General features: G+C 54.6%; 2 protein-coding genes across 4 annotated transcripts in view; one reads left to right on the top strand and one right to left on the bottom strand.

The window, feature by feature from the left end:
• Positions 1-18,309: 18,309 nt before the first annotated feature.
• Positions 18,310-35,884, bottom strand: PWWP2B (PWWP domain containing 2B). 3 transcript variants are annotated; one of them, XM_036385967.2, is made up of 3 exons: positions 35,688-35,884; positions 28,831-30,556; positions 18,310-18,821 (listed from the first exon to the last, which is right to left on the bottom strand). In XM_036385967.2, the coding sequence occupies exons 1-2, from the start codon at positions 35,864-35,866 to the stop codon at positions 28,849-28,851; spliced, it is 1,887 nt and encodes a 628-aa protein (XP_036241860.1). In that variant the 5' UTR covers positions 35,867-35,884; the 3' UTR covers positions 18,310-18,821; positions 28,831-28,848. The 3 variants fall into 3 exon arrangements, with proteins under 3 accessions (XP_036241860.1, XP_036241859.1, XP_036241861.1); XM_036385966.2 differs by having other exon boundaries at positions 18,310-18,828; positions 35,688-35,882; XM_036385968.2 differs by lacking the exon at positions 18,310-18,821 and adding an exon at positions 27,659-28,115.
• Positions 35,885-68,365: 32,481 nt separating this feature from the next.
• STK32C (serine/threonine kinase 32C) overlaps positions 68,366-70,260 on the top strand; it is a 116,460-nt gene continuing 114,565 nt past the window's right edge. Inside the window, exon 1 of the mRNA XM_054515610.1 lies at positions 68,366-68,516. The gene's annotated coding sequence lies outside the window, so the exon portion shown is untranslated. The remainder of the gene's footprint in view (positions 68,517-70,260) is intronic.

Raw genomic sequence — 70,260 nt, 5'->3', positions numbered from 1 at the left:
TGCTGTGCTGTGGGTCTGTCTGTGCTGTGGGTCTGGCTGTGCTGTGGGTCGGTCTGTCTGTGCTGTGGGTCTGGCTGTGCTGTGGGTCGGTCTGTCTGTGCTGTGGGTCGGTCTGTCTGTGCTGTGGGTCTGGCTGTGCTGTGGGTCGGTCTGTCTGTGCTGTGGGTCTGTCTGTGCTGTGGGTCTGTCTGGCTGTGCTGTGGGTCTGGCTGTGCTGTGGGTCGGTCTGTCTGTGGGTCTGTCTGTGCTGTGGGTCGGTCTGTCTGTGCTGTGGGTCTGGCTGTGCTGTGGGTCGGTCTGTCTGTGCTGTGGGTCTGTCTGTGCTGTGGGTCTGTCTGGCTGTGCTGTGGGTCTGGCTGTGCTGTGGGTCGGTCTGTCTGTGGGTCTGTCTGTGCTGTGGGTCTGTCTGTCTGTGCTGTGGGTCTGGCTGTGCTGTGGGTCGGTCTGTCTGTGCTGTGGGTCTGTCTGTGCTGTGGGTCTGTCTGGCTGTGCTGTGGGTCTGGCTGTGCTGTGGGTCTGTCTGTCTGTGCTGTGGGTCTGTCTGGCTGTGCTGTGGGTCTGGCTGTGCTGTGGGGCACAGGCAGCACCGGGGGCCCCACTCTGTCCCCTCTGCCACCACCCAGGGCTGGCAGAGCTGCCAGCTGGAGGCACAAGGAGCATTTCACCGTTTGAAGCCCAAAGTGTGTTTAGTTTCAGAAATGTTATGCCAGTCTCCCCAGTCTGCAGCAGTGCCAGTGCCAGGCTGTGTACTGGGGTAGGGGCAGCACTGTGCCCTGTCCTGGTGGGTTCAGCTGGGCTCTTGCCAGGGCTGAGCCGGTCACCAGACATCCTGGGAAGCCTGTGGATTTCCCAAACTTTTCTTTTTATTTATTGAAATTTCTTGAAGCTTGACACAAGCTGGAGCCTCCTGTGTGCCTCGTGGGTGTCTGTCCCCCCTCACAACGGGGCTAAAGGAACCTGAGAGGCCAAGGGGCTGACAGGGCTGTGGGGAACCCTCGGAACATCCGTCCTTTCCCAAAGCGGGGTTTGATGTGTCACACAGCTCTGGACATGTTTAGCCATATTCTCCTGTATATAAGTTGGATATTTTTATGGGATGGACTGTGGACAAAAGCAGAACAGCAGAATTATTCCTTTTTTTTTGTAACAAAACCAATGACTTCACTGAAAGTACAACCCTCCTTGGGGAAGGACCAGTCAGGCTCCCTCCTTCTTCACAGCACTTGGTGTGCCCAGCAGGAGCGGCTCATGGGGAGGAGGAGAAGGAGGAGAGGAGGAGGAGGAGAAGGAGGAGAGCAGGAGGAGGAGGAGAGGAGGAGGAGGAGGAGGAGGAGGAGGAGGAGGAGGAGGAGGAGAGGAGGATGATGATAAGGATGAGGATGATGAGGATGGTGATGATGGGGCGGGGGCAGAGGCTGCTCTGGGGTGCGCTTGGCCGTGCAGCCATTTCCAGGCTGTAAATGCCACGGAGGTGAGTGACCAGAAATAACGCAGTTGGGTTTTTTCCTTTTTCTCCTTTCACCCTTACCAAAAAGCCATGACCCAACGATTTCCCTGGTCTTTAACCTACAGCTTGCCTGAGGATGGGCTGTGTTTCAAGCGAGCCTGTGGCCTGAGCTGCCCCAGCCAGACGCGGCTCCCTGCCCACCCTGCTCCCATGCCCTGCCCATCCTGTTCGCCCCGGTGGGCACTCTTTGGTTATGCAGATACAACTGGCCAGAGCCTGCACAGCCACACATGCTATAAATGGACACACAGTGATCCTGCCAAAGATTTTATTTTCATTCTAGCCAAGCTATGTGCTTAAATCTTCTCTGTACGTGAATTCCAAAGGGATACAATACTCTATGAGAAGAACATTTCTTCTACGAGTTCTAAACATACTGACACTTGCATTTGTATGTGGCCTTTCAATAAAAACTGCTGGGTGCTATTATTATCATTATTATTATTGTTATCATTATCATTCCCACCAGCACAGAGGTGCAGCATGGGGAGGCTGTGCTGGCACAGGCTGCTTCTGCCCCAGCTCTGGGTCCCCAGCACTGAGTCTCTGCCCAGGCAGGAGGGTCTGGTGCTCAGCTCTGCAGCACAGCCAGTGTCACACGTGGGTGAGCAGCCTCAGGGCTCATAAATACCAGCTTCCCGTGCCTTTTGGGTTATTCTATAACTTCATGCACGCTGGTGGCTTGGCATGAAGCAGATGCCAGGCTGAGTGTGCAGAGCACACGTGGGCTCAGCAGTGGGACGGTCACACTTGGCCCAGGTGCCTGGTGTGTCTGTTTACACATCCTACCAGTATGGAAAACTAATCCCAAGGAAAGCAAACACTCCACTCTCGCATTCCTGGTACTGTGGAGAGGGATGGTTACTCTGGTTTTTATTGCTAGAAAAATCTCTCTTTTGATGTCCTTTGAAAGTGTGTCCTTTGAACCCCAGCAGCCAAGTGACGTCAGGTCCAGTTCCAGGCTGCTCAGGAATTGCTATGGCAGATCACTGAGCCCCAAACAGGAGACATGGAAACTCACTAGTGAAAGGCAGTGCTGCAGCTTTCCCCCAAACCACAGTATTTCCAATACCCTCGTACATCTCCAGGCCCTGTGGTATTTAGAAACGGGACTTGCCACGGCTGGAAGCAGTAGCCACAGTGTATTTGCCATCACATACGAGTGGCTAAATACAACACCTGATGGCAAATGGCAACAAACAGGGTGGTTATGGCCTGGGATAAACCCAGGAGACAAATAAACCTCATGCATGAATAAACAAACAACTACATAAAAGACAGTCCCTTTCCCTTTCTGAGTGCCCACAGCCTATTTTGAAATAGACATTTCTGTGTGTAACTGATGAATTTGCAGAGAGAATGACTCAGACTTCAGGGCCCCTGTTCTGCAGTGGAGGGTGAGCCATGGCTGAGCACCCCGGCCATGCTCCCCATCACTGCAGGGACAGAGATGGGCAAAGAGCAGAGCAGGGGGCAGGGGCTTGGCCCCAACCCCAAGAGCTGTGCCAGGCACCAGGAGGATCCCATGGATCCCCCCAGCAGCCACCTCTCCATGGGAAACAAATCACAGCCTGTGCAGCAGGCAGTGCACACGTGTGATAAGCACAAAACTTATCCCCACCAGGCCAAACAGAGATGTCAAAGCCTGCTCTTGACCTCTGGATTCTGGAGTATGAGTACTGGGAATGGTGGCCAGCCCCCACCTTTCACAAGTGGAGAAGGAGTGAGCTCGAGTGTCAGTGCATGGTTTGTCCCTGGACTGCATCCCTGCAGCTGCACAGAATGCAGCTCCTCCTGGGTGGCTTTACAGCACTGCAATACAGGCAGTGCTCACAAGCAGCCAAGGGTTTAACCAGCCCAGCCATAAATCTCCTCTGCTTTCACTTGCTCAGCTTTCAGACCCTGTCACAGCTATTTATAGTTTCCATACTGAGTTCCTGGACAGACGAAACCTCAAATCTCATGAAAAAAAAAAAAAAAAACAAGCAGGGAAAAAGAACAGGACACAGAATATCAGAATATTAAAAAAATCCTTGAATTCTTGAGCTGTCTCATCCAGATGCAGAACAAGCACAGGCTCATTCCTATCACCCTGGCACTCACCCTGCCTGGTCAGCAAACTCTCCTTTCCTCTCCCCATTCACACATGGGTTACCACCTCCTGTTTGTCCTTTTAATTCCCTTTGTCTGTTGCAGTGCAGCCATGAGTCACCCAAAGCACACAGGGTGCTGTGAGACTGCCCCAGATAAGAGCACCACCAGATAAATAACGGGTTCCCTATTCCAGCAGCCCAGAGGAGCGTGCTCCAGGTGTGAGGTCAATCCTGGGGACCCCAGCTGGAAGCAGCAGCGTGGCCACTGAGGCAGAGCTGCTGTGCTGGCCTGGGGACCCCCAGGCAGCCCAGACAGTGCCCTGCCCTCAGGGTGGGAGTGGGAGCCTGGGATCCACTGCTTGCTTGAGGAAGGAAAGCTTCCCTTCCAAAGCAGATGACAGGGGCCACTGCTTGGATTCTTTCAAAGGAAAACTTCGCATTATTGATGCATAGAAATGTCTTTTTTTTTTCTTTTCCAATTCCTTTTCTTAAGCCTAAGACCTGTGCTTCCCACAGATGACAGGGAACATAATACAGCCAGCAAGTGGCTGCACAGCCTTCCTGCAGTAGTGGCCAGGAACATATTGCCCATCAGATTCAGATCCAGCAGAGATCAACTCTCAAGTGTGGTCCTCAGCTTCATGAAACTTCTCCTCTACGGACTCAAAGAACTAAAGAGAGTAACACTTTCCCCCTTGGAACCTTCCCAGCCAAGATTCCCAGGGCTGAGTCCCAAGCAGGAGCATGGACCCTGGTGGATACCGTGTTCTTGGCTAGAGCTTTATGGAGCATTTAGCTCAGGTGGCTCCTCCCTGGCCTTCCTGTCACACACAGCTGATGCTTTTCTGTTTGCCTGAATGCCCTGTTTGTAAACACAGTCTCCCTTTCCAGATGGGCCGTGTCTCTGCCGAGCTGCGTTTGCTCTGTGGCGCCATTGCCTGTTTGGACACAAACTCCCAGGGTTCCTCCCCGTGCCTCTCCCACAGCCCCATGGCATCCCCAGGCCACCTGCCCCACAGCTGGGGGGCTCTGATGCAGACCCCGGGGTGCAGCTTCCCACCCAGCCTGAGGCAAGAGCCCCAGTTCCTGCTCCCACTCAGCTGCCTCCAGCCAGCCACCCCTCCTTGCCCTCCTTATTGCCAGTCAGGGCAGCAGGACTTGTCTGTGCAGCACCTGAAGAGGTTAAGGCTGGTGGGAGAAGAACTCTGCTCCCTCTGGGTGAGGTTTGATTGCTCTGGGAGGGGTCAGGGCCCAGATCCCAGAGCTGCACCTGGTGTGACTCAGCGGCAGTGCAGCCACTCCATCCTCCCGCATAGCCCCACATGTCAGTAGCTGGGTTTATAGCATGGAGATGTCCTGGGGTGCCACCAACGAGTGCTCAGAGGGGCTCAGACTGACAGAACACAAGAAGAGTCCCTGGGAGCCAGCTACTGAGGTACCATGTGGACGTGTGATGGATGGACAGCCACAGCTGCTCAAACCCCACTCATTCCACTTCTCCAGGCTGAAAACCACTATTAGGAAACGCATCCCTGCTAGCAAAGCCAGATTACACTGGAGCAAATGGATTTCCAGCCATGGCACATCAGGAAGGATGTCCTGCTAGCAGCTTATGCACCTCTCATCAGCCTGGCTGTCAGCACGTCCCAGCTCATTACTGCTGGAGCAGTGCTCAGGTGGGCAGCACTGAGAGAGGAGATTTTCTTTTCCCTTTCAAAAGATTCCTGTGCCTGCAGCACCATCACTGACTCCATCTCAGACCGTGTTCATGTGGGGATGTGGGGCATTCCTGCTGGAGCTGCCCAAGTTGGTCCAGGACAGCTGCACTGCACCCCTGCACTGCTGGGTGTGGCACAACCCTCCCGGCCAGAAAACTCCCTAGAAAACACGACAGGTCATGAAACAGATCCTGTGTGTGCTTCAGCTCAAATACTGCTTGATTCACAGCCCCCAAACCCCGGCCAGCTGCAATCTGCACAGCGAGTGGCAAACAGGGCAAAAGAAACAGAAGCACAAGAAAGGCAGGGAATCATTTGCTCAAGGTTAGGAGGTTTCCTGGTTAGGACCTCAGAAAGTTTTGGGACCAAGGTCGAGCTCCCAGCTGGCCTGGAGCACAGCCAGCCGGCAGCCTCGTTTGCTAATTCCCGATATACACAGCCATGGACTGTCGGTGTTCCCGGCCAGGAGAGTCACCCAGCCCAGTCCCTGTGCGGGACCCGCCCGGCCGGCGCTGCCTGCGGAGCCCGCGGATCACCGAGAGTGAGCCTGGCATGGGCACGGGCACTGGCACGGGCACAGGCACCAGCATGGGCACGGGCATGGCTACAGGCATGGGCACGGGCACTGGCACGGGCACGGGCACGGGCACGGGCATGGCTACAGGCATGGGCACGGGCACTGGCATGGGCACTGGCACGGGCACGGGCACAGGCACAGGCACGGGCACTGATACCAGCATGGGCACGGGCACCGACACTGGCACGGGCATGGGCACTGATACCAGCATGGGCACCGACACTGGCACCGGCACCAGCACCAGCACCAGCACGGGCACAGGCACAGGCACCGCCACAGGCACGGGCACAGGCACTGACACTGGCACCAGCACGGGCACCGGTACGGGCACCAGCACAGGCACCAGCACAGGCACCAGCACAGACACCAGCACAGGCACCAGCACCGGCAGGGCCCGGAGCTCCCTGTGTGCCCGGCAGCCGCCGGCAGCTCCCTCCTGCTCGCCATTTACCGAAGGGGCCTGCTCTCCCTGGGCCCCGTGATTTATGGGGCTCCATCTGGCTGCTGCTCGTGTCACCCCGATGGTTCCAGCGGGATTTCCCGCTGGCTGAGCTGCCCCGGAGGAGCCCGGCACGGGCTGCACGTGGAGCAGCAGCTCGCTGCTGTCATTTACCGTGCTCCCCAAGCAACAGCATCTAAATTTAGTTCTGCACCGCATTCCCTCTCTGAGCGAGCGTCAGGTTTCCGTGGCCGGGCACAGGTTGCCGGTGGCTGGCAGCTCGGTTGGGGCCTGCCCGTGGTGCCCTGACGCCCTGCAGCAGCGGCCTGTGCTCGGGCATGTCCCACCAGGACCACGTTCCCCCAGGAAGGGGCTCCTGGCCACATCCTCCAGACCTCACAAAAAGATCTGAGGATCGAGGGGAGCCCAGCTCAGCACCCTGTGGGTCCCCTTGCCCTCCGTGCACTCGGAGGATCTCCAGCAAATGCAGGCAAGGATTTCTGCTGCACAGCTCCTTTCTGTGCTGCCTGAGCCCCCTCTGAACGTGTCATGAGGGAATCAGCGCTGCTGGTGCTCAGAATTCCAATATCTCACTGCATTCCTCCCCTCAGTCCTGACACCCACAATGAAGCCACCCAGCTAAAACCTGTGTCTCAAAGAGACATTCACTTCCCATCTTCATGTCTGAGAAGGGAGAGAGACGAGTCCATCAAAGGGAAACTCAAAGCACATATAAAACCCATCATTTGGTCTCCTCCCTGGGGAAGCACAGACTCTTTCCCCTGCTGCCCTCCAGCCTCTCCAGCTCCCTTTTTCTCTCCCTCCACCTATCAGGATCTCCTCTGCGGTGAGATCCAACCCAGGGCTGCTGGGCTTCCCCAGCACAGGGGACTGTGCTGCCTCTGCAGCTGGACCTGGCCAGAACAGTCTGATAGAGACAACTGCAAACATTGCAACAAATTATTGCCAGTACATGGATTCAGTTAACAAGGCCTAAAAACTGAAATTGAAAGGCCAAAACAAAATGTCTGAAATGCCCAATTTCTACAGCATAACTAGATTTCTAGTTCATTTATTGCCTTTCAGTCAGAGACCCAAGTCACTGGAACAACAGGCTCCCTGTGTTTGTCTGGCTTTTCAGTTCTGCTGCAAACAAATGTTTATTGACCTAAGTGGCACTTCCTCTCCAAGACATCAGGAATGTGATGGCTTGCTGCTGTATTTTGAAGCAATTCAGGGTGAGGAGGGTATGTTGCCACTGTAGACATTAATATTTGCAATACTGCAGAGTTGCTTTCAATGTCTGAGGGACAGGGAAGTTTCTGAGAGATCCCGTCTGATCCCTTCTGGCAGCGTGTTTTTGCTGAAGATGTGATGTGACAGGGCCCCGAATCTGCTGTGGGCTCTCTGGAAAGAGCTGAGGCCCTGAGCTGAGCTCTCCCTGAATGCTGTGCCAGCACTGGCACAGAGGGCATGGCTGGGACCTGCGCTGGCAGCGGGACAACAACGCTCCTGCCAGCCCCAGCAGCGGATGGGAGCAGTAAGAACACATTTTCTAGACAGGAAAACAGCACAATTGGTCAGGGATGTGTCACGCATGACCTCACTTCTCTTTGTGGCCGGTTTCTGCAGCCCGGGCTGCACCTTTGGTTCCGCCAGCCCCAGCCCTTCCCCCTCTGGCCCTGGGGCTGCTGCAGCTCCCGGCCCTGTCCCTGTCCCTGCCCCTGCCCCTGTCCCTGTCCCTGCCCCTGTCCCTGTCCTTGTCCCTGTCCCTGTCCCTCCTGCCTGGGCTGGCTGCAGCCACCAGCCCTGACACTCCCTGGGTAGGGACAGGGACAGGGGCAAGGACAGGCACAGGGACAGGGAGAGTTGGCTGCAGCCACCAGCCCTGCCACTCCCTGTGCACTGACAGGCACAGGGTGAGGGACAGGGTAAGTGACAGGGACAGGGACAGGGACAGGGACAGCAATAGGGACAGGGTCAGGGACAGGGTCAGGGACAGGGACAGGGACAGGGTCAGGGACAGGGTCAGGGACAGGGGCAGGGACAGGGACAGGGAGGGCTGGCTGAGCTGGGCACAGGGCTCGGGCTGTGTGTCCCCTGCCCAGAGCCCTGCACATTCCACATTCAGCTTCAGCAAACCCAGCAGGAAGGGCAGTCTGGGTAACCCATTTTGGCGTGAAATGTGTCTGGGGTTTTCTTCTGCAGCAGATGCAAAGTACTTCCAGAAGGAATGGTTACTGCACCCGTAAATTCCCAAAGGATGGGGGCCCTGACATTTGGCCACAGCCCCTTGAACCCCCACGCAGAGGGCTGCAGGTCCTGTTTTGCAAGGGCAGCACGGGTAAACAGCAGTTTTGTTTGCTGACTTGTAGCAAAGGGAAAAGCCCAAAGCCCTGCACAAAAAATGCTTTTCAAACAGAATGCTGCTCCACACTTCCCAGAGAGACATTGGTGGTTCCTAATAAAGGAAACACTGGTGGCACCACCAAAAAGAGCATCCATCACCACCGTGCAGGAGCTGCTCTGAACTGCTGGTCATAATTCAGCACCAGAACCTGCAGTGGAGGGGGTTGGGAACCCATTAATTACAGCTGATAATTAACATCTGTCACAGGAAGAATAGTTTAACCTTGGAACAAGGATGCATTAAATCGGGGTGCAAAGCTGCCCCGGTGCGAGCAGAGCAGGCCCCTGGCACAGGGAAAGGGGCTGGCACCAGGCACAGCAGGGAACAACGTTGTGGAACAGGTTTAACTCAGCCGAGCACCAGCTTCCTCCAGGCCCCTCCTTCTGCTCGAAGGAGGGGACAGCAGTTTGTGTCCAGGAGCGGCTGTTTCTCCCCACGCCGGGCTGCTGGGCAGGAGCAGCCCCTGCACTCACTGCGGGCCGGGGCACGGGGGTCCCTGTGTCTCACTGCCCTCCCCGCTGCACCACGCGGCCAAATTCGGCTCCTCTGCCCCTCTGTGCTGGCCATGGGAGCCTGGCCAGAGCCAGCTGGGGCCTGCAGAGCAGAGATGGAGCTGGGCCCTGTCCGTGCAGCATGGCCTGCCCTTGGGAACGCCATGGATTTCAGCTCTCGAACACAACAAACCTGGGGCAGCCGCAGCTCCATCAAACTCAGAGACTGGTGCTACCCGGCTGCGAGCAGAGGGTGGCAGACACAGGCTGGAGAGTCCTCCTAGAATCCCAGAATCCCTGAGGCTGGAAAAGAGCTCCAACACCATCTGTGAGCAATGCCCTCGCTGGCACTCAGCCCATGCCCAGTTACTCCTTGGACACCTCCAGGAATGGGGGCTCCAAACCTCCCTGGGCAGCGCCTGCCAAAGCCTGATCCTCTGCCCACCATTTGCACAGGACAAGCTGCACTTGTGTACCTCTCACAGCCATTTGTGAGTCACTCCAAGTCTGGGTTATACTGAACAAGCTTTTTTTTTTTTTTTTTTTTTTTTTTTTTTTTTTTTTTTTAATTGAAAAGATGCTTTCAGAAAGAGGTCATAGACAGAAAGGTGAAACAGATGTTCCCAAAGGCAATTCCTGCCCAGACCCCTACTCCTGTTTCTTGAAATTGCTGCAATTATCATACCAAGAGCTGTTTCATGTGTCAGGGACCATCCCCTGAGGCCGAGCTGGCAGCACAAATCAGCAGCTGACAGCGTCTGGCACCAGGGAGAAAAATTACCTGTAATAAACTTTGTTAGTTCAAGCCATGGTGGGAACAACCACTTGGGAAAATGCTGATGAAATTTTTGGTGCACACACACATAAGCCATAATAAAAAGAAAGATAAAAATCATTATAGTAGCAGGAATAATTCCCTGCTGCTCCCCCAGGAAATGCCTCCCACCACCCCAAAGGGTCCTGAAAGGTCCTGCAGTTTGACAGCTGCCCGCGGGCATTGCCCTGTGGCTGCCAGAGCCTGGCAGGTGCTGCCCACAGGGACCTGTGCCTGGCCAGGGGGCACTCAGGGATTTCGGGTTCATGGTCCCATCATGTTTTCCAGGGGGAACAGGCACATTTCACAGAGAACATGTGTGATCTTGCTTCCTCAGACACACACTTTTTTGGGAGACTTTGAAAGAAAACATCAACTCCAGAGAAAATCTAAAAACTACAGAATTCATAGAATCATAGAATCTCCTGCAGTGGATGGGAGCCACAAGGATCATCAAGTCCATCTCCAGGCCCTGCATGGGACACCCCCAAGAATCCCACCCCAAACTCACTTTTGTGCTCCCCCATTACCAACTTCAACATTTAATGTTCCCAGAATAAACCCTGTCCTCCCCAGACCTCTCTCACCAGGGCCATTACCCCAACTACCTGACCCATCTAATTCAGCACAGATTCACAGTGAGTTATTTCCAAATTTAAAACATCCTCACACACTGAAATTCACCCATGGATCTGACTGGAGAAAGCAGCCCAGGCTCTGAGTTTTTTATGTGTTAGGATCCCCTTGGGAGACCAGCATGCACCCACATAATGGCTTTGAACCCCCGCACACTCACACCCTCTCCTGCCAGGGAAGAGACCCAAATTCCAAAATTATCCACTCCAAAGGAGCATTTTCTCAGCCTACTCTGTATCAGCAGCCAGTGAGTAATTCACAGTGGCTCTAAGATTAGCTAACGAAGCGCCGTGACTCATCAGCCAAGCCTCCGCGCCGCTGGGAAAATTCAATTTTTCTTTAGCAACAGAGGTTCAACTGTGGAAATGATAAATAATTAGGGTTTGGGGAGGCTGCAGTAACATGAGGATTCCTATTTAAGCCTTGCTGATACAGATATCGGTGCCCGTGGTGCCTTTGGCCAGCAGCACCATGGGTCACCGGCCCCAGGCAGGGCTCGGTGGCACAGGCGGGCGCTGCCTCGCGGTGCCAGCGCTGGGACCAGCAGAGCCTGATCCCCAGCTGCTCATTAGCTCACACCCAGCAGCAAACCCACACCACACAGAGCCATTGCAGCTCTGCAACCACGCCGTGCAGCGAAATGATGGCGTGGGGGCAGAGTCATCAGCAGAATCAAAGCAGGCAGGATCCCCACCCCAGCCAGCCGGGAGCCGCAGAGCCAGACCCAGCTCCCCTCTGCAGAGAACCCGTGCTCCAGAGCCTGGGGTCCTGTGCCCGTGTGGGGCTGCAGGGCTGGCACCCCTCACTGTGCCCTGATTCCTGTGTCTGTGTGGGGCTGCAGGGCTGGCACCCCTCACTGTGCCCTGTGCCATGTGCCATGTGGGGCTGCAGGGCTGGCACCCCGCACTGCGCCCTGATCCCTGTGCCCTGATCCCTGTGTCTGTGTGGGGCTGCAGGGCTGGCACCCCTCACTGTGCCCTCATCCCTGTGCCCTCATCCCTGTGCCATGTGGGGCTGCAGGGCTGGCACCCCTCACTGTGCCCTGTGCCCTGTGCCATGTGGGGCTGCAGGGCTGGCACCCCGCACTGTGCCCTGTGCCCTGTGCCATGTGGGGCTGCAGGGCTGGCACCCCGCACTGTGCCCTGATTCCTGTGTCTGTGCGGGGCTGCAGGGCTGGCACCCCTCACCGTGCCCTGATTCCTGTGTCTGTGTGGGGCTGCAGGGCTGGCACCCCGCACTGTGCCCTGTGCCCTGTGCCATGTGGGGTTACAGGGCTGGCACCCCTCACTGTGCCCTCATCCCTGTGCCCTGATCCCTGTGCCATGTGGGGCTGCAGGGCTGGCACCCCTCACTGTGCCCTGATTCCTGTGCCATGTGGGGCTGCAGGGCTGGCACCCCGCACTGTGCCCTGATCCCTGTGCCCTGATCCCTGTGCCCTGATCCCTGTGCCATGTGGGGCTGCAGGGCTGGCACCCCGCACTGTGCCCTGTGCCCGTGTGGGGCTGCAGGGCTGGCACCCCTCACTGTGCCCTGTGCCCTGTGCCATGTGGGGCTGCAGGGCTGGCACCCCGCACTGTGCCCTCATCCCTGTGCCATGTGGGGCTGCAGGGCTGGCACCCCGCACTGTGCCCTCATCCCTGTGCCCTGATCCCTGTGCCATGTGGGGCTGCAGGGCTGGCACCCCGCACTGTGCCCTGTGCCCTGTGCCATGTGGGGCTGCAGGGCTGGCACCCCGCACTGTGCCCTCATCCCTGTGCCATGTGGGGTTACAGGGCTGGCACCCCTCACTCCAGCTCCCACCGGACCAGGGCTGCCCTGCCTGTCCCCTCCACTCTCCTCCCCACCAGCCCTGGTGCCCAGCCCAAGCCTGTCCAGCAGGAGAGCCACCTTCACCATCAGCAGCCAGCACACGTGGCCCGAGCGAGCTGGTGTCACCATGCCCATGCCAGCTGTGCCAGCAGCAGCAGCAGCACAGCCCCATTCCAGCCCAGGGTGTGCCAGTGTCTCCCCTGCCTGCCCTGGCAAGCGAGGCACACTCCCTCACCGAGCGGGGGGCAAAGGCACACAGGAAGATGCTGCATTTCAGGGGGCTTGGCCCCAAAGGTTTCCCTGCTCCAGGCTGGACACTGGGAAACCCCACAGAGAGGGATGGGCTCTGGGGGCTGAGCGCTGGCAGCGGCTCCAGCCCTGGCATGGCCGTGCCCCCTGCTCCCCCAGCCCGGACCCCTCGCCCCTCGGGACCAAGGCTTTGTCCCCGTGCCACCTGCAGCCATTGAAGGTGGCCTTCAGCGTTACTGCAGCGGCACCGAGGACTCCCCCAAGGAAATCCAGCCCCTCCCTGCCTGGAGCCAGCTCAGCTGCCCTCAGCATTCCTGGTGCAGCTCCCTTCTGCTTCCAGCCACGTCGGGCCTCGCTTATCAAAGCCAAATGCTCCAGGTTTTGGTGTCTAATGCAAACCAGCTTGCAGTTTATGTGCTTTCCCTCAGAAATCTGCTTTAAAAACAACTTGCCCAACTTTGTGTTTTATGAGATGCACTTAAGAATAAAAGAGTTTAGGAGAAAGGAAATATTTTCCCTAGACGACAGACGTTTGAGTGGATTAAAGCAAGCTGCCCTTTAATGGTGCCTGCCTGAGCCACCCTGGAGAGGAGGGCGGCCATGCCCGATTCCCTGCGATGCTCGGGGACACATTCCCTGTGTCCAGGCTGGTCCCTCCCGGGCAGCCAGAGCTCAGGTTCAAGCACAGGCCCATGGACCAGCTCAGGCAGAGCGGGGCTCCCCGCTGGAGCCTGGCAGGGTGCAGGCAGGGATGGACAGGCCGGGATGAGGGAGCCAGGGCAGCCACAGGCATGGTCACTGTCACGGTCACTGTCACGGTCACTGTCACGGTCACAGGCATGGTCACAGGCATGGTCACTGTCACGGTCACAGTCATGGTCACAGGCATGGACACTGTCATGGTCACAGTCATGGTCACAGGCATGGTCACTGTCACGGTCACTGTCATGGTCACAGGCATGGTCAATGTCATGGTCACAGTCACGGTCACAGGCATGGTCACTGTCAGGGTCACTGTCATGGTCACAGGCATGGTCACTGTCACAGTCACTGTCACGGTCACTGTCACAGTCACTGTCATGGTCACAGGCATGGTCACTGTCACGGTCACAGTCACGGTCACAGTCACGGTCACTGTCATGGTCACAGGCATGGTCACAGTCACGGTCACTGTCACGGTCACAGGCATGGTCACTGTCACGGTCACAGGCATGGTGACTGGCATGGTCACTGTCATGGTCACAGTCACTGTCACTGTCATGGTCACAGGCATGGTCACAGGCATGGACACTGTCATGGTCACTGTCATGGTCACTATCACGGTCACAGTCACGGTCACTGTCATGGTCACTGTCACGGTCACTGTCACGGTCACAGGCATGGTCACTGTCACGGTCACAGTCACGGTCACAGTCACGGTCACTGTCATGGTCACAGTCACGGTCACTGTCATGGTCACAGGCATGGTCACAGTCACGGTCACTGTCATGGTCACAGTCACAGTCACTGTCATGGTCACAGGCATGGTCACTGTCACGGTCACAGTCACGGTCACAGTCACGGTCACAGTCACGGTCACTGTCATGGTCACAGTCACGGTCACTGTCATGGTCACAGTCACAGTCACTGTCATGGTCACAGGCATGGCCCAGCACCCTGGCTCGGGCTCCCTGCTGAGGCATGAGAAAGGTGTGGGGCAGGGGACCCCAACTCCCACCTGGCTACTGATGCTTGAGGTCAATCCCTGGCCTAACAGCAGAGCCATAAATCCTGAGACACAGAGAAAAACACACCGAGGCTGCTTGGAACTCCTCTGCTACAGGCAGGAATAAAAAAATGGACAGTACATAATCTGAAGGCCTAGTAAAATAAGAAAATTCCCACATTCCAGTAGAGCAGGTTTCTCTTTTGCCAGGATAAAGCTATTTTCACATTTAGAGCTCCATTTCCTCATGAAGGAACACTTCAGCCTGAGGAAGGATTACTGCAGTGAGGTGAGCAGGACAGATCAATGCAAAACTGCTTCCCAGGATCCCTGGGAAGTGCCCGAAGAGGAAAGAGAGAACAGAAATCCTGAAGCTGGAAGAGAGGCAAGAGAAGCTTTAGGGAAACGTCACAGGTTAAGACAAACAGGTGCTACAATGGTTTGCCCACTACGACTCCAAAATGTAATCAATCTATAGGTTTAGAATATTAGCAAAAAGCTGTATTACAAAAAATCCTGATCGGTTTGAATAATGGCGAGGGACTTCGGCCAAGGGCCTGGAGGGCCAGGACGAGGGGGAATGGCTTCATACTGACAGAGGGCAGGGTCAGATGGGATACTGGAAATTCTGCCCTGGGAGGGAGGTGAGGCCCTGGCACGGCTTGCCCAGGGAAACTGTGGCTGCCCCATGCCTGGAAGTGTTCCAGGCCAAGCTGGATGGGACTTGCAGCAGCCTGGTCTAGAGGAAATGTCCCTGCCCGGGGCAGGCGGTGGGACTGGATGGGAAGCACAGAGAATCCTGCAGACCACTCACCATTCCTGAATGTTACACTCAGGTTTTTAACCCAATCCAGCTTTTACTCTGACACAGTGACAGACTGAATTAAGCCATTCCAACCTCACATTATTAAAAGTGATATTTAGAATCTTCCACACTAGGTTTTTTAAACCAGTTAAGAAATGAACCATCACTGTACTCTTGGCTTATGCATTTGCACTTGCTGAGAAATTATTTTCATTTATCCGCATAATGGCCAAGGCAAAGAAGCAATTTGCTACGAGATTTATCCTTTCAGCCTTGCCAAAACCTGAGTCATCTTTCCACCGAGGAGCAGTGGGGCAGCTCTGGCAGCCCCCACACAGTGCTGGGCTGAGGTTTGGTGCTGTGTAAGGCTGGGGTTTAACCCCCCTCTGGCTCTGAGCTGCTGAGTCCTAGCAGGACCTGTGTCCCCTGCACTCCCCTGCCTCCCAAGCACCATTTTCTGTTACCATGTTTGTACTGGAACTGTCTGTGGCAGATCTTAGTAAGGTGTCAAAAATCCAGTGACTCACCTGCAGCACTGAAATGTCACTCCTCGTTTTTATTCTTTAAGCTGGTGTTAGGACAGACAGACAGACAGACAGACAGACAGACAGACAGCTGTCAGAGCAGTGGGCATCACAAGGGCCACAGGAAAACAAGGAGACCTGGCAGACCAATTTTCAGTGCTCTCTGGAGGAGGGTCCCTGCCCAGCCTTGGCACAAAGGGCAGCAAACCAGCTCTGGAACCTGCCGGCACTGGCATTTCCCCTCAGCCCTCAGCAGCAGGGCCCAGGGCAGGAACTGCCCATTGTTTGCTCTCCACAGGGCACAGCAATGTCAGGAATGTCACACGCCCAGGTGCAAGGACAGCAGGAGCCTGCAGGGGAGGACAGGGGAGGGTTCTGGCAGGGACACAGGCACTCAGTGCCCCCCAGCCCGCAGGAGCAGAGCACTGCCAGAGGGCACGAGCTGGCAGTGCCAATCTGTGCCCATCCACGGGGCAGAGGGCAAGGCAGCAGCTCCCACCAGTGCCAATCTGTGCCCATCCATCCACAGCTGGCAGTGCCAATCTGTGCCCATCCACAGGCACAGCTGGCAGTGCCAATCTGTGCCCATCCACGGGGCAGAGGGCAAGGCAGCAGCTCCCACCAGTGCCAATCTGTGCCCATCCACAGGCACAGCTGGCAGTGCCAATCTGTGCCCATCCACAGGGCAGAGGGCAAGGCCAGCAGCTCCCACAGTGCTGTGACACAGCTGGCAGGGCTGATCTGCACCAGGGGCTTTACTGCAGGGACTGTGGGGAAGAGCTGGACATCTCCTAAACAACTCCACCCTGGGCACCACCCCAGATTACAGGATGGACACTGGCCCTGAGCAAACCCTCCCAAGCCATCCCATGACCCAAGCCCAGAGAAAATCAGTGGCCCCACGTGTGAGGTATCACACAGTTCCCTCACAGCCAGCAGAGCCTGAACAGCTGGTCTGAAGAATGCTCCTGCCTGCTCATTGTGCCCATGTGCCATGGGCTGCCTGCTCAGGAACGTGGCCAACACTCACCTACTGTCCTTGGCATCTCCTTCAGCCTTGGAGCAGCCTTTCCTCATGTGAGATGGAGCAGCCCTTCACTGGAGAAGGGAGCAGACAGGTGCTTTTCCTGGGAGTAGTGAGGAGTAGGGTCTTGGGTATTCTCGTCTGCCTTTTAAAATTATTTTTTAAGTGAACAGAAGGCTGCTTGTACCTCCCTGCAGCTCCCTCTGTAATGCTACAGCCAAACGCTTGGCAGCACTTTTGGGCAGGAATTTTGTACAGTGCACAACTGTGTGAGCAGAAAACACAAAAACCACCTCACAGCCATCAGGCCAGCCCAGGCCCAGCTCAAGAAGATGCTAGAAAAAACCTCACAGAGAGCCCCTGAGGCCAGACAGGCCGGAGCTAAGAAAGGCAAGGCTGTTCCTCCTGGAGCAGGAGCACTCCCAGCACAGGAGCACCTCTGCCAGCCTGGGTAAACACCCACTGCACAAAGGCTTCACACAAGGTGCAGGAACACATCTCCTGCTAGATACTGCTGTCCTTCTTGCACTTATTTTTGGAAAACAGGAAGGCTCATTGATTTGTTTGCAGAGGTGACCGAAATGGGCCTTGGGAAACAGCTGTCCTGGTTCACCATCTCCTGCTGTACACCACAGCCTTCCTGCTGCTGTGATGCAGATTTCTGAGGCTCAGCAGAAGGGGTTTGGTGCTGAGCTCTCCTTGGGACACTTTGCTGCTGAAACGGGAAGCTCTGAGCTCTCTTGCTGACATTCAAAGACCACAGTGTGAAGCAGCACAAACCAGGAAAACACGAGCCTGTGTGATTTCCGACCTGCTCGCCCCAACTCAGCGAGAGTTCATCCCGTGTTTGCTGCAGCAGGTCCAGCTGACAGGAACAGGATCAGTGCGGGGATCCTGCAGCTCCAAGGCAACCTCCCACAGACAGACAGCACTGTGCTGAGCAGGGACACTCTCAGCTGCTTTCTCCAGCACCAGAGGCAACAGACCACCTCAAATTAATGTCTCTGGACTGAGGGAATGCAAGGAAGGGGTAGACTAACACAAACCCAAAAAATGAACTGTTACAGCTCCAAAATCCTGTCCATATGTCACTGTCCAGTTTGTGAACCATTTGAATTTGGCAAAAAAAAGCTGTTTGGTTGCTGGTTCAGAATCATGCATCACCTCTTGGTCGTGGGTAAGGAGAGGACCCTTCTGTCCAACGTGTTCAGAGGGCCTTAAGCCCCACTCACAGAGTGTGAACATACAACTTCATGCTCATATGCATGCTCATGTTCAGTTCAGACATGGACTCCCTCCCTGGCCAGAGCATGAACCCTCTGCATGCAGCAAGGGCAGGCCCAGGCCGTGCTGTGCTGCTCCTCCAGGTGACTTGGGAAAGCACAGGGGGAGGACCCAAGGACATCCAAGTCCCCAGCACTGCTTGTTCATGTACCTGGAACCACTGATTCTCCTGCTCTGCGGTAAACGACACGAGAAAGCTTTAACACGCAATGAGAGCCACACTGTTGTGTGTTGCACATCTTCCAAGGTTTAATAGACACAAAGTGAGTCCATTGTACTTAAGACACTACAATGATTTCATTCTATTGCATGTCCTGACCCAATTACATTTCTCAGGGTACAGTATCGAATAAAAGTTCGGTAGCTTTAAAATTAACAAGTGTGTGAAATCTGTAAGTAAAATAAGCAGCAGCAATAATCTGGGGAATTTTATCAAGAATAGCTAACTTTTAAGTAATAAATACATTCCGAGTTGTGGTTTTTGCTGTTCTCCTAGTTCATTGCCGTCCGACTGGTCAAATTCTCATTCTAGGGTAAGATATCCTTAAGCCTTCCCTGCCTCGCGCCAGAAGAGCCTCCCAGCTCCGTGTCCCTGTCACCTGTCACCTGTCCCGTGGCACGCTCTGCCCGGAGCCCCATCCTCGTGCCGTGCGCACGGCGCCGCCTGCGTCCCCTGGGAGCGCGTCCGGGCGGTACAGGCTCGGTGACCCGCTAGGAGAACAGCTGTGCTCGTCTTCTGTTACCTTGAAAAAGCAGAGAGGGAGAGGTTACTGAGACAGAGCGGCAAGGCACACGCTGCGGCTTCCCTCTAAATATAGCCAGGAATTCTCCTGCTCCCAGCTGGCCCAGCAGGCACAACCAGCAGCGGCTGCAGCTTGGGAAGAAAGCTGCCAGCCTAACAAACCCAAAGGAAGAGCAGGATTTTCCCCAAGACCGACACGATATGAATTTCAGAGATGATAATAAATCTCTGGTCTGGCTTAAAGACTCTGGAGTCCCTGTTCGGGTGGGTTACTGTAGGTTAATCTGCCACAAGTCCCCACAGAGTGCGCCACGTGAAGAACATCTGCCTCCACTTTCCGAACACAATCTACAAAATAGGATTATTCTCCCCTTGAGAGCAGCCATACAGAAGCTTTTCTAAGTACCTGCAAGTGCTCAAGCTGCTGACTGTGGCTGCAGTGCTCAGCTGCAGTGCCAGGCTGCAGTGCCCGGCTGCAGAGCCCCAGCTGCAGTGCCCCGGCTGCAGTGTCCCAGCTGCAGTGTCCCAGCTGCAGTGTCCCAGCTGCAGTGCCAGGCTGCAGTGTCCCAGCTGCAGTGTCCCAGCTGCAGTGCCCGCTGCAGTGCCCTGGCTGCAGTGCCAGGCTGTGGTGCCAGCTGCAGTGCCCCGGCTGCAGTGCCAGCTGCAGTGCCCTGGCTGCAGTGCCAGGCTGTGGTGCCAGCTGCAGTGCCCCAGCTGCAGTGCCCCGGCTGCAGTGCCAGGCTGTGGTGCCAGCTGCAGTGCCCCAGCTGTAGTGCTCAGCTGCAGTGCCAGGCTGCAGTGCCCCAGCCAGGCTACAGTGTGGAAGCCCTGGAAGAGTTCAGGGGAAAATCCACTTGCTTCAAGGGAAGAAGCCAGAAGACACATGGAACAACTCGGTGATACAGAACCAAGGGAGGGAACGGCACAGACACCTCCACTCACCCAGACCAGCTGCAGGAGCATCACTGCACCTCGCTCCCAGGGCAATGCAGCTCCAGCAGCACGAGAATATGACCAGCCCTACGTCTGTGCCATGTCAGCTGAGTTGGAAGTCAGGAGACACCAGCTTGGATCTGTGCTCCTGACATACAACATTAACACCATAGAGGAGCAGATCAGAAACCTTCAAACCACCCCCAGCTGAGGTTTGTGACTTACAGAGCACAATGAACCAAGAACACCAAACACAGGAAGAGGATCACATCTCCAAAGCTGCTGACATGGCAGCAGCACTGCTTCTGCAGGCAGGGGACCCAAAGTGACACTGATTCACTCAGACTCAGCATCCAGAATGATCCTCAGCATTGCCCACACAATGCAGAATGCAAAGAGCTGATTCAATACCCAGGAACATCTGTCCCAAAAGCTGTATTCCAGAGAAGGGCTGCAATCAGGTTTCACACACTCTTTCAGTATTTGGCAGAAACTGGGAGGTCTCACCCCGGGGCTCTGTTACCTGCAGCCAACAGAGTATAAATTCTTACCTAATCTTGCAGGAGAATCTATTTGTCTTCTGATGAACAGAGAGACTTTCAAGAATACACAACAATCTCACTTGCAGGTTTATCACCTTACACCCAGGAAAACCTTCCTGAGGCCCAGGGACCTGGAACAATATCCCTCAAGTGGCTTTGAAAGCACTGACACTTTAGAGACATTACAGAGTGAGAAGATCTTGTCTAAACAGGAAAAAATGCATTTCCTGGCTGAGGAGGTAACAGCAAGCCCTTGGGTGGCTGGATTCTTTGGGATTCCTCACTGGGAGGAAGAAAGAATCACACCAGAAGTACGATGTCAAACAGGTCCCAGGGAAGGGTCCTGCCACTGCCAGGGCAGACAGGGCTCCTCCATGGGGACAGGGGCCAAACCTCAGCTGCTCCAGAACTACCTGAGGGCAAGTATCAGGGATTCTGTGGGAGCAGAAAGCTGGGGCTACCAGCAACAGAGCAGGCAGCTTTAAAACAGCTGGATGCTCCTAGGCTTGGAATGCTGGAACCTCGGCATGCAGCTCGGTCCCTGTGCTGGCTGGGCACCTGTGCCTGCAGAGCAGTGAATGCAGCCTGGCTGGGCACCTGCACAGCAATGAATGCAGCCTGGCTGGGCACCTGTGCCTGCAGAGCAATGAATGCAGCCTGGCTGGGCACCTGCACAGCAATGCAGCCTGGCTGGGCACCTGCACAGCAATGAATGCAGCCTGGCTGGGCACCTGTGCCTGCAGAGCAGTGAATGCAGCCTGGCTGGGCACCTGTGCCTGCACAGCTCTGCAGCCTGGCTGGGCACCTGTGCCTGCAGAGCAATGAATGCAGCCTGGCTGGGCACCTGTGCCTGCAGAGCAATGAATGCAGCCTGGCTGGGCACCTGCACAGCTCTGCAGCCTGGCTGGGCACCTGTGCCTGCACAGCAATGAATGCAGCCTGGCTGGGCACCTGTGCCTGCACAGCAATGCAGCCTGGCTGGGCACCTGTGCCTGCACAGCAATGAATGCAGCCTGGCTGGGCACCTGCACAGCTCTGCAGCCTGGCTGGGCACCTGTGCCTGCACAGCAATGCAGCCTGGCTGGGCACCTGTGCCTGCACAGCAATGAATGCAGCCTGGCTGGGCACCTGCACAGCAATGCAGCCTGGCTGGGCACCTGTGCCTGCAGAGCAATGAATGCAGCCTGGCTGGGCACCTGTGCCTGCACAGCAATGCAGCCTGGCTGGGCACCTGCACAGCAATGCAGCCTGGCTGGGCACCTGTGCCTGCACAGCAATGCAGCCCGGCTCGAGGGGCATGGCCACCCCATGACAGAGCCCTGGTGCCTGTGCATGCACAGGAGTTCTCATGTGTCCAAGAGGAGCCACAGTGACAGCCCCTTGTATGCTCTCACTTCATCCCTGGAAAGCTTCAGAAATTTATGTTTGAAAACCCCCTTCCAGCATGGAGCAGCAGCTGATGTAACTAACACAACACCTGTGGGCTGACTCAGGACAGCCTGCGTGCTAAGCTGGGGGTCCAAAGGAGAGCCAAGGCAGCTCCCCTGAAGACAAGTGCTTGTTCATAATTTAAAAAATGAAGTTTTGGATCAAATAAAGCCATTCATAAATCCAGATTGAGCAGCAGCAGTAGAGTGCAGAAGACAACTTATCTTTGGAGGCTGCAGCACCCCAAGCGTGCCCAAGCAGCTTATTCTGAGGATTATTTTCTAATCATAAAGCAATTAACAGCAGGCTGTAATTGAGTGTCACCAAACCAGTGTTTGTCCAGCCATCTCTCTTTGGGGGAAATGCAGAGAGGCTGCTGCCAGCAGCCAGCTGGTAAAGTCCTTCCTTCCCATGCCTTCCTGTCCCAGGAGGAAGGAAAGGGTGGCAGCTGGGATCCCCATCTCTGGCCCACTGCATGAGGTTTTGGAACTGTCTCCAGCTCTCAAGGCACAGAATCCAGCTGACTTGAGCAGGCTGGCAGCTACATTCTCCAACAGTGGAGCTCTCAAATTCTATCATCCAAGCATCCCTATGACAAATCCTGCACTGAGGGTTTCTGCCTTTGGAAAGGACTGTTTTCCAGATGAGTAAATGGCTCAGGTTATTGGCGTGCATCAAAACAGAGCAAGTCATCACTCACAAGGGAAGTCAAACTAGTAATTTGCTACAACTCATTTCTTTGGGTACAGAGAGCACACAGGAAATGTACTTCATAAAGAAACTCAGGCTGGCTGATCCTGCACTAGCACGGACTATTGCAGCTGAAACAGGAACTGGTACATCAGTGAAGGCATTCACTCCTTCAGAAATTCATCAGCTTCATGGGAAGAGCTCCATTACCACCTGCCCAGCTCCTCCCTGCCAGAGCCACCCGGGCAGTGACAGGCCAGGAGGCCACTAATGCAGGGCACAACAGGCCCCCGTGGAACTGCTCTGGCACCAGGGAGCCCGAGGGCACCTCCACCTGCACGGGCATCCATCTGCAGGGAGGGGAACCCTTCTGCTGCCCACGGGCACCTCGGGTTGGGCAGGAGCCACAGCCCTCACACACTAGAGGGACATTGTCACCAGTGCCCGTGGCAGGGTCCTGCTGCTCCTGCTCCTGCTCCTGCTCCTGCTCCTGCTCAGGCAGAGAAAGCCCCGGGAGAAGCAAGGGAGCACTCATGGCTGACTGAAGAGCTGCAGCCCTGGGCACAGGGCTGTAGATATGAGGAGCACGAGCCCTCCAGGAGCTGAGGTATTAAACCCCATCTGTGCCCTTGCTGCCGGACACCAGAAGCCTATTTCAGCTGCATGTAATCTCAGGATGTGCAGAGTTCATTATCTGGCTAATGCAGAGCCCATGTGCTCTGTACAGGTAGAGAGAGCACACAGAACAGCTGCAGCAAGCAGATTTAAATAAAATAAAGCAGGCCCCATGTGGTGGTATAGCCCCATCCAGCAGCCAAGAACCTCGCAGCCGCTCGCTCCCTCCCTCACCAGCGCGATCGGGGACACAACTGGAAGCACAAACGCTGCAGAACTCATGAGCTGGGATAGACAACTTAATAGGGAAGGCAAAAGCTGCACACTCAAACAAAGCAAAACAAGAAATTAAATCCCTGCTTCCATGGGCAGGCAGGAGAACAGGGCACTATCACATTTAACTGTGACTTGGGAAAACAAATGTCATCACCCGAAATGTCCCCCCTTCCTCCTTTTTCCCCCCATGTTATATACCACGTATGATATCATATGGACTGGAATAGCCCTGGGCCAGTTGGAGTCACCTGTCCTGGCTGTGTCCCCTCCCAACCTCCCACACACCCTCAGCATGGCTGTGTGAGGGGCAGGAACAGCCTTGGCTTTGTGCAAGTCCTGTTCACCAATAACGAAAACATCTCTATTTTATCAACCCTGTGTTCAGCACAAATCCAAAACACAGCCCCAAATCCATCCCTGTGAAAAAAGCTAATTGTACCCCAGCCAAAACCAGCACATCCCAGCTCGTGCTCACCTCATCTCACAGGTGAGCAGCTCCATAAGCCTTTTACAGGCAGGAGCAGAGCTTGTCACTCAGCCCACACACTCCTGCTCACCTTGGTGCCAGCACCACTGATGGCAACTTATGGATAAAACAGAACATATCAAGGCTGAAAAACAAGAGCCTTCACATCAATTCTTGGGATCAAAGTCCCACTTTTCACAGCTGAACATGAAAATGAGAAATATTCAATTGTTCAGCACCAGGCTGGATGTGGCTTGCAGCAACCCGGGATAGTGGAAGGTGTCCCTGGCCATGGCAGGGGTGGAACAAAATGATCTTTAAGGCATGTCCAACCCAAACCCATCTGTGATAGTACAATTTGTGTCACCCATTGTGTCAGGCAGCCCCATGAGCCAAGCAGCTTCACGTGCCATCAGCAGTGCACGGCTGCTGTGTGGAGATCCTGTTTGTTCCTCACCTGCAGAGCACAGGCACCCTTCCTTACACAGAGCTACCACCAAGTTTCCCAAAATCCCCCATTCCTTCCTGGCCCAAAGCAGCCTTTCTGTGAGTGTACCCTGGAGGTGCTCAATACTGCACAAACGCCTGCTTAAGCACCACAGGGGCAGGACGAGCTCCAAGCCTGCCTGGGAGACCAGAGAACTCCCTTGGGTGCCCCTTGGCTCCCACCCTGCTGCTCTCCAAGCTTGCTGGGAAAAGGGGAATTGTAGCTGCAATTCGAACACCTCCACTTGAGTTCAAACATCAAACAAGCAAATAAACATAATTCAGGAAAACATAGAGAAATTGTTTTTACTTTATTTGTAAGCTTTCAGGGAAACCAGTTTCCAGGTTCTTTGTGCACACATCTCTCCCATTCCCTGCCCCGGGACCCTGGCACAGCCCTTGATCCCGTGTGGATCTACAGGCACTGGGTGCACTGTGGGCGGGTGACACTGCTGGGGACACCCACCCGCCCTGGCCACTGCAGGGCACAGCAGGGCCCGAGGCTCCCGCTGGAGCCGGGAGCAGCCCGGTGTGCTCCCAAGGGAGCTGCTAAGCCCTTGGGGGATACAATCTCCTGCAGCAGCTGAAGTTACAGCTCTGAAAGCCGATCGCAGTCCGGGCACCGGCGCAGGTGCAGTTAGAAATAGCACAATGTATGGCCCGGTGGCATTTCCAAAGAAAACGCCTGGAGCAGAGGGGATGGAGAGGGGCCACGCTGCCAGGACAGGGCAGCCCCTGGGCACAATAGGCAAGTGCTTTTGGAACGGGCAGATCAGCAGGATGGCACCCAACGTGCAGCTCCAACCATCAGCGCTGGGCACACAAAAATGCAGCACAGCCTATTCTGGACTTGCTCTCCCACCTTGTATTAGCATGCAGAGACGCTGACTTCCAAGCAGGAAGACTGTGAAACAGTAATTAAGTTGGATGCCTGGTTTTAGTGGACTGAAGCATCTGGAAAGCAGGGCAAGAAAAATCTCAAGCATTCATCTTCTGCGCTGAAATATTCCATGAGACCAGGAAGGTGTGTTAGAAAATACAGCTGTGGAGTGATTTATGCTGTTTCACAAGCTGCTGGCAGCAGCACTGGCTGGACACACAGAGCCCTGAACACCTTTGAAGGTGAAGTCACAACGTGATATTCCAGGTTTTACATTAGTGGTTTCTATAGACAGTGAGCATGCAGCCAGCTCTGAGTTTGCTGCACACAGGAGCAGTGTGATGGGTGGCTTGATGTACTGACACTGAGGGTCTGTTAAGCTCATAGCAGTTAAAATGAAAGCCTTCACTATCTGCAAGTTGAATGGTTCCACAGTCACAGCCTGGGGACAGGGACAGACAGGAAGAATAAAGGGAGAAGCAAGCATCTGTCACTCCAAGCCAGGGCACTGCCTTCCTTGTGCCTTGAGCTGGCTCCTTGGTGCCACACACCAGGGAAGCCACAGAGCAGCCCCAGAAGATGCTGAGCAGACATGTCTCTCCTGGCACTGCTCTAAACCAAGTCGTACAAGTTTGAGTTCTACAGGCTGCTATTCTGCCTGTTGTTTTTCCAGAAACTTGTTTTACTTAATTAAAACCCTGTCATTACCTGACTAGTACTTTCCTTGCAAAGAAACCCCAAGGACAAAGCAGTAACAGAAGTGATCCTACCAGCTTTTCCAACTCAAACCAAGTTAAAAGAAAAAAAAAAAAAATCAAATTTTTCCAGTTTTGTGCATCCACAGATGACCTGCAGCGTTTGTACATTTTTCCAGTAGCCACCCTCTGCAGAACACATCACATGCCAGAAGACAGAAAGTTTCACCATAGAAAGTGCCACCAGTGACAAACTTCTGCTGTGGCCAGGATTAGCAGGAGCAGTGTCAGGGCTGAAGCCACTTCATGGACTCCTGACGACAAAAACCTTTGTGCCACTGTGGTGAAGCCCCAGCATGATGGATTTTATAGTGTTCCCATGCAATATTACCAGGTTACCCAGAGCAGCTGGGGCTGCCCCTGCATCCCTGGCAGTGCCCAAGGCCAGGCTGGATGGGCTTGGAGCCACCTGGGACAGTGGGAGGTGTCCCTGCCATGGCAGGGGGTGGAATGGGATGGACTTCAAGGTCCCTTCCAGCCCAAACCCTTTCATGCCATCCTTCAGGAAAGGACAGTGAATGAGCAGCTGAAGGAAACATTTCAGTTCTACCTTGTGGAAAATCAAGGAAAGCAACAAAATTCAATGCTCCTGCAAGGAGAGAATTAGGTACAGACAATTCTCTGAAATAATGAGCAATTTTATAAGTGATGTACCAAAACTCCAGACAGGCTGGTCTAATTGGGAAACTAGGTAAATGTGACATGTGGAACACAGGCAGTTGTGTAGTTCTGCTTTTCTAGTTTTGCAGTTCTTTATCCAACAGTCATGTTGTCTTCAGCCTGGCAGACTGTGCTGGCAGCTCAGCTCAGACACGCAAGGCAGGAAATCCCCTGTGGAAAGCCAGCTGAAGGAGGCCAACAAAACAGTGGTATCTGCTAAATGTATATACCCATATGCACATGCAGAGGTTTGGCTGAAGAGCACAGAGGGAAGGAAAGTTTTGGTCTGATCCAGGCCATCCCATGATTTTCTTATCCACGTGTTCTCCAGGTGTTCTTCTTTCCCCCGTTTACAGACCTGCTGTGTGCCTGTAGCTCAGATCCCATCGTGTCTCTGGAGCTCCTGCTGGAGGCCCTGCCCTGCAGCCTGTGCCCTCACCCTGGCCAGGTCCTGCTGGGGCCACAGCCAGTGCTCTCTGCAGGCTGACACGTGGGGAGCAAGCATCCTCCCACTCTGACTTCCAGCTCTGGGCTCGGGACTCCTCTTGGCCACAGCCTTCCCCCTCCCCATGGACTGACAGGCACAGCCAATCTGTCTGATCTGAGCATTAGGTGCTTCCTCAAGTTGTCCCTTCTCCTGCAGCTGGGCCATGCCAGCCCGCCCAGGACCCACAGGGGCGAGGACAGATGTCAGGAACGATGGTGACACTCCTCCCCTTTGTCCCCAACTGCTCACACACACACTGAAGACAGCTCAGAGAATGAAGTTTGCTGCTCCTTTAACCAGAGCACTGTCCAGACAGGAGCCATGGATTGGCCAGGACTCTTCCACTGGCAAGGACAGTACATTCTGGGCAGCAGGTTTATTTATACTCCTGATCTAGCTAATAGGAATTTGGGTCCAATCCAAACACTCCTGATATAATAAAGTCCTTAGCCAGAGTTAAGCAGCAGTTTTACGGGCAAGATCAAGAAGGAAGCTGAAATGTTGCTGCTGCAGTTGTGCAGACACCCTGAGCACACAGCATGAATATGTCATGCTCTGGTTATTTACTCCAGCCAGGCTTGCTGAGATGGAGTCATAACCCAAGCAAAGCAAGTCCTTCATCACACTCAAGCAAGGGGTGAAGTCCCATGACAGGATATGAAAAAAATCCCATTTTCCCATCAGGATTACATGAGCACTGACCATCCCAGTCCCACTGCATTATGACAGTTCAGATAATGAAGAGTCCAGAGGAGCAACCCTGGCTTGCTCACAGAGTCCTTCAAGCATGAAACAGAGCAGAGCATTCAGGGGACAACACAAGGATCCACACTGCAGAAAGCATGGCCTTTGACTCAAGGCTCTTCCCAGTGAAACCTCTGGTTTTCGACAAAAGTTAATCCCCCCTTGTCTAATACCATCCCAGCTGAGCTCTTGTCTGGACAGTGATGACAGAAAGGTTGTGAAATGATTCCAGGTTTCATCCAAGTCACTGGATTTTCCCATGAACTTGTATTCCCAGTCATGCCACATCCTGTATTTTTAGGCACCAAATTTTCATCCCAGGCAGACTGTTTGATGAGAAAGGGAAATCCATCCATTACAAAGAATCAGCTCTCACGTTTCCACTCCCACCTAATGTCCTCACACAGATGTGATGCCCAAAGGAATGTCATTTGATCTAGGCCATTCCCCAGAGAAACACTGAAAATTTAGGTACAAACCAAACCCCAAGTACTGTGAGAGATATTGAAATACTGTTCCACAAAGACAGTTTTTGGTACAATCATTCTGAGGAGCTGTAAAGGGCTTTCATAAGAAATCCAAACCAGAGGGATCAGAAGGAGGGGAGCAAAGGGGTCCTAAACTGTTACAGGTAACTGCTGGGCACCAGTACATACATATAATAAATGTCATCTTTATTCCAGTGAAAGTTTTAGTTCTTTGACCCAAGGAAACTGAAAGCCTAGGAGCTGTTAAGTCTTCCAGGCACACAGCTCCAGATTTTTCAGTTCTTTGAACAGGCTGCTTCCTCACAGTGTCCTGCCTGGCCTGCATTTCCCTCTGGGAAGAGGAGCTCCAATTCCCATGGCCCCCAAAAGAGTTTGGAATTAAGCTCCTCACCACCTCTGAAATTACCCCCACCAACTAACAGCCAAGCATGTAAATGTCACAATTGCCAATCTCAGATTTAATGGAAAAACAAATGCAAACAGATAGTGGAATACAGATTAAAAAAGCACCAGGAGGCTTTCGATGGCAAGCGTTAGTGTAGCGATCACTCACCTGATACTGGAGGCAAAGTTATGTCTCAAACTGTGTTAAGAGATCTCGTATTTCTGGAGTCAGGTGCTTGACTGCCTTTGCAGCCTCCGTGATGGCTTTCCGGTACATGCCCTTCTTCTTGCGATTAAACCTCAGTTTGAAAAATTCCGAGAAAGGAGAGAGTTTTGAGACAGACAAGAACGAGGTGGTCGGAGAACCAAACCATGACACTTTAGCTTCTCGCCACGAAGGCTCCCCGTTTTCCTTCTGGCTGAGGTTTATGTCAAGAACACGTGCTGGCCACCACGGAAACCCGTGAATTTTACCCCAGACAATATCCCCCACTGAAACAGTCCTTCCATCTTCTGTAACACATTTAGACACACTCTGGGTGTGCAGTCTAACTGTCAGTGGTGGCACAATTTTACGCTCATCTTTTGAAGATGAAGAGACAGAGGCATCATCACCAGGCAAAAAGTCACACAGTTCTGGTGATGTCACTTCTGAACTAGAAGACTTGGATTCATCTAGACTGTCATTGCTACACACTGATAAACTAGAAGAATCTGCTTTTCTTTTACGGTAATTCATGAGGAAAGCCAAGTTATCATGTCCATCTTTACCCTGGGGAAACCTTTTGAAGTCATCATCTTCACCTGAACTGCCTGAAGACATCTCAGCTAAACTTCTGTCAGCAGACTCTTCATTGTAAAACGCTCCGGGATTGGACTCCCTGCTGTTCTGGAGGACATTGATTTCGTCAATCAGTTCTGCCTTATAGATTGAAACGCTCTCACCATCGTTGATGCGATGGGGCTTCAGCCGTATCTTTGGGGGTGGGACATCCACGCTGGAATGCACTGGCCGTGTGAGCTTCAGTTTTGGAATGGAAGCAAGCTGGCTGCCTGCTGACTTGTCCATTAAACATTTGGTTTGTCGACACTGTTCAGAGTCCTTGCTCTCCTCTTGGTCCCCGGCTCCGTTCTGCAGCACCGGCTCCGGACAGAACGGTTTGACTGAGCCATGAACCCGGGAAGGGATTTTTACCACTTCACCTTTCCCTTGCGGAGTACTGTAGGATATTTTTATAACTGGCGTTCGATGCACCAGTTCCCCAGAAAACTTGTCATCCTCCCTCCTCTCTCTTTTGTTTCTTTTCTCCACGTAGTCAGAGTCGCCGTGCTTTTTCTGCTCCTTGTCCTGAATGCTCAGCTTCCTCCTGGTCTTGGCGTTCTGCCGCGGCGCGTCGGCATCCTCGGGGTTCAGCGTGTTCTTGCACTTCTCGCAGAGCACCTGCCTGGGCCGCAGCCTGATGGTGCTCATGATGAGCCTGCCCGGGTCCCTGTTGCGCGACAAGCGCCTCCTCGTCCTCTTTATAGTCCGCGGCGGCGGCTGCGGGACCCACTGGTTGTAGGTGTGCCGCAGCCACAGGGGCCGGGGGAACGGGGCTCCCTCGAAGTAGGGCGGGAAGGGCGGCAGGCTGCCCGGCGCGGGCAGCAGCGGCGGCAGCGGCTCCTCGGCGGGCTGGGGGCCGGCGGGGCGCGGCTCCGGATCGCCCTCGGAGGCACTCCTGGCCTCGGCGGCTCCCCTGGCCTCGGTGGCACCCCTGCCCTCTGTGGCTCCCCTGCCCTCCGTGGCTCCCTTTTCCTCCATGGCTCCCCTGCCCTCAGCGGCTCCGGTAGCGCAGGCACCGGCGGGAGGGTCCTCGTGCTTCGGGAAGGAGGATGGCAGACAGAACAATCCAGACCTAAGTTGGGACGAGAAGGATGGGGAGAGAAAGAAACACAGTCAGAAGCTTTGAGAGGTGCTTCTCTGGGAAGCCAAAAGATCCTGCCATCCCACAGTTTCAGTACTGAGAACCCAACACTTTCTCTTGACTTTTACGATCAAGCAGCCAATTCTGCCACTGAAAAAAATAACAACAGTGCAGAAATCCAGCAAGGCATCCTACTCTTCTCCCAGAAAAGGCAGAGGATCAAAACCTCTATTTCTATGAACTCTGCACAAAGTTTTGTTCTAAGAAGTTGTAAGTTTTATCCCACAAAGCAGTTTACTGCATCAGCAGGCTGGCAAGGCGAGAGGAGGGATGTGATCTGGATTAGCCTAGGGAGCTATGAAACTGCCCTTCTTCTCACTGCAGATGCATGGCTGATTTTCCAGTTTTTCATTCTAAACCTGAACACCCTGAATTGGGTGGATAACTTGCACAGGTTCACCAAGACACAGCCCTGCTCCTCTTCCTCAGTCTCTCCATATTCAGCTCCATTTGGTAACATCAGGCGCCCACGGCTCCTCCAGAACAGCAGGGTTGTTAACAATGGTGATACTCTGTCCTTCAATGCCAAGTCTCATTACAGGCCACCAAGGCCCGGACACAGTATCTTGCCTGGATATTGGCAAAAGCAAATCCTCTGAAATGCTGAAACTCACAACTCCAATTCGTGTCTCCAAAATGTATGAATTTATGCCCTTGGCCTGGCATTAGAAATATTACACTAACACAGCACTGGGACAGATTCTGCCCTGAAACACTGACTCTGACTGGGCAAGCTCCCTGCCTTGGCTCTCCAGAGACACTTCTGCAGAGACCACACTGTCAGTGAAGCACCTGGGCCTTCTTAATAATAACAAAATGTTGTATAGGAGAGCCACCAAGAAGAGACAAAGGAATGGAGAACAGGTACAGACCAAAATACGAGTGGGCTTTGGATGCTACATTTCCATTCCCCTCCTTGCCAGCCATGGCTTTCTTTCCAACCACCAGAAGGAAGGACCCTTCCTGAGGCAAGGGAGGAGTGTCTTGGCAGTGTCACAGAGGGGGACACTTTGGTAAATGCTACAGAGAGCACTGAAGAGGAGCTGAAGGCATCCGCTCTGTGCCACACCTCTCACCAAGAGCAGCACAAAGCCACTGCCATGGGTTTCCCGATGGAGAGGAGCCTCTAAAGTCCTTCCCCTGAAGGGGGGAAGTTACTGAAGGGAATTACTGAAAAAGTGCAACAACCTGCTGTTAAATGACAGTTTAACTGGGAAAGGATTAAGCTGTTGAAATCACGTAATTTGGAACAAAATATTTTTGTTCCAAGAGGCTTTTTTTAAACAGAGACAACCAAGAATGTAGGTGTCTTTAAATGACAACCCAGAAAGCCAGTACAGTCTGTACCGCCAGACTGAGACGTCGGCACCATTCATACGCCAAAGTGAGGCCATTTCTGAATGAAATGATGGCTGTAAATTATGATTATTTTATGCAGTGAGATTGCATGACTTGGTCACAACAGAAAACTGCTCCTCGTGTAGACAGAAGCCCACTCCCCTTGTTCAGGTCACCAAACCCCCCAGAGTGGCATGGAGCTCCTCACCTGGCAGCAGTGGAGCACCCAAAGGGTCACTCACAGGATGGTTTGTGCCTGTGGCATTAGTGCACCAGCACCCTGTAACCCCAGTGGGCTGGACACAGCCTCTGTGCCACAGAACGTGCCCACAGACCCCAAGCCATGCCCTCCCCAGCTGTCAGCCTGTGCCAGGCACCAGTTCAGCAGGGAGGCCTGTCAGAAAGATGGGGACAAACTTCTCAGTAGGGCCTGTCGGGATAGGGCAAGGGGGGATGGCTTCCCACGGCCAGAGGGCAGGGATGGATGGGACCCTGGGCAGGAATTGCTCCCTGGGAGGGTGGGCAGGCCCTGGCACAGGGTGCCCCTGGATCCCTGGCAGTGCCCAAGGCCAGACTGGATGGGGCTGGGAGCACCTGGGACAGGGGAAGGTGTCCCTGCCATGGCAGGGGTGAAACAGGATGAGCTTTAAGGTCCCTTGCAATCCAAGCCATTCTGGGATTCTGTGATTAAAGCAGCAGGAAATACTGCTGATGGGATTTCACCCTGCTTGTAATCCCCCTTTCTGGGGCAGCTGCAGCCAACTGGACTTGGTTGCCTCAATCCAGTCTCTGCCTGATCCAGGAGATGCCATCCTCCTTTATTTATACCCCTGTATAATTAAACCCCAAATTTTAAAGTAAGTTCAATTGCAGCAAAACTACCAAATCTTGTTATCAGAAACACGGTGGCAGCATTTAAATCTCTACTTGAGCATACACACTATGGAGCTCACTCTGAGTAGAGCCAGTTTATTGGAAGCAAATAACTGCCAGTCACTGGGCAGGCCCTGGTGCTGCTGCATCATCCAGGCTGGGGCAGGAAGGGACACGAGCACTTTCTCTGCAAATAATTCCCCAGCAGCTGGAAGGTCAGGCATGACTGCTCCCAACATCCCCCCATTCCCAAAGGTGCAGGGGGCAGAAAGGGCACAGGCAGGGCATGGGCATGGGCACAAGCAAGGGACAGGCAGGGGATGGGCACGGGCACAAGCAGGGGACAGGCAGGACACGGGCAGGGGATGGGTACGGGCACAGGCAGGGCACAGGCAGGGGATGGGCACAGGCAGGGCACGGGCAGGGGATGGGCACAAGCAGGGGACAGGCAGGGGATGGGCACAAGCAGGGGACAGGCAGGGCATGGGCAGGGGATGGGCACGGGCACAGGCAGGGCATGGGCAGGGCATGGGCAGGGGATGGGCACGGGCAGGGCACAGGCAGGGGATGGGTACAGGCAGGGCACAGGCAGGGGATGGGTACGGGCACAAGCAGGGCACAGGCAGGGGATGGGCACAAGCAGGGGACAGGCAGGACATGGGCAGGGGATGGGCACAGGCAGGGCATGGGCAGGGCACAGGCAGGGCACGGGCAGGGCAAAGGCAGGGCACAGGCAGGGCACGGGCAGGCAGTTCTGCTGCCCATGGACTGAGCCCTTGCACACCCGGGCAGGCAGTCTGGGTTCAAACTTGCACCTGCCTTTGTGGCAGAACACCAGAGGCGTCCAGCCAGGACCTGGATGGCCAGGAGTGCCCTGGGTGCTCAGGGTGGCAGGCCTTCCTCCTGCTCAGCACCACACAGCACTCGCTACAGCTCAGGAGAGGTGCACAAGGCATTACACATTGTCTGTGTTAGAAGGGACCTTAAAAGTCATCCAGGAGTTCCAATTCTCCTGCCCTGAGGTGGGATGTCATTTGTTAGACAAGCTGCTCCAAGCCCTGTCCAAGCTGACCTTGAACACTTTCAGAGACGGAGCAGCCACAACTAAGGAAAACAGATTCATCTACTGTGAGATGCTGAAACCACTTTAAACCACAAAAGAAAGCTGAAGAATCACCATACAGGCCCTCCTTCCTTTTTGGGGTAATCTCCTCTTTCTATGCAGGTCTAACAGCCTGCTCTGGTGGCTCCTCTCCTGCCAGTCCCATCTCCCAGGAGGTACAAATACAGGCAGAGCATGGGTGACCCCTGCACAGGGACAAGCTGGTGGGACACAGCTCCATCAGCCAGGCAGCAGGAGGAGGAGAAACAGTTCTGCCACACACCCACTGCAGGCACTCCAAGCTCAGCACCAAGTGGATAAATTCCTGCTGCCTTTGGGACACATCCTGACCTTCACCTTCCAGCCACTGCCAGGCCGACTCCTGTGCTCTGCTGTAGGATGAACGAGATCTCTCCTCCCCTCCACACCCCAGACCTGGCATGACTGCAGTGCTTGCTCCAAGTCCCCAGGGTCCTGCCTCACACAGAGTCCCCTCCCGAGAGCCACGAGCAGAGGAGCAGGGGCCGTGGCTCTCCCCTTGTGCTGGCCACCACCCCTCCCTGCCCGCCATGCCCAGCCAGCACTCAGCACCACCACAGGCAGGGTGCAGCACCAGGGGACAGCCACAGAACGAGCACTGACCCTCGGGGACAGCCCCAGTGCTCAGCGGGCCCCCACTGCCTCCCAGCCAGTGTCACCACCCGCAGGGCTGCGGCAGCACGGGGCTGCAGAGCTGCCTCAAAGCCTGGGGAAAACACCCGTCTGGTTGTTTCTTGGACCCACTAGGAGCAAAGGGAGGAAACAAGATGAAGAAAAATAATGGAGAAAGGCTAGGGTGAAAAAAAAACAGGTGAAAGAAGTGTCACTGCAGAGGAAAACAACTGAAATGTGAGAAGGCAGAAAGAGATGGTTTAGGGCGCTCGAGGGACACCAACTGCTCAGGCTGGGACCAGACTCCAGGATGGGTTTATGGGCTCTGCACAGCATTAGGTGCCTGAATGCGTTTGAAAATCTGACTCCAATTTTCTGGGATAGCCATGTGAAACTAAATCAATGACAAAAATGAAGCTCAGAACTCCTGCTCCGCACATCTCGTAGGATGGATCAGAGAGGTGAGGCTGCTGTGCTCCCACGCAGCACGGATCTGTCCCTTACCCAGCACCCAGAACCAAACCTGCTCCTCACAGGAGAGCCGGCCCTGCCCGGGACAGCCGCCCGGCCCCGCCGCGAGCACAGCCACCTCCAGAGCCGGGCAGGTGGGAGTGACCACGAGGTGCCCGCGGTGCGGAGCCCAGCCCGCGGGCCCCGCTCCGAGATGATGCCCCCGCTCCGAGATAATGCCCCGCTCGGCTCCGCAGAACTCGGGCAGCGCCGGGGCTGCTGCGGCCACAGCCCGCGGGACCCCCCGGAACCGCCGCCCGGCGCCGGGGCCCGGCCGGGACCTGGGGGGGGGCTCGGCAGGGGGAGCTCGGGGAGCTCCGCGCGGGGAGAGGCCGCCGAGGGCAGCGACCGGCGCGGGGGCTGCGACCGGAAGGGCCGGGGGTCCGGGGCCGGGACGCGCTCCCCGGGGCCACGTGCGGGGCGGCGGCCGGTCCGGGGCACCGCTCCGCCCCCGCCGCGTGCCCCGGGCCGGTCCCGACCCCGCCGCTTTGTCCCGCCCGGCCGAACAAAGGGCGCGGGGGCGGCGCGGCCCCGCCGCTCCGGCCCCGCTCCCCGCCGCGGTCCCGGTGCCCCCATCCCCGGCCGCACCTCTTGGAGCAGTCCAGCAGCACGCCGGTGAAGCGCCGCTCCCCGCAGCTCAGCGTCACCACCAGCGTGTCGTTCACCATCTGCTCCACCAGCACCGGCACCCACGCGCCCACCCGCGGCGGCGGCGCCCCCGCCGCGTCCCCCGCCGCCGCCGCCGCCGCCGCCCCGGGCTCGGCCATGCTCCCGCCGCTCCCTGCCGGCGGGGCCGCTGGGCCGGGCCGCTGGGCCGTGACCTCACGGAGCGCCCGCCGCCGCCGCCGCGCCTGACGTCACGGCCCCGCCCCGCCGCCGGCCATGGCGTCACGGCCCCGCCCCGCTACCGGGCACGTGCGTGGGACGGGGCGGGGGCGAGGCCGAACGGGGCGGGGCGCGGCCGGGAGGGGCGGGGTCTGCCTGGGAAGGGCGGGGCCGGGCTGGGGGCGGGACCGGCACCTGGCGCCACCTGGCGGCCGAGCCGCGCTCCGGCATCCGCGGGGCGGGGCCGTTCCGGGGGCGGGGCCGTCAGGTGAGCCCCGCCCCGGCCATGGCCGCCCCTCCCCGCTCTGGGTCCCTCAGGAATGGCTCAGTGCCAGAAGAGCTGGGCTTTGGAATCACCATCACCAGAGGGGCTCTGGGTCCTTTGGAATCACCATCACCAAAGGGGCTCTGGGTCCTTTGGGATCATCATCACCAAAGGGGCTCTGGGTCCTTTGGAATCACCATCACCAGAGGGGCTCTGGGTCCTTTGGAATCACCATCACCAAAGGGGCTCTGGGTCCTTTGGGATCATCATCACCAAAGGGGCTCTGGGTCCTTTGGAATCACCATCACCAAAGGGGCTCTGGGTCCTTTGGAATCACCATCACCAAAGGGGCTCTGGGTCCTTTGGGATCACCATAACCAGAGGGGCTCTGGGTCCTTTGGAATCACCATCACCAAAGGGGCTCTGGGTCCTTTGGAGTCACCATCACCAGAGGGGCTCTGGGTCCCTCAGAAATGGCTGAGGCACAGCTGGGCTTTGGAATCACCATCACCAGAGGGGCTCTGGGTCCTTTGGAATCACCATCACCAAAGGGGCTCTGGGTCCTTTGGAATCACCATCACCAAAGGGGCTCTGGGTCCTTTGGAATCACCATCACCAAAGGGGCTCTGGGTCCTTTGGGATCACCATCACCAGGGGGGCTCTGGGTCCTTTGGGATCACCATCACCAGAGGGCTCTGGGTCCTTTGGGATCACCATCACCAAAGGGGCTCTGGGTCCTTTGGAATCACCATCACCAAAGGGGCTCTGGGTCCTTTGGGATCACCATCACCAGAGGGCTCTGGGTCCTTTGGGATCACCATCACCAAAGGGGCTCTGGGTCCTTTGGAGTCACCATCACCAGAGGGGCTCTGGGTCCTTTGGGATCACCATCACCAAAGGGGCTCTGGGTCCTTTGGGATCACCATCACCAAAGGGGCTCTGGGTCCCTCAGGAATGGCTCAGGCACAGCTGGGCTTGGGGCACCTCTGGGATCAGCCCAACCCCTGCCCAGGTAGGGCCACCTGCAGCAGGGACACAGGAACGCGGCCAGCAGGGTTTGCAATGGCTCTGCAGAGGGAGACCCCAGCCCCTCCCTGGGCAGCTGCTCCAGGGCTCTGCCCCTCCAGGGAAAGAAGTTCTTCCTCATGTTGGGGTGGAACTTGCTGTGGTTCAGCTCCTGCCAGTGCTCCTTGTCCTGGCACCGGCCTCTGACAGCCCCGGGCAGGTTTGGAGGGGTTGATGGGGTCCCCTCTCAGCCTTCCCTTCTCCAGCCTGGCCGGGCCCAGCTCCCACAGTCTCTCCTCATCTCAGAGATGCTCCATCCCAAAATGACCCCTGTGGCCTCCGCTGGACCCTCTCCAGGAGCTCCTTGGCTTTCCTGTCCTGAGGAGCCCAGAACTGGGCACGGCCCTCCGGATGTGCCTCATTAGGGCAGAGTAGAAGGGGCAGGATCACCCCCGACCTCTGGCTATGCCCTTCCCCATGCAAATACTGATCCAAATGCATCCCAATGCAAATATGTACAAATAACATGTTTATTTTTACCAACGCTTTCTGGAAAGAGGCTGTGGTTTCCCAAATTGCTGACAGACTGAAGCATGCCTGATCCAATGGAATCCATACAGCTTCTCTGCTGTGACTGAAGCTGAATTCTGAGTGTACTCAAAGGGCTGGGACCCAACTGTGTCAAGTAGAGACTTGCCAGAAAAGCTGATAAATGATTGCTCCCATGAGCAGCACTGTGCTTCCTTTCTTCTGTTAATCCAAGCAGCAAAATAGCAACAAAAAATCTCAACTTAGTTGGTGTTTGGTATAATTTTTATGGAACTCTGTTGGTGTTTCAGTCACCACATAAGAGGGGTCCACGAGCCAAAGTCCCAGGGCTGCCTTGGGAAGATGCTGAGGGTAGGACACAGGCACAGAGGGAAGTTCTGATGTCCCCAAGGACAGAGAAATCAGAACTCATTTCAGAAGGAAAAGGACACTTTGGAGCATCCTCCCAGTGCTGGCAGAGGTATTAAAATTAGATACACTAATTTTTAGAAATTTTAGAGTTTTTTTTCACTTCTAAAAATTAGGTACACTGATTTTTAGAAGTGCAAAACGGAGCAAACCAATGCCTCTTGTCTTCAGGAGAGCCAGCAGAGCATGCCCAGCTTTCCCCACGCCCATCCAGGTCACAGAGGGGCCGGCACTGTGTCCTCCTGCGCCCGGGAAGGCAGCAGGGCCTGCCTGCCCCAGGGCCTCCTCTCCTGCCAGATGTTCTGACCTCTGGACCAGAGGGCAGGGAGTTATTTCTGGAGCACAGCCCTGCTGGGAACCACCGGTGGGTGCTGACTCAGGAGCCAAGGCACAGCCCCACCTCCACACTCCTCACATGCCCAGACTTCTGCTCCTTGGCACTCTGCTGCCCTTCCCTCAGCAGTTTCCAAATTAAGAAACAAAAAAATAATTGCCTTTGTTCTGCCCGGTTGAATGCCTTTAAACCTCAAAAATATTTTGTGAAGCAAATGATTTCCTAGACAAATCACCTTACCCATGCTTCAGGTTAATAAATCCCAAGGTTTTTCAGTAAGAGGAATTATTGTTGTAGATTTGAATCATTTTATAGGCACTTCATTTGGCTGTGCCAAGCTCCCCTCTGTGCTGCTTCCAGGACACCTGCCAAGTCTATTTTAGCTGCAGTGCCTGTGCTGCTGCAGCCACTCAGCTCCAGAGCGAGAATGCCATGGATCAAGCCCTTTTCCAGAACTCTCCCTCGTGGCACTGTCCCCAGGGCTGGGGACACGGCACGGCGGGTGGGCTCACATCCTCTGACGCCCATGGGAAAGCCAAGGTGTGCCATGGCACCACGGGCACTCGCCTGCCTGCCTTCGGCACACAAACAGGGTTCGAAACCCAGGACAACCCCTTCACTTTTCTGAAATATGCTCTAAGATGTATTAAATAAGAGCAGCTGCCTTGTGGTTTTTTTCTGCCGTTCCAACAGCTATTTGAAAGCTGAAATTTTTGGGGTTAAATAAAGGAATATTCTCTGTCATGCTCGAGGAATATGAAAGCTGCTTCTAAAACCTGATAAAAGACCAAAGAAATACACTTAGTGTGAGAGAAAAATTGAAACATAATCAGAGTATGAGAATTCGCTGCAAGGTTCTCATTAATGTGATTGTCAGGCACTAAAGAGCCCTAACCCATGTGTGAGAGGGGACAGCACCTGCCCAGCTGCGTGCCCAGCAGCATCCTGAGCTGCTCCCTGTGCTCCCAGTGCTCCCAGTGCTCCCAGTGCTCCCAGTGCTCCCAGGACAGCATCCTGAGCTGCTCCCAGTGCTCCCAGTGCTCCCAGTGCTCCCAGTGCTCCCAGTGCTCCCAGTGCTCCCAGTGCTCCCAGGACAGCATCCTGAGCTGCTCCCAGTGCTCCCAGTGCTCTCAGTACAGCAGCCTGAGCTGCTCCCAGTGCTCCCAGTGCTCCCAGTGCTCCCAGTGCTCCCAGTGCTCCCAGGACAGCATCCTGAGCTGCTCCCAGTGCTCCCAGTGCTCCCAGTGCTCCCAGTGCTCCCAGGACAGCAGCCTGAGCTGCTCCCAGTGCTCCCAGTGCTCCCAGTGCTCCCAGGACAGCAGCCTCAGCTGCTCCCAGTGCTCCCAGTGCTCCCAGTACAGCGGCCTCAGCCTCTCCCAGTGCTCCCAGTGCTCCCAGCGGGGCCGGCAATCCTGCCGGGGAACGCCAGAGGACAGCATTGCCCTGTGCTGGGAAACCGCCGGGAGCGCGGAACTGATGGGCTGGGAGCGCACCGAGAGCACAGCGAGAGAACATCGAGAGAGAGCACCGAGAGAACACCGAGAGAGCACCGAGAGAGCACCGAGAGAACACCGAGAGAGCACCGAGAGAACATCGAGAGAGCACCGAGAGAGCACCGAGAGAGCACCGAGAGAGCATCGAGAGAGCACCGAGAGAGCACCGAGAGAACACCGAGAGAGCACCGAGAGAGCACCGAGAGAACCGAGAGCACCGAGAGCCCGGCACTGCTCAGAGAGCACCGAGAGCCCGGCGCTGCTCAGAGCTCAGAGCTCGGAGCTCACCGAGAGCCCGGCACTGCTCAGAGCTCACCGAGAGCCCGTCACTGCTCAGAGCTCAGAGCGCACCGAGAGCACCGAGAGCACCGAGAGCCCGGCGCTGCTCAGAGCTCACCGAGAGCCCGTCACTGCTCAGAGCTCAGAGCACCGAGAGCCCGTCACTGCTCAGAGCTCAGAGCACCGAGAGCCCGTCACTGCTCAGAGCTCAGAGCTCACCGAGAGCACCGAGAGCCCGGCACTGCTCAGAGCTCAGAGCTCACCGAGAGCACCGAGAGCCCGGCACTGCTCAGGGCTCAGGGCTCAGAGCTCAGAGCACCGAGAGCCCGGCACTGCTCAGAGCTCAGAGCTCAGAGCACCGAGAGCCCGGCACTGCTCAGAGCTCAGAGCTCAGAGCTCACCGAGAGCCCGGCACTGCTCAGGGCTCAGAGCTCACCGAGAGCCCGGCACTGCTCAGAGCGCACCGAGAGCACGGAGAGCCCGGCCCTGCTCAGAGCTCAGAGCACCGAGAGCCCGGCGCTGCTCAGAGCTCACCGAGAGCCCGGCCCTGCTCAGAGCTCAGAGCACCGAGAGCCCGGCGCTGCTCAGAGCTCACCGAGAGCCCGGCACTGCTCAGAGCTCAGAGCTCACCGAGAGCACCGAGAGCCCGGCACTGCTCAGGGCTCAGAGCTCACCGAGAGCACCGAGAGCCCGGCACTGCTCAGGGCTCAGAGCTCAGAGCTCACCGAGAGCCCGGCACTGCTCAGAGCTCACCGAGAGCACCGAGAGCCCGGCGCTGCTCAGAGCTCAGAGCTCAGAGCTCACCGAGAGCCCGGCGCTGCTCAGAGAGCACCGAGAGCCCGGCGCTGCTCAGAGCTCAGAGCTCGGAGCTCACCGAGAGCCCGGCACTGCTCAGGGCTCAGAGCTCACCGAGAGCACCGAGAGCCCGGCACTGCTCAGAGCTCAGAGCTCAGAGCTCACCGAGAGCCCGTCGCTGCTCAGAGCTCAGAGCTCAGAGCACCGAGAGCCCGGCGCTGCTCAGAGCTCAGAGCTCAGAGCTCACCGAGAGCCCGGCGCTGCTCAGAGCTCAGAGCTCAGAGCACCGAGAGCCCGGCGCTGCTCCGTGCCCAGAGCCCACCCGGCTGATGCCGCAGGCCCCGGGGAGGCTTTGGGAGCGCAGGCAAGGGCGCAGCTTCCTGCGCCTCGCAGAAAGGAGTGACTGCTGAGGCCACCGAGCCACGGATCGAAGAGCAGCACGACGATGCAGAGACAAAACTTATAGAAGTGAAAGTACAGAACAGGATTCACAAGATGCAGAATTATAGGCATTACTCAATTCCCCCAAAATTGTGGGGAATTAGTGAATATTGTGGGGGGGGAAAAAAACCCCATTGCTGGTTTGGCAATTATTGACCAAAAAATAAAATTAAGAACAGCTCCAGTGGGTTTATTCTCTCCTTCACTCAACCAGGTACTTCCCTGTTTCAGAAAGGATTCACCAATACATTCTGTCCAATAGTGTTTGTATTATATGCATATTGCTACACATAAAACATTCATAAAGTGCTTTCTATGCCAATGTAAAGGAACATAACTTCTTGTCTTGTATTTATATATAGTTATTTATCATACTGCATGTACTAGAAATGAAAAAATAAATTACCTGTAGGATTTTACAGTCCATCGTAGTCAGTATTATAAAACCCTGTTGGTTTTCAGTAGAAGGAATCTGGATATTCAAGGGTACAATTACCAAAATAGGAATACAAAAAGTAACAATTGAGGAAATAAAAAAGGCTGATAGTGCTTTCAATTCCGGGAAAAAAAAAAAGGTTTTTCAATAGCAGAAAATAGAAAAGTTGGTTCGTATCCAATAGGCACACACTTTGGGGTCACTGGGGCTGTGTGTGGCACAGTTTGGGGTCACTGGGGCTGTGTGTGGCACAGTTTGGGGTCATTGGGGCTGTGTGTGGCACAGTTTGGGGTCACTGGGCTGTGTGTGGCACAGTTTGGGATCATTGACATGGGGCTGTGTGTGGCACAGTTTGGGGTCATTGGGCTGTGTGTGGCACAGTTTGGGGTCATTGGGGCTGGGCTGTGTGTGGCACAGTTTGGGGTCACTGGGGCTGTGTGTGGCACAGTTTGGGGTCATTGGGGCTGGGCTGTGTGTGGCACAGTTTGGGGTCACTGGGGCTGTGTGTGGCACAGTTTGGGGTCATTGGGGCTGGGCTGTGTGTGGCACAGTTTGGGGTCACTGGGGCTGTGTGTGGCACAGTTTGGGGTCACTGGGGCTGTGTGTGGCACAGTTTGGGGTCACTGGGCTGTGTGTGGCACAGTTTGGGGTCACTGGGGCTGTGTGTGGCACAGTTTGGGATCATTGGGGCTGTGTGTGGCACAGTTTAGGATCATTGGGCTGTGTGTGGCACAGTTTGGGGTCATTGGGCTGTGTGTGGCACAGTTTGGGGTCACTGGGGCTGGGCTGTGTGTGGCACAGTTTGGGATCATTGGGGCTGTGTGTGGCACAGTTTGGGGTCATTGGGCTGTGTGTGGCACAGTTTGGGGTCATTGGGGCCGTGTGTGGCACAGTTTGGGGTCACTGGGGCTGGGCTGTGTGTGGCACAGTTTGGGGTCACTGGGGCTGGGCTGTGTGTGGCACAGTTTGGGGTCACTGGGCTGTGTGTGGCACAGTTTGGGGTCACTGGGGCTGTGTGTGGCAGAGTTTGGGGTCACTGGGCTGTGTGTGGCACAGTTTGGGATCACTGGGCTGTGTGTGGCACAGTTTGGGGTCACTGGGCTGTGTGTGGCACAGTTTGGGATCATTGGGGTCACTGGGCTGTGTGTGGCACAGTTTGGGGTCACTGGGCTGTGTGTGGCACAGTTTAGGATCATTGGGGTCATTGGGCTGTGTGTGGCACAGTTTGGGATCATTGGGCTGTGGCCCAGCCCCATCCCCAGTGGTGCAGCTGTGAGCAGCAGGTGAGCAGCACTGACAGCAGTGAGCCATGGAGTGCCCAGGTGTGCTGAGCAGCCACGCAGGGAGCAGAGGGCACACAGGGCAGTGTGTGAACATCAGGGGGTACAAGGGTGGGCTGAAGGATGAGGGCAGGTGCTTGTTGCCTTCTGAAGTGGTTTGGTGCTACTGTGTATGGGTGGAAGCTTTCTGAAATGGTGTGATGACACTCTGTGTATTGTGGCCTTTTCAACTGTGACATGTGCTGTGACAATATTCTATACACTTATGTCAAAATACCATTCATTCATCAAATTCAGATTTGATCATGCACATAAAACTGCTTCTATATTTTTCAGTGGAAAAGTGGAGTTTTCCAGCCTGATCCTGGTTGCACACCACAGAGGCTGCTCACCTGCCCAGAGGAGCTGCCTTGGTGCAGAGCTGTCCTTCCCCAAGGTTTAAATGTGTCCAATCCAGTAATCCAATCCTGTTCCGGTAAAATCCTGGCCTGGGTTCACATTCATCAGCAAGAAATTCTTCTGTTACGTCTTTCATTGTTTCTTCCTTCAGCTCCCAAAGTCTTGGCTTGTCCCCTTCCTTAGGCCACTGTGCTGCAGGCCCAAGGCCAGCTCCCCACCACAGGGATCTCTGTGGAGTGAGAGGAGGCGGCTGCAGTCCGTGCACCGGCCAAGCTGCTCGGGCTGTAGGCAGAACAGGGCGTGTGGTGTCAGTCAGCCTTCCCAGTGGAAATGGGCTCCGTGGTCTGCTTGCTTTTAATGCATGTTTTATTCTCGAGGATTTTTCACAAAGCCCCCTGTGTTCTGGAAGAAACCAGCAAGCTATTGATGTACATGAGCACAGCAGTGGCTTCCTTCTGACAGATAGTTAATGGATCTCATCATTAATGGATTCACACAGTTAACAGATCTCATCATTAATGGATTCACACAGTTAACAGATCTCATCATTTGGCAAGCCCTTCGCCTGGAGTTTATCCATCCCACCATGTAGAAGCTAATCCAGCTTACAATCACTTTGGGGAAGTGCTCAGTGTTTCTGGCTCGTGCCAAGTGTGAGAGGCCCCTGTTCCCAACAGCCTGCACAAGTGAAGTTCTCAGAGCTGTGTCCGCAGCCCTGCTGAGGGGCCCTGGTTGCCCTGGCCATGGGCACGTGGGGCTGAGCACGACCCCACATTGCTGCCTGAGCCTGTGCTCTGTCACAGTCACCCAGCCCTGTGCAAAGTCCCCAGCAAGGTTTAAATGTGTCCAATCCACTAATCCTGTTAGACAGCAGGGGATTCAGAAACAGAGCAGGGCATGCCAGTGGAAAATCCCAGCTCTGTGCTGGGATCTCTACTTTGGAGAAAAAATAGAGTGGAAGCCAAGAGTGACGTAATTAATGTGCATATAAGGACTGAGTTAGAGCCACATATAACCCCAACTTCTCTCATTTGCCTGCAGCATTTACAGCCTGCCAGTGCTGACTGGGGTATAAATAAGTATTACATGAGCTGTGTATGACTGAGTTGAAGACAGAGCTCTCTGCATGATGAATAGGAGTTAAAAATATGTTCCATGTATCAGAGGAAGCAAAAAGGCAAAGCAAACAGCCACAATAATCATTAACATACTACGAGGGCCCAGATGCAATCTGTGAGTCAAAACAAGAGAGATCTTCTAACATAATCAGTTTAAATGTCAAGGCCAGGTTAGATGGGGCTTGGAGCAGCCTGGGCTAGTGGAAGGTGTCCCTGCCCATGGCTTTAGGGTCCCTTCCAACCCAAACCCTTCTGCCATCCTGTGATTCCAAATATGTGACATAACGCCATATAATGATGGCAACCATGAAATGAAAGCTTTTGCACACCTTGCATTTCATCCCAGCTGGCATCTCAGGTTAAACAAACGTAGCCTTATCTCAAATTACACCTTTATAGGTGCAGAACTGAACTCATCCAGTGATCTTTCATATTTACCTGCTGCTGATTCATCTGAGGGTACACTTACAGTGTGCTCAAGGCCTGGCTCACTCACTGGGAGCTGTGTGAGGAATGCTTTGGGTGGCCCTGGAGGTGCCCAGCTGAGCACCCCAGAGCTCAGCCCCGCTCCCAGGCAGGCCTGGGCCCAGAGCCGCTGCTGCTGCACGGTCACCGTGCTGCCCAGAGATGGGCGGGCTGGGTCTGTCCAAGCGCAGGTTGGGCTCTCTCTGAGCACGGGGGTTCCCTGGGTCCTGGAGCAGCCCCACACCGGGATGCTGAGCCCTGAGCAGCAGCATGCCCAGCACAGCCTGTCGTCCCCGCACGCCGCGTGTGGCTGCTGCAGCTCCACTCAGCGCTCACAGATGGGCCCGTGGGAGGGAGCACAAAGCTCGCCTGTTACAGAAGGTTCCCAAACCTCCTGTCCATGCCCACAGATTCTAAATATTAAGAGCATGGGAATATTTTTCTTTAAATACACACTGTGTAAACTACCATTAAACGTGATCACAGAACTTAGCTACAATGCTGTTCTAGACCTTCACTTACACTCGCTTTGTTGTTCCAACCTGTTTGAGTTAAAGAGAACAGAACACAACTCCGTTTACTCATTCAGACAAAAATCAGCAGGAACAACACTTGATTTGCTGTTTTGAAAAGCAGTAATCAAGTCCTGAAAACTTTCAAGATTGAGCCTCACTGAAGGGGAGTTAAAACCCCAAAATCACTAGCTTGAGTGATTCAGGTGTGCTGTTTGTTGGAAAGGAAGGCTGTAACAAATGGTGAGGGAGCTTGGGAAAACAACAGGAATAGTTCACTTTACCTCATGAGCAACACACACTTGTCAGCTTTGCTCATTTCCAAACCAAACTCATTAAAATGCCAGTATTTACCAAAACCCCTGAAACACTTAATGAAACTCACCCTCTACATCTGCCTCCTCAGGAGAGGCACCTCTGGTTTATTTCCATGATTAGCAATGGCCTGTTCTGATTCACAGATCCATGGAATGCTTTGGGCTGGCAGGGACCCCAAACCCCCCCAGTGCCAGCCCTGCCATGGCAGGGACACCTCCCACTGTCCCAGGTGCTCCAGCCCCAGTGCCCAGCCTGGCCTTGGGCACTGCCAGGGATCCAGGGGCAGCCCCAGCTGCTCTGGGCACCTGTGCCAGGGCTGCCCACCCTGCCAGGGAACAATTCCCAATGCCCAATCTCCCATCCAGCCCTGCCCTCTGGCACTGGGAGCCATTCCCTGGCTCCTGTCCCTCCATCCTTGTCCCCAGTCCCTCTGCAGCTCTCCTGGAGCCCCTGCAGGCACTGACACATGGACAGTTCTGTGAAATGGGGAACTTTGGAGTTCTAGCTCTATCATTAATACTAGATTTAAAATCATACTAGGACTGGACTTCTAAAACCACAAAATATCTTTAAAAGCACAGAAGTTTGCTTTTAGAGGTCTATTCAATATATCAGTGGTCTCCTTCCTGGAAAGCTCTGTGAAGGTTTCCAGATGATGGATTTACACTAATTCCACTGGTTCTGCTGTGGCTGAGGCAGGTGTGAGGAACCTTCCTGCAGCCAGGTCTCCTGTCCAGCCCCCTCAGGTGAGCCAGTGCAGTGCCCATCTCTGCTGAGCCCTGCTGAGGGAGGTGTGGAGCTCTCAGAACTGTGCTCTGAAACAGCCTCAGTTCAGGGCTCCCGAGGGAGAGTTTAACTCCAAACCCTGAACATCCCAACCCTCTGCTCCTGTGCATCAATCTCCCCAGGTCACGGGCAGTGCAGCTCTCTCCTGCTGAAAAAGCCAGGCCAGGAGGGTCTCACAGAGGGTGCCTGGCTCTGGAGCTCCACTTGAGACCCTGGTACCTTCAAACCTAAGTGAGCAGCTTTTTACATACTCTGCATGCTAAAATAAATATTCTCTAACATGGAAAAATGATGCAAACATTAAGCACAGGTAAGGCAGATAAAGCATGTTTCCTTAGAAAAACACACTGCTTGCTGTCAGGCCATGCTAAAATGTGTAAAACTTGAAGGTAAATAGTGCTAATTAAGCAACACTACTGCCTAATTAAAAACAACAAGAATTAAAACCAAGGTATTAAAACACAAAGACAATAATCACATGACATTCTGGGAATGTACGTGGTTGCCTTTAATGATACCACACATGGAACTGAGATTTGGTAAAAAGGAGCCATCTGTACATCAGTATTTTGACTTAGTTTCCAGTCTCACGGTATTTTGAGTTGATTTTTTTGTATTTTAATATTTCACTACATGGTTTTGCACTTCAAGTAGCTTATTTATACCCTAAGTTTACTGCATTTCCTTGAATGATATCACATTGAACATCCCTAATTCCAGTCTGATACTAATGGTACCCACAGTAATTAGCCTTCATTACAGGAAAGCTTAAGTGTGAGAAGAGGCATTCTGTGGGAATATGCCCAGTATTTCCATTATTAATGGCTTCTGGAATCCATCAGACCATAAATAATGCATCTTTCCCTCTCTGCTGACAACTTCTTAATTCTGCCCTCCTAATGTAAATTTATAGCTGCAAAACTGAGGGGGGAAAAAAGAGAAAGTGTGAGAAGAGACAAACAGAATTTGCTCTAAGAACAGGAGCTCAAACACCTCATGCAGACACAGACACCACTCAGGCTTCTGGTGTGTGGATGAACAATGTTGAGCTGCTTCTAAAAATGATTTATGGGGTATTTACAGTGTACTAAATGATTTTGTTAAAGTAGGTCTGAGCACCAGTTGTACACAATGTGATGATTGTGTCCCTGGACACACAAGCACACAGAAGGCATTTCCTCCATATGTATCAGCCAGTACTGCATCTCCATTTCCCCCAGAGTCTTCTGCTAATTAACTGTCCTCTTTTCTTCCCTAAGATCCTGATCTCCCCTCTATGCCCTGTAGAATGTCAGCTATCATTGCTGTCTGTGCTGGGGTGAGCACCTGCCATGCCAAGAGCATTTTCCCAGGCCAGCACTGCAGCCCAGCCTCCTGCTGCTGCTCCTGCTCCTGCCCCTGTCCCTGCTCCTGCTCCTGCCCCTGCTCCTGCTCCTGCTCCTGCTCCTGCCCCTGCTCCTGCTCCTGCTCCTGCCCCTGTCCCTGCTCCTGCTCCTGCCCCTGTCCCTGCTCCTGCCCCTGCTCCTGCCCCTGCTCCTGCCCCTGTCCCTGTCCCTGTCCCTGCCCCTGCCCCTGCTCCTGCCCCTGCCCCTGCTCCTGCCCCTGCTCCTGCCCTGTCCCTGCCCCTGCCCCTGCTCCTGCTCCTGTCCCTGTCCCTGTCCCTGCCCCTGCCCCTGCTCCTGCCCCTGCTCCTGCTCCTGCCCCTGCTCCTGTCCCTGCCCCTGTCCCTGCCCCTGCCCCTGTCCCTGCCCCTGTCCCTGCCCCTGCTCCTGCCCCTGCCCCTGTCCCTGTCCCTGTCCCTGCCCCTGCCCCTGCCCCTGTCCCTGCCCCTGCTCCTGCCCCTGCCCCTGTCCCTGCCCCAGCCTCCTGCTCCTGTCCCTGCTCCTGCCCCTGCTCCTGCTCCTGTCCCTGATCCTGCCCCTGCCCCTGCTCCTGCTCCTGTCCCTGTCCCTGCCCCTGCCCCTGACCCTGTCCCTGCCCCTGCCTCTGCTGTGCTGGCTCCCAGAGCACCTCTGCTGAAAGCCTCAGTCCCCTGGTGCCCTCTGGCCATTCCCTGGTGAGTGCTGCTGCCTCTGTCACACACACACACACACACACACACACACACACACACACACAGCCTCTCCTTGTGCCCCTCTGGCCATTCCCTGGTGAGTGCTGCTGCCTCTGTCACACACACACAGCCTGTCCTTGTGCTCCTGGCCATTCCCTGGGCTGCTGCCTCTGACACACACACAGCTCTCCCTCCACTCAGGGCTCTCAGATCCTCAGGCTGGTATTTGATCACACCACTGGGCCATTCACTCTCTGTCCTGACTTCTCCTGGCCCCAGCATCCCCTGGCTGCAAAGCTGGGTGTCGCTCCTCACTGACAAGGCCACAGGAGAATTGTCCCTTGGCTCACTCTTTCCTGCCACCCAGCTCCAGTGGAGGCACCCAGATACGACTCCCAGTGCCTGAGGCTCCGTCCAGAGCAGCTGTGCATCCCCAGCAGCCCCAAGAGGGATTGATCCCCTTTGCAGGGCCCCCGTGGCAATGCCAGTGGCTCAGCTGGGGCTCCCAGGGCAGGGAGGTTTCCCCTGGAGCAGGGACATTGGGCCTGCCCTGGCTGAAGGGACCTGGGGGCCCAGGGCTGGCAAAGGTGGGTGAGGGCCCAGGGCCAGGGCAGCTGAGCCAAGGCAGGGGCTGGGATTCCCTGGGTTTCTGATTTCTGTGAGAATTACCACTTCTACTTGGGCAGACACTCTAGACTACCTTAAATTATTTAGCTGGCCAAGTTCTTAACTTGTTCTTAACTAGTCCAAAACAGACTGTCATGCCTGTAGTGGTTGCCTGCATGCTTTTCTTATTTTTATTTTTTTTTTTTTTGGGCCTTATATTGTCCTGTTGCTTAATAGCTTTGCAAATTTTCATGGGTTTTTCTAAATTAGGTTTTTAAAATTTTTGACTGTTTCTCTATGCAAATGTTTGCCCTATTCAAGCTTAGTCAGACAGAATGAACTTTGTCAGCTAACCCAGTGCTACCACCCACTCATAAATGAAAGCATTATTTTGATAAATAATTTTTATACTGTATTATTTTTCCTCATATGAAAGAAAAGGTACTGAAGTTTTTAGCTGAAGTTTTCCATGTTTTCTTTCTAGTTCATTGTGACTTTCTGCTGCTGAATGCTCCTCAGCCCCAGCATCACCAGAACCCTCCTTGCCCAAGGGAGCCACGAGCACCCATTGTCCCCTAAGCAGGAACATGTGCAGCACAGGCAGAGAGAAGGTGACAGGTAGGGTGGCAGTCACCTTCAGGCCTTTCTCTGTGCCTGCTGAGGTGGGAACACAGTGCCAAAGATGCACAATCCCTTTCAGAAATCAGGTTTCTGCTGATTATTTGTAAACATTTATAAATTATATTTCATAGCAGTGAAACAAAAGAAGCAATCTTCCCTAACTGGATTTTGCAGAATTAAATAATACTTTCAATTATTTTTGATTCAAACAAAAGAACAACAACTGATATCTGGTAAATCTTTGAGAAAATAAATGTACCAAGCCTGTAAGAGAAAGCTAGCATCATACATTGTCCTGACATTTATCTTAGATGGACATATGGTTTATAAAGATGTATTTTGGAAGCGCAGCACCAAAAGCCCCACAGCCAATCTCAATCAGGACATATTTTTCACATTGTACTGCTGGAGTCACTGCAAATCTCCTTTCCCAGCTCAGCTGTACAGTCCAACCTGCCTCACCTTTGACAGGCTGGCTGCTTAAAATTCTGCCTGTGTCTGCCTGCCTCCCTCATTCCACTATGAAATAATGTATTTGCCCTTTTTGAATGTTTCTCTAAAACCTCACTTGCAGAAATGACAAATACATTGCTCATGGCACAGCTCTTTGGTTCTAAATTACCAGTAATTAAAGCTGAAAGGAATGTTACAAAACAAATCTTGCAGTGTGATTAGCAGCTCCATTTGACAGCACTTCCCTGGAAATGCCAACTCCTGCAATACTGACAAGGTACACTGGAAAAGAGAAACCAGAGCCCAGCATGAGAGGCCGTGCGGGGCAGGGGCAGCAGGGCCTGGAGGAGGCCCTGGGGCTCCGGGACACTGGGGGTGTGCAGGAGTTTCTCCAGGCGCCACGGTGGGGACAGCAGCCGATGCCTGATGGCTCCTGCTCCGGGCACAGGGAGCTGAGGGGCAGACGGAGAGGCACCCACACCTGCTGCCTCAGAACCCCCAGCCACACCAGGAATGCACAGCCCTGCTGCTGCCACGGAACCTGGGATTGTCCCTCTTCTCTGAAAGCTGGAGGACAGTTTAACTGCACTGCACGTGGGCCACACACTGGCTGCAGAACAGGCATTTCATCTACTGCAGTTAAAGTTTGTGAGGGAACGAGGTGGAATCAGCCTCCAGTGTCTCACGGAATCACAGAACAGCCTGGGCTGGAAGGGACCTTAAAGCTCATCCCACCCCATCCCATCCCATTATCCCATCCCATTATCCCATTATCCCATCCCATTATCCCATTATCCCATCCCATTATCCCATCCCATTATCCCATCCCATCCCATCCCATCCCACCCCATCCCATCCCATCCCATTATCCCATCCCATTCCAGCCCCAGTGTCCAGCCTGGCCTTGGGCACTGCCAGGGATCCAGGGGCAGCCCCAGCTGCTCTGGGCACCTGTGCCAGGGCTGCCCACCCTGCCAGGGAACAATTCCCAATTCCCAATATCTGATCTTCACTCACTCTCTTTCAGTTTGGAGCCATTCCCCCTTGTCCTGTCCCCACACACTCTTGTAAAAAGTCCAGGAGCTCTGGGGAGAGGTCAGGAAAGAGGAATTACCTGGGACCATGTGGGATCTCAGCACATCGTTCCCAATGTCCAGAGATGCCAGGAGAACCCTTGGGGGTCTCGAAAATCCTGGAATGTTGCCAAGAGTGTCTGGTGGCTTGATTTTGATCCATCCACAGAAATAACAAGAGTTTGAGGACAAGAGAATCACTTTAGAGTAAAAGGTGTAAAAGGGGCACATTTAGAAAGTGAAATATAGACTTTAAGGTTTTTAGGTACAGGGGGGTTATGGAGACAAGATGGAGGGATCAGGGCGTGTCTTGTCCTTCTTCTTCCTTCTTCTTGTCCTCCATCTCCTGTGGTGATGTTGGCACTTGGGGATTGGTTTATGGTGAAGGTGCACTTGCCAACATGGGTGAAAAGTATCGGAAAATAAAGGTAAATATCATGTACGTAGATTTTAGTATAAAAAGACATGACCGCCCCGTGGGTGGTCAGAGAGTGCCTGTGACTGCTTGCAGATCAGACCTCTGTTGGGCAGACAGAAAATTTTGTAGATAAGAAATAATAAACAACCTGAAGACCGAAAAGCTGAAGAGTCCAGACTCGTCCTTTAAAACGCGTGCCACCCAAGAACCACCCTACCCGTGTCGGGGCAGAGACAGACAGACAGCCGGACCCGACAGGACCACAGAGCAGTGGAAATATTCCATGCAGGCAAAATGGCCAGGAAAAAACACATAAAGGAAGAACTTGCCTGCAAAGCAAAAATCCAGCCCAGAAGTGCCATACGTGTAATTAGGGTACAGAGTAACAAAAGTGGATTAAACTGAAAATACTTGTTGATTGCACAGACTAAACGTGCTGCTGTGCAATTCCTGCTGCTGGCTTTGTGGAGGACAGTGTCTGCAGAGCTCCTGCAGGACCCTGACAGTGAGAGCAGTGGGCATCCCCTGTGCCTGGCCCACCCCTCTGACTGCTCAGCTTTGGGGTCCAGCAAACTGAAGGCATCCCCACCACCCAAACCCACACCTTTGCTAAGCAAGACACAATTCATTACCAGAACACCTTTTCATAATGCCGTGAGTCACAAATAAGGAAATGACTTCAAATAATAATAAATTACAAACACGAAAATGGAAGAGTTGTGTTATTAACAAGCAGAAACGGCTTTGAAAATGCAACTTGTAAGGGACTATTTGGGAATACAATCGGATTTAAAATAGTTTATTACGAAGAAACTGAATCTATTTTTAACCAGACATGATCAAAATGAGTCACAGATGACTTCACTATTGGAAAAATGCAATCTCTTTTTATCTTGCTGGAAGCCACTGAGGTTTGGACACTCTGATCTGAGTGCAGGGGAAGTTGCCCTGGCACTGCCATGCCTCGGGGGCAAACTGGCACTGCACCTTTCAGCATCCCTTACAAAGCCAGGCAGTTCAAACCACAGCCCCTCGTGAGGAGCTTCACTCTGGAATTGCTCCTAAATCACCGACAGTGCTGAGGAACTCTTGGGTAGGGCAGGCACACAATTCTCCAGTGCCTGGGCTTTCTTTAGTGGCTGGAGAGTGATAACTGTGCTCTCAGCCCCTTTTACAGCAGAGGAGGCTGAGGCCTGAGCAATGAACTTTTCATCTCTGCTATTTAATGACAATGCTCCATGAATCAGGGGAACCAGATTTGGGAACAGCCACAGGTAAATAACAAAAGTGATTTGTCACTTTTCAGCCTTCTGCCTCCCTTCCAAAGGTGTCACATTCATTGAGCAGGTGACTTTTGACAACAACAGAAAGTCCAATCAACAAAGGTGAATGCTGAAAATCCATTCCAGGTCCACAGGAAAACGTGCCCAAGTCTAACAGCTGAGGCAGAATTATCATGGATCAGCCTCCAAGCTGGCCTCAGATGGCCTTACAGATTTTTGATTGGCATTGATTGGTACATTGCTCCATTTTGATTGGTAGCAGTGCCATAAGACTGGTGTTCTACTCACTGGAAGGGAAGGCAGCAGTGCAGGGGGTTCCTCTGAGGCAGTGCTGCACTGCAGCTCTGTGTCCTGCCCTGTCCCTGATCCAGGTGCTTCTGATGGCAGGTGTGCAGCCTGGGCACAGCGAGGAAGGAGGAGGAGGAGGAGTGGGCTGGAAATCAGATCACAACACGCATCTTTTTGGGGAAAAACTGTCCTGTGAAAATGTGTGCTTTGTACCAATACACTGGGTTTTGCCAACAGCTCCCTGTGTCCCAGGCACAACTCCAGGTGCTCTCCCCGGTTCCAGGTGAGCTGCCTGGCAGTGTCCAGGTCCCTGTGACTGCCGAGTGTGATGTGGGCTGCCCTGGGAGCCTGGCAAGCACAGCTGCACCCAGGGAAATGCCTTCAGTGATGTGCACTGGGCAAGTCCCTGCACTGGGCCTCCTTCAGCCGAGGTGAGACCATTGTGCTGCCAGAGGAGCCTGCAGCAGCCCTGGGGCAGGGGGACAGGCTCTGCGAACACAGCCTGTGTGTGTGTGTGACAGCCTGGTGCTGTGCCACTGTCCCACAGTGCCACCCACCCTGGCCTCTGCCAAGGCAGCAGAGCAGCCAAGGCTGGGCTTTGGTAGGATAGCAGCAGCCTGGCCCAGTGCTGCCAGCCTTACCAGTGCCTGCGAGTGCTGACAATACCAGCAGGATGGGAGGGATGGAGCAAACCCTGCTGGCAGTGCTGGCCAGGATGGGCACCTCTGCTGTGCCAGAGCCAGCACAGCTCGGGAGCCTCAGTGCCTCAGCCATGGGGCAGTGCCATGCTCCTAAACCCCAAATGGGCACCTCTGCTGTGCCAGAGCCAGCACAGCTCAGGAGCCTCAGTGCCTCAGCCATGGGGCAGTGCCATGCTCCCAAAAACCCCAAATGGGCATCTCTGCTGTGCCAGAGCCAGCACAGCTCGGGAGCCTTGGTGCCTCAGCCATGGGGCAGTGCCATGCTCCCAAAAACCCCAAATGGGCACCTCTGCTGTGCCAGAGCCAGCACAGCTCAGGGGCCTCAGTGCCTCAGCCATGGGGCAGTGCCATGCTCCTAAACCCCAAATGGGCACCTCTGCTGTGCCAGGGCCAGCACAGCTCGGGAGCCTCAGTGCCTCAGCCATGGGGCAGTGCCATGGTCCCAAAAACCCCAAATGGGCACCTCTGCTGTGCCAGAGCCAGCACAGCTCGGGAGCCTTGATGCCTCAGCCATCTGTCACTGTGCTGCTCCCAAATCCTGCCCTCGGTCCTGCAGAGCTCCTGAGCATTGCATTGCTGAACAAAGCCTGCAGCACAGCAGGAGCACCAGCAGCCTCCTCGAGAGCCACAACAAATACCACACATGCAGGAAACCCCTGAGTCAGGAACAGCCTGGGAAAGCTGCAGCCACCAAAGGCTGGCAGGGCACAAAGCCAGACCCAGGGCCTGGCCAGAACAGGGCAGTGCATGGAACATGGAACATGGAACATGGAACACGGAACATGGAACATGGAACATGGAACATGGAACATGGAAGCAGTTTCACTGCAGGAGGGCAGCAGGCTGTGGCTCATTCTGTTCTGGGGGATACAGAGACACTTCAGCACTCAAATAATCTCTTTTTGGTTTGTCACTGCTCAGCTTGGGAAAAAGAGAGCGGAGTTATTGCAGGAGCAGGCTGCTCATGTGAGGCAGGAATGGAGTGTCCGGTGTCCGCCCTGTCACTGCCCTGGGGCAGCCAGAGGGCAGCAGGGGCTGTGGGGGCCACCAGCCCAGGCCAGCCCTGCTCCCTGCCCTGCTTTGATTCCCTGCTCAAAGCTCTGCTGGAAGGATCCTGCTGGGACACACAGCCCGCTCCGGATGCTGCAGGGGCAGCTGCACAGGGGCTGCAGTGTGGGAGCTGTGTCTGACAGGGCACTGACCACACGTGGCACAGAGTGACCATAGGTGACACACAGTGACCACAGGTGGCACACAGTGACCACAGGAACCACACAGTGACCACAGGTACCACACAGTGCCCACAGGTGTCACACAGTGCCCCACAGGTGGCACACAGTGCCCACAGGTACCACACAGTGCCCCACAGGTGTCACACAGTGCCCACAGGTGTCACACACTGACCCACAGGAACCACACAGTGACCACAGGTGTCACACAGTGCCCCACAGGTGTCACACACTGACCCACAGGAACCACACAGTGACCACAGGTGCCACACAGTGACCACAGGTGTCACACGGTGCCCCACAGGTGTCACACAGTGACCACAGGTACCCCACAGTGCCCCACAGGTACCCCACAGTGCCCCACAGGTGTCACACAGTGACCACAGGTGTCACACAGTGCCCCACAGGTACCACACAATGCCCACAGGTGTCACACAGTGCCCCACAGGTGTCACACAGTGACCACAGGTGTCACACAGTGACCACAGGTACCCCACAGTGCCCACAGGTGTCACACACCCCAGGTCACCTCCCAGCTCCCAGCACCCTCTGCACACAGCCCCGGGGCACCAGAACAGGAATGGCTCCCAGTGCCAGAGGGCAGGGCTGGATGGGAGATTGGGAATTGGGAATTGTTCCCTGGCAGGGTGGGCAGCCCTGGCACAGGTGCCCAGAGCAGCTGGGGCTGCCCCTGGATCCCTGGCAGTGCCCAAGGCCAGGCTGGACACTGGGGCTGGGAGCCCCTGGGACAGTGGGAGGTGTCCCTGCCATGGCAGGGCTGGCACTGGGGGGGATTTGGGGTCCCTTCCAACCCAAACCCTGCTGGGATTCTGTCATTATAAATAACATGAATAATTTCTCCCCTCTCTCATAACACATGTTTGCAATAAATTAATCCCATTCTTTAGATAAATATCAATGTATTTTAAGGTCTAACCACAGAATTCAACACTGAGAGCCAAAAAAATCTTTGACATCTTCAAAGCAGAAGTGGGCACTCACCAAGCTCTGTGGGAGCTCGTTTATAGGATTCCTTTCCAAAAGCAGAGTTTTCAGTTGCCTTATCAATAAAACAGAAAAGAGTAGCAACTGCAAAAGCAAAGTTCACTGAATTAAATAGAAACACAAGAATATTTTTCCTCTTTAATTTTTTCCTGTCTTTGTTTCCTTCATCAGAAAGGAGTAAGAAAGGCACACAAGACAAATCCAGATTTCTCCAGCATGAACACCAGTACTAGAAAACAGCACAGCCCAAAGCTTTCCAGCATGACAATCTGAAGTTTGCATTTATGCCCATTCATTACACACTGCTCCAATATTTAGTATTTGATCTTTGCAAATGCTGCTTATCACTTTAAAGTCTCATACTGACTGTCCCCGTTATAAACACATAATTTGCTGTTGTTTATCATCTTGCTGAGCTTTAGTCTTTGGGTTGCTGAGTGCTTTCCTCTGGCTAAATCTGAGCTAAAGCTGCTCAGCCATTTTTGATGATAAGATTAGAAAGAAATATGCCCTGTTTTTATTTAATTTCATCAACTTCCTTTTGTGAAAGCTCTGGTGTTCCTGTTCTGGGAAGCAGCTCGGCATGGGGCACAGCAGACATCCATGTCACATACAGGAGAATGGGTTTTGATCTACCTGAAAACCATCAGTCAAACCCCGCTCTCCTGAAAGGTGTCAGCACAGGAACACGTCTGGGCTCAGAAAGCAGCTGCTGCTTTGCTGTTGTTGAGTGTAAAAGGCTCAGGGCTGCTGTGTGCACTCCAAGCCAGGCGGGGGGACTGTCCCCACAGCCACCACACAGAGACGAAGCACAAACCAGCCTCAACTGCTCCTGACTTTTCACTGCTCCCCTTTCACCACTGCAATCACATTCCTTTAAACAGCCTTTATATCCAGCAGCAGATCAGCTCGAATGAAACTCTCCAGACAAAGGGCTGGGTTTATTTCCCAGCATTGCAAATTGACTTGTTTACTGTTAAAAGTCAACAAAACAAACACTAAGGAAGCTTGGTAGTTTCAGTCATAATATTTCATTACCTCTAGGAAGGAGAAACAAACATTTTGGCAGCTGTTCAACACCACATTAACATTTGTGGCAATATTTTAAGACATTTCAATTCAATCAAAGCCTGAAAGCACTGTGTTCACATTCACATTTTGAAGTGGGGAATTCAATGGCTTTAAAGCAGAAAAAGGAGGGAAAGGATACCCACAGAATGTCCAAATAGCTTGGAATACAGCCTCTGGAGCAGCATGTAATAAGGACAAAATGCAACTAAGGAATATTCAGTGGATGGATATTTCTGATGGGTATTTCCTAAAAGCTCAGCTGCTGGTTGAAGTCAATGGGAAAACACAAACAAGCACAACACATGAAGGAACTAATAACTGCCATTAGATTTGAGGAACTCCTCATACAATAAGGAACACACAACTTAAAACCATATCAAAATACTCTCACCTGTCCAATTTAAAAATTGGACATGAGAGCTGCATTTCAAAACCTTGGTATTTTCCAGCTATTTTTGGAGACATAACCTTCATTTGCTGCATTTGTCTAATCACGAGTGGAATATGTAATGATTCACAAACAGGAGATCTTAAAATACCTTTAAGCACCTTGTTTCAGTCACAAGATAGAACCATGGAATAGAAAGGTTTGGGTTGGCAGGGACCCCAAACCCCCCCAGTGCCAGCCCTGCCATGGCAGGGACATCTCCCACTGTCCCAGGGGCTCCCAGCCCCAGTGCCCAGCCTGGCCCTGGGCACTGCCAGGGATCCAGGGGCAGCCCCAGCTGCTCTGGGCACCTGTGCCAGGGCTGCCCACCCTGCCAGGCAGGAATGCCTATAGAGAATTTCCCCAGAGGCACCATCATATCGTGTTTGGGTTCTTTTTTCTGCCTCCTTTTCCTCCTGAACACTCTCACAGAAATGTTTATTTTAGTACCACTACTGCAAACAAGCTGGTCTGGGCTGGTCTTCTCTTTCCTTCCAGTAAAAAAAAATTTCTTTGTTTCAGTTAATTACCACATATTGGGACTTCTTGTCTTCCACTTCTGGAGTGAGAAGCAAGGAGCTGTCCAAGGACATCCACAAAGCTGGTGAGACGTTAGTTTGGTGCTCATGGCAAGGTGAGAGCAGGTGTCACTTCCCAGGGTGGGCGTCATTGTGGTGAACCTTCCTCCCTGCACACCTGTGTGCCAGGGACAGACAGTCAATCCTCCCAAGAGGTGATCAATACCTTGTCAGACAGCCACCAAGAGCAGATGGATGGGGAGCTCTCTCTGGCAGAGCTGTCCTTCACTGCCACCAGGAGGGACACAGGGTTTGTGACTGAGGCTCTGCATTTCCCTTACAACACCATCAAAAGAGCCACCCAATGAAAATGGTACAAACCTCACATCAAAAAGCAACAGCTCTTACATCTCTGAAGTTAAAAGAGTTTGGATTCACCCTGTAATATCAGCTGGACCTTTCAGTTCATCTGAACTTCAGCAAACAACATTAAGCTGCTCTACCATTCCCCTGCACCAAAAGCAGTACCAAAAAAAACCATCTCAAAGTCTGACTGTTGCAATGAAATTACAGTCAGGCAAGTGGAGGATAAATACAATTGTTATTAGATTGCCTGTGTGACCAGTGATCTTACTTGTGGTAACCAATTGCATGGGGAAGCTTTAATGCTTTCAGGCTGGAGAACCAGCCAAAGCAGATCTGGCAGATTCTGAAACAATTTGTCAGGAATTGTTGATAGGACATTTTCTTCCGGATGCCAGTGCTGAGAGAGAAAAACACAAACATGTTTTAAACCCAGAAAGAGGGGCTGGTACTCCTTGGTATGTAAAATGTCACATGTGAGCACTGTCAGGGGCTCCACGTTTCTGTGGGAGGAACAACTAAAGGGCATTAAAGAATGCACAACTACAGCAACAGCACATGGAAGTGATTTAGTCTGGGATTTTTTCTTAAAAAAAATAAAATGCAGGAATTAAAGACCATAGCTAAGAATGTGTAGGGTGCCCAGAGAGGCTGTGGCTGCCCCATCCCTGGGAGTGTGCCAGGACAGGGGCTTGGAGCAGCCTGGGAGAGTGGAAGGGAGCCCTGCCTGGGGCAGGGGTGGTGTGGGATGAGCTGAGACGTCCACCCAACCCATCCTGTGAGTCCATGAAATGCTGATCATGAGGGTGGAGGTGAGGCTGGCACTGCAAAGCAGGGCCACACCTGCCTGTCCAGGTCTGTGCCCTGTGAGGGGAGAACAGTTGACACCCTCACACGGGGCACACCCCGAGGTGTGAGAGCCGTCCCACGGCACAAGAGACAGCCTGGAAACAGATTTTTGGGCAAACAGGAAACATCTGTTTGGATCCACACATGGAAACGGAACACCTCCCACAGCTGGGGACGCTGCCCCCACTGCTCCCAGCTTGGCTCACTGGATCAGCCCCTGGATTGGGAACTCCTGACCTGCCCAGACTGGAGCCGGCTGTGGGTGGCAGCACCGGGGACCTTGAAAGCTTCCATTGCACCTGAAACCTCAGAATTCCTAAACCCTGTGCTGTCCTGCAGTGCCAAATCATGCTGCTGTTTCACAGGAGCAGTTGGCTCCAATGCACAACCAGATTGGCCTAAATCTCCATGGGTTTTTATGGTCCTTTTTGTTTGTTGGGTATTTTTTTTTCATTTTGTTTTGTTTTGTTTTGCTTTGGGCACAAATTCTTAAGAAATGCCCTTACTGGGACTGAATGAGGCAAGGCACCTGTTCCCCAGCATGGATGCATGTCTGCTTTGAACAGACAGATGCTACTAAATAGGCTATTACCTGATTTTAAGAAAAAGCAGGTATGACTCGTCATTACATTATGCTTTTCCTGGAATGGATTTTCTTTGAGGCTACTTAGGCAATTAAATCCTGATTACAAGCAGTATTTGTAAACCAGAAGGCAATATTAATGATAAATACAAATGGATCAATGGCAAGGAAGTGCTGGAAGAAATATTGCTTTGTATTTGTTTACCCAAAACAAAAAATATTTGAGTGTAATTTTATTTAAGGTTACATGAGAAAATACATTAGGATTGAAAGCAATGACATCATTCCATTAATTAAAGCAGGGATTATTTCAGCTAGTTTTGATCTCAGCATTGTGTTTAGGATTTTGTAGCACAATAGTAATGGTGAAACAAGTTCACTGACATTTTAGGGAGAGAAAGTGGACTGGGAAGATCCAGAACTTAGGTAAATCATCTTAAAGCAGGACTTTCAGTGTTCCTTTTTCAAATCTGGTTGTCCACTTCAATCTCCTCACTGAAGCCTGAGTTCTCTGCAGCATCAGCACAGAAACACAAAACCACTCCTTTAACATGGCACTGTCTAAGAAGATTTTATCCTAATGAGGCAGAAAGAAATAGCAGAGCAAAAGTCAATAAATACGTCCCTCCATAGCTTCATTTGACTTTCAGCAAGCCAGAGTCACGAGCTCCAGTCCCAAAGCAGCAGCCAGAACTAAAAGACTGAATTCTCAGAATGCATCTTATTAAACTGTAGCAGCATATGTCCTTAATTTCTTAGTAAAACATTTGGTTAATCTAAATGAATGAATAGCACAAGGAGAAAAGCAAACAGACATGTAAATGGAAAGGAAAACAACAACAACTTAAACGAGGCAGAAGTCACCAAAAAATTAAAGGGCTGAATTGCTCAAGTAGTGCCAGAAATAAAATGGCTCTTTCACACGATTAGGCAAGCATCACAGCATAGAGAGAATTAAGCAGGATACAGATTTGATACTGCAAAAGGCTAAACCAAAACAAGCGACTGCAGGAGCTGCAGTTACCTCAGCAGCGTGGGAGGCGGGAGCTGGGCAGGAGGGAGGCAGCCCTTGGATCCCACTTCGGGCCGGGAAAGGCCCCGTGGTGCCCCAGAGCTGCTCTGGCACCTGCAGGGCTGCTGAGGGGTGCCAGCCTGCCCTGCCACAGTGCTCAGACCTTGGCTCGGGCTCTGCTCTGCTCCTGTGGCACTGCAGGTGAGCACAGAACCACAGAATGGGCTGGGAGGGACCCCAAACCCCCCAGTGGCAGCCCTGCCATGGCAGGGACCCCTCCCACTGTCCCAGGTGCTCCCAGCCCCAGTGTCCAGCCTGGCCTTGGGCACTGCCAGGGATCCAGGGGCAGCCCCAGCTGCTCTGGGCACCTGTGCCAGGGCTGCCCACCCTCAAAGGGAACAATTCCCAATTCCCAGTCTCCCATCCAGCCCTGCCCTCTGGCACTGGCAGCCATTCCCTGGCTCCTGTCCCTCCATCCTTGTCCCCAGTCCCTCTGCAGCTCTCCTGGAGCCCCTGCAGGCCCTGCCAGGGGCTCTGAGCTCTCCCTGGAGCTGCTCCTGTCCAGGTGAGCCCCCCAGGTGTCCCAGGCTGGCTCCAGAGGGGCTCCAGCCCTGGGGCAGCTCCGTGGCCCCCTCTGGCCTGGCTCCAGCAGCTCCAGGCCCTTGTGCTGCTGTGTCCCAGGGCTGGGGCAGCTCTGCAGGTGCAGCTCTCACCTGAGGGGCAGAGGGGGGATCCCCCACCCCACCCTGGGCACCGGCCCAGCCCTGGGGCAGTTCTGGGGCGCCAGGGCCTGTCTGGGCCGTGCCCAGCAGCCCCAGCTCCCCCTGCCAGGGCTGCTCAGCGCCAGCCTGGGGTGACTGGGGACGGGCTCTGCCCTGGCCGGGTGCAGCGCGTTGTGCTCGGCCTGCTTGGACTCGAGGAGGGGCCCAGAGCCCTGCAGCCTGCCCGGGGCCCTCTGGGCGCCCCATCCCTGCCCACACACAGCTCGGGGTCACTGTCAGTGCCACTGTCCCTGTCTGGGACATTAAACTGTGCCCATCCCAGCCCCTGAGGCTGCCACTGGGACACAGGGCCCTGATCACACCTCTGTGTGACCATCCAGCCAATTCCATGTCCATTGAGTGCTCCATCCACCAAATCCCTGTCTTCTAACACAATCTATTACTTAACTGTGGTGGTGTTAAAAGACATTGAACAGCTGGCTCCAAGTCATTACTATTAGCATCTTTAAAAATAGAATTGGCAGTATTTACAGAAACACTAATGATAGGAAAATATGTGAAATTTCCCCCTTATGTAATGTTTATTGAAAGAATTATGTGTTCTGTTAGAGGGACTTTTAAAAATAAACACAGGCTTTTCTCTGTAGGCTTTCTTCTCGATGAAGAAGGCATGTGAATTTTGGGAATCACAGTAATATTCCTTTCATCATCTTAAACATGTTGCAATTACAGCCATAATAACCAGGATAGAACCTTTTAAGGAATTTAATATCATGGTATCTTGCCCCCCTAGTTTCTCTGCCCAAATTAGGAGTTTCTCACAGTACTTGCCTCCTTTGCAGTTTTGTGATAATTGGTGGTATTTTTGTTTGGAAATCGCTTCATCAGCTCCCTGAGACCAGATAACCATGAAGAACATCATGCTGCTTCAGGCAGTTCTATTTCTATTTACACTGGTTTTAGTCAGGATAGCTTCACTGATAGCAGGGAACCCGATCCTGATTTACAGCAATGAAAGGAGAAAATTGTAATCATTTTGTGCCACCAGAAACACGACAGAATGGGAACTGTAATAGCTCCCAGTAGGGCACAGCATAAAAAGGAAAACTCCAGGATCCGTGCTGCTTAATTGAAATGTGAGATTAACAGTGGAAGTTTAAATATTATCTGCAGTTTCCCTCATACTAATTTTGACACGATGTGAAATACTCAGCTCACGATGCTTGGGAATGAGAACGATCAGTCATTCCTTAAAGAAGACTCATTCACTTGCAGAACTGAGGCATTTCAGAAAAGTTGGATGAGATAATAACTGGTACAAATACTTTGATTAAAATAATAATCCGGGAATTTATTAAAGAATTTATTTGGCTTAATTGTGTCTCCCAGTTAAATAATGCCCATTGACTTTGCCCATTGAATGTCAGTGGACTTTGATGATGGTTCTGATTAGACAGAGTGAGTTTGGCTCAGCATATGCCATTCTGTAAGGCTGGAGGTGATTCCATGGCTGGTGAAGTGAAACAAAACTCTTATCTCTCTAAATCTCGGGGAAAAGAGCGAATACACAAAAGCAAAGGTGGATGGGAAAAGATAAACCCTCCCAAAGGTGCGAGAGGTGGCTGTGCCCTCTGGCAGGCTCTGCTCTCAGCCAGGTGGAGCCCTGCAGTGCCAGCTCCCCTGCCCGGGGCTGCACTGACCTGTCCAGGGCTGCACTGACCCATCCATGGCTGCACTGACCCATCCAAGACTGCACTGACCCAGCCATGGCTGCACTGACCCACCCAGGGCTGCACTGACCTGTCCAGGGCTGCACAGAACTGCCCAGGGCTGCACTGACCCATCCATGGCTGCACTGACCCAGCCATGGCTGCACTGACCCATCCATGGCTGCACTGACCCAAGGCTGCACTGACCCATCCATGGCTGCACTGACCCACCCAGGGCTGCACTGACCCACCCAGGGCTGCACTGACCCACCCAGGGCTGCACTGACCCATCCAAGGCTGCACTGACCCATCCAAGGCTGCCCTGACCCACCCATGGCTGCAGTGACCCATGGCTGCCCTGACCCATGGCTGCAGTGACCCAGGGCTGCAGTGACCCATGGCTGTATTTACCCATGGCTGCAATGACCCATGGCTGTAGTGACCCAGGGCTGCAGTGACCCATGGCTGTATTTACCCATGGCTGCAGTGACCCAGGGCTGCAGTGACCCAGGGCTGCAGTGACCCATGGCTGTAGTTACCCATGGCTGCAGTGACCCAGGGCTGCAGTGACCCATGGCTGTAGTTACCCATGGCTGCAGTGACCCATGGCTGCAGTGACCCAGGGCTGCAGTGACCCATGGCTGCAGTGACCCAGGGCTGCAGTGACCCATGGCTACAGTGACCCAGGGCTGCAGTGACCCATGGCTGCACTGACCCATGGCTGCACTGACCCATGGCTGTAGTTACCCATGGCTGCAGTGACCCAGGGCTGCAGTGACCCAGGGCTGCAGTGACCCAGGGCTGCAGTGACCCCGGGCTGTAGTTACCCATGGCTGCAGTGACCCATGGCTGCAGTGACCCATGGCTGCACTGACCCATGGCTGTAGTTACCCATGGCTGCAGTGACCCATGGCTGTATTTACCCATGGCTGTAGTTACCCATGGCTGCAGTGACTCAGGGCTGCAATGACCCATGGCTGCAGTGACCCAGGGCTGTAGTTACCCATGGCTGTAGTTACCCATGGCTGCAGTGACCCATGGCTGCAGTGACCCATGGCTGTAGTTACCCATGGCTGCACTGACCCATGGCTGCAGTGACCCATGGCTGTAGTTACCCATGGCTGCAGTGACCCATGGCTGCACTGACCCAGGGCTGCACTGACCCATGGCTGCACTGACCCATGGCTGCAGTGACCCATGGCTGCAGTGACCCATGGCTGCACTGACCCATGGCTGTAGTGACCCATGGCTGCAGTGACCCAGGGCTGCACTGACCCATGGCTGCAGTGACCCATGGCTGCAGTGACCCAGGGCTGCAGTGACCCATGGCTGCAGTGACCCAGGGCTGCAGTGACCCATGGCTGCACTGACCCAGGGCTGCAGTGACCCATGGCTGTAGTTACCCATGGCTGCAGTGACCCAGGGCTGCAGTGACCCATGGCAGCAGTGACCCATGGCTGCAGTGACCCATGGCTGCAGTGACCCATGGCTGCAGTGACCCACACTCTGCTGGCCAGCGCTGGTCCAGCACCAGGAGGGAGCCCCAGAGCACCCGGAGCTCCCAGCCCAGAGCCCCTGCTGGCCCTCCCGCACACCTGGCACACGCAGTGCCCTCAGGCAGGGCTGGCCACCGCCCACCACTGCAGCCCTGCTTTCCATAAGGTTCCCTCCTGCTCTCCCGAGGAGGAACAGAAGCTTCTCGCAGCTATTTGTCTGTTGTGATCTAAGCAAACCCCCCAACCTGCTGAATGCTCCCAGTGCCAGCACTGCCAGGCACGCACAGAGTATCCCCAGGACTTCCACTGGTAAAATGCCTGATTGTCTCTTCATAAAATGTAAACCACTAAACCAGACTGGAAACAAAGAGGAAAAACTGAAAAAAGGAGTAATGAAGTCCAACTGTTTTCAAGGACAGCCTGTTCCCAGTGACCCTTTGGCCACCCAAATTGCACATTTGCCCCTTAGAGGTGCAGTCACAGCTACAGCCAAAAATGTTTGAGGAATAAATGACTGTGAAAGTCAGTTTTTATTTAAACTCCCTCATTTCAAACACAAAGTGGTTCTCTGTTTCCCTGGAGACCGGGATATGTAAGAAGGCAGAATTTTCTCTCCATTTCCCTTTCCTACACTGGACCACTGTAGAGCAGGTTTTGGATTTTCCTTTTTCCCTCCTACAGGGGTGGCATCAATTATGACTGGGTCATTTTCCTCAGGTGACTGGAGCTGTGTCACTGAGGTGGGTGACCTGTGCTGAGACTCCTGACATGCAGGTGCTGCTGAGGGGATCAACGTCTCCCACTGCACATCCCTCCCTGGGTTTAAAATTGCTGTCAGACACGAGTGCCCAATGAACAGAAAGGGAGACACTTTTTGAGTTCTTGAAGTAGAAAATTAATACAATTGAAATGAATATATTTCTGCTACAATAATGGAGCACTAAAAAAAACCCAACCAACCAACCAAAAAACTTACAAGATCTTTTATTTGTCTCTGACTCCTGTTTAGGAAGGTGAAACCACTTACTATGCTGCTCAATGAAGAATAAATTGAACAAACCCTATGTTGCACTCTCTGCCTCTGCACAGGGAAAGGAATTAGGAGATGGAGTGGACTGAAATCCTCCTCTGGCATGAGGACAAACACATCCTTATGTCGCAATGCTACCTTGAAAATTTTTTGGGAAAAAACTCCATGCTCTGGATTTCATTGTCCAAATATTAGTGGAGAATGAAAAAGAAATGACAACTGACTGGAGCTGTTAGATGGCATCTTTCATACTTTTCCCACGGAACGTAAAGGCAGGAGAAAGGAAGGAGGAAAGCTGATAGCTCGGAGATTCACAGTGTATTTAAACACAAACCTATACCTAAACAAAGCTAAAATTACTGCCTTGTATAAAAGTGTTCTATCTTTTTATTTGAGAGGAAATTCTTTCTGATTTTTCAAATAAATACTCTTTGAGAACTATTCTTTGCCTTTGGAAAGCTGTTCTTAAATGATACCTTTCCATTGTAATCCTTTTACAACTTCCAGGCTCTTTGAAATAATGATTGCCTCCTCACACACATTCTGTGAGGAGCACAATAACTAATGTATCCATTTCAAAACATGCTGGGAAAGAAAACAGCATCGATTTTAAATGAAAACTTGGGGAACAGCATCTCAGGAACCACGAAAGTACTGCTGGTGTTCCAGCTGTGGTCTACTGGCTCCAGGGTTGTCCTTTGCCATGGTCTGCTGGCACTGAGAGTTATTCCAGAGATGCTTTTCATTAGCCATTCCACGAGACATTCCAGTTCAGCAAGGCACGGAAACCCAAGTCACGAGCGTGTTCCAGCTCAGCAATCTCATGAGCTTTAGCAAGACCAAGCGCTGGTGCTAGGCCTGGACTGGGGCAACCCCTGGAGTCAGTGCAGGCTGGGGGATGCCCCGGGAGAAGGAGCTGGGGTGCTGGTGGGTGAGAGCTGGCCATGCGCCAGCTCAGGGGCCAGAACCCCCTGTGCTGGGCTGATCCCCCAGCGAGGGCAGCAGGGCAGGGGGGATCCTGCCCCGCTCCGGTGAGACCGCACCTGCAGAGCCGCCTCCAGCCTGGGCACGCCAGCACATCGGCTTTTTGGAGCAAGTCCACAGGAGGCCACGGAGGTGGTTTGAGGGACGGAGCACCTATCCCATGGGGAAAGGCTGAGAGAGCTGGGATTGGCCAGCACGGAAAATAAAAATTTTTGCGGCGACCTAATCGCGGCGCTCCAGTGCCTGGAGGGGGCCTACAAAAAGGATGGAGAGAGACTGTTTACAAGTGCCAGGACAAGGGGGAATGGCTTCCAGTGAACTCCGATATCGGCAGTGAGCCCCAGGGACCGAGGCAGGACGAGCGGTGTGCGCTGGCACAGACCCCGCCGAGCGCCGGGGAAAGGCTGGGCTGGGCTGGGCTGGGCTGGGCTGGGCTGGGCTGCACCGCAGCGCGGCGGCCGCTCCTGCCCGTGCGGTCTGCGCCGTGAGATTCGAATAACGGGGCCGGGGACACGGGGCCGGGGACACCGAGCCGGGGACAGCGGGCCGGGCGGGGCTCAGCGCGGGGAGCCGCGGGGGCCCGGCGCGCGCGCGGCCACGGCCCGGCCCCGCGCCGGGGGATGCGGGCGGGGCCGGAGGAGCATCCTGGCCCGCCCCGGTCCCGCCCCCGGTCCTGCTCCGCCCGGCCCGCCCCCGGCCCCCGGCCCCGCTCTGCTCCACCCCGCTGCCCGCATCCCCCGCTCCGCTCACCCCGCCCCGCCCGCATCCCCCGGCCCGCCCCTGGCTCCGGGCTCCCGGTCCCGCTCCACCCCACTGCCCCCATTCCCCGGTCCCTCTCCACCCCCCTGCCCGCATCCCCGGCCCGCCCCCGTCTCCCGGCCCCGCTCCGCTCACCCCGCCCCGCTCGGCCCCGCCCGCCTCCCCCGGCCCCGCTCCGCTGCCGCCGCTGTGTCCCCGCCCCGCCGCGCTGTGGCCGCCGCGGGCAGCGGGCGGGAGGCGGCGGCGCCGGGCGCTGCCATGCGGGCGGGCGGCGCCGGGGCGCGGGGCGGCTGAGGGCGGCGGCGGGGCCGGCCGCGGGAGCCGCCGGGCCGGCGGGGAGAGGCCGCAGGGCATGCCAGCCGCCTGCCCCGATGTTTCCCTGGAGCAAGTGGAAGAAGAGGATGGGAGCGAGCGCCTCCTCCTCCAAGAGACCCGTCTTCGACGAGCGAGAGGACGGTGAGTGCGGACCGCGATGCTCCGGGGTGCCCGCCCTGCCCGGGATGCTCTGCCCTGCCCTGCCGTGCCCTGCCCTGCCCTGCCCGGAATGTCCAGCTCCGGGGCACTCTGCCCTGCCCTGCCCTGCCCTGCCCTGGCGGCGGCTTTGCCGCGGTGCCCCGGTTCCTAGCCCCGGTTCCCAGCCCCGGTTCCCAGCCCGGGGTGCCCAGCCCAGGGTGTCGGTCCCGGGGTGTCGGTCCCGGGATGCCCTGTCCGGGGTGCCCTGTCCCGGGGTGCCCTGTCCCGGGGTTCCCTGTCCCGGGGTGTCGGTCCCGGGGTTCCCTGTCCCGGGTTCCCTGTCCCGGGGTTCCCTGTCCCTGGGTGTCGGTCCCGGGGTGCCCTCTCCCGGGGTGCCCTGTCCCGGGTGCCCTGTCCCGGGGTGCCCTGTCCCGGGTGCCCTGTCCCGGGGTGCCCTGTCCCGGGGTGTCGGTCCCGGGGTTCCCTGTCCCGGGGTTCCCTGTCCCGGGGTGCCCTGTCCCGGGTGCCCTGTCCCGGGGTGCCCTGTCCCGGGTGCCCTGTCCCGGGGTTCCCTGTCCCGGGTGCCCTGTCCCGGGTGCCCTGTCCCGGGGTGCCCTGTCCCGGGGTGCCCTGTCCCGGGGTGTCGGTCCCGGGGTGCCCTGTCCCGGGGTTCCCTGTCCCGGGGTTCCCTGTCCCGGGGTTCCCTGTCCCGGGTTCCCTGTCCCTGGGTGTCGGTCCCGGGGTTCCCTGTCCCGGGGTTCCCTGTCCCGGGTTCCCTGTCCCGGGGTGTCGGTCCCGGGGTTCCCTGTCCCGGGGTGCCCTGTCCGGGGTGCCCTGTCCCGGGGTTCCCTGTCCCGGGTGCCCTGTCCCGGGTTCCCTGTCCCGGGTTCCCTGTCCCGGGGTGCCGAGCTGCCCCGCCTGGCCCCGGGGTCCCCCGGCGGAGCGGGCCCCGGGGGCCGTGTCCGGGGGTCCGGCCGGGCGTTGCCTCCCGCAGGACGCGGGACCCTGCCCACGGCCACCCCACGGCCACGGGGCGGCCGCCGGTAAAACGGGGCGCTGTGGAGGGGGCGAGGGGACGGCTCGGCAGCGAGTTTGGGTCTGTGCACGGACAGCCCCGCTTGGACCGAGGGAGAGCCAAGTGCTGCCGGCATCAGCGCCGAGCACTGCTGCCAGTGCAGAAAGCTGCTCTGGGGCTCTCCCCAAAATACAAACTGGGAGGGTTAGGAATACGCCGTGAGATACCACCGCTGCATTAGAAATGCCGGGTGCGGGGTGAAATTTCAGAGGAGCAAAGGAAGGAAACTTTGACTGTGGGTGGGGGAAGAGTCGGGAGAGCCATGGGGCCAGCAGATGGCCGAGACACTCCTGAATGCTGCGCTGGCCCTGTGGCACCAAGCGAGCACACGCAAAAATCCCTGTGTGTGTGTGGGGGGGTGCTGGAATTGTGTGCTGGATAAACCTGGAGTTCGATGTGTTAGTCCGGGTCTGAGTGCAGTGATGTGAGGGTCAGGGTCTGCTGGGATTCCCTCGGTGAGGGGACCACACCTGCCTGTGCTGCTCTGGCAGCGGACGGGTTAAATCAGGCAAACTTTTCCTGGCACAGGAGCTGGTTGATTTCTCCAACACGTTTTTATTAGCAATTCACACTGAGCCAGCCGAGTAAGGACACTCAAATCAGAGGCTTCGCTGCAATTACATTCTGAAAACAAATTTTCTTTCTGGGAGGCTTTTAATTCTGCCCTGAGCC

Source organism: Molothrus ater, chromosome 8 (genome assembly GCF_012460135.2).
Source record: "Molothrus ater isolate BHLD 08-10-18 breed brown headed cowbird chromosome 8, BPBGC_Mater_1.1, whole genome shotgun sequence".
Taxonomy (NCBI): domain Eukaryota; kingdom Metazoa; phylum Chordata; class Aves; order Passeriformes; family Icteridae; genus Molothrus; species Molothrus ater.
Note: the sequence above shows the minus strand (reverse complement) of the source record. Positions and strands in the feature narration are given on the sequence as shown.

What these genes read in the sequence shown, in the direction of transcription:
- PWWP2B (XM_036385967.2), bottom strand. Translation starts at nt 35,866, where the DNA reads ATGGCCGAGCCCGGGGCGGCGGCGGCGGCGGCGGCGGGGGACGCGGCG. An exon ending in CTGCTGGACTGCTCCAAGAG is followed by an intron (nt 30,557 to 35,687) that starts GTGCGGCCGGGG and finishes GTCCCAACTTAG; the next exon opens with GTCTGGATTGTTCTGTCTGC.